We start from the raw sequence: 72,089 nt of genomic DNA, 5'->3' as shown, positions 1-72,089 counted from the left end.
GAAAAGCTTCCTTCCAGATCCGTTCCAGCCTCAAGCCTTTAACACACTCCTTCCATGACTCACTCCATGATGTCATAAATGGTGGATGAGCATCAACACACAAGGAAACAAGGGTTTTCTGTACAAATGGGGGAAGTGCAGAAGGCACAAGGTGAACTATCAATAATGAAAATAGGGCCAGGGTGCAGCTCTAGGACTATCCTCAGAGCAAGGTGTCGTCGTCGATAAGGACAAGAGCTGCCAACAAGAAGTAAATGGGGACCTTCTCAAACCGGCACGAGCAAAGGACCAATATAGCTGATGTGATGATAGACATGATACTGACAACCAGGGATGGCCGACTGAAAAATGAGTCAAGAGACACTGCAGAAAGGCCGACTCAGGCTAACTTCCCTTGAACAAAAGCATGACTCAATGTGACTATGTGGCAGCATATGATGACTCTGTATAAGTTTGTCATGCAGGAGGCACGAATGAACCCTCCATATGATTGGAAGAGATAACCAATCGGGGGAGAACTGACTCAATAACAAGGTTAAGGCGTACCTAAGTCAAACTAAATCCCGCCCAAACGGAGGAGACTTTGTTTTGAGTGCTTTGTTCAAGAGCGACACGACTGACTCTAGCTACCAACAATAAATGGAAATAATGTCCCGTTCCCGCTCTTTTCTGGAATATTTAATTTTTTTTGTCTTTTTCTGTTAAGCTTGAAAAAGAATAAAAGAATGCTATGGTATAGTGGAAAGAACGAGTGTCGGTGAAACAGATGATCTAGTTCCTGGGAATGGAACGTTCCTATGCTCAATGCGAGGAGGTGAAAACTAGTCAGTGACACTCAAAGGTGTGTTCCTTCCACGGGTCGAGGTGTGTCAAGTTGCAGAAGTCAAAGGTATGCAAGGTTGATTTTGCAGTCATCATGGTCAAAAGTTGGCTTAAACACGAGTCCAAGTGAAGCCGGCTCTAGGCCAAAAGGTGCAAGTGGTCAACATGCAATGCAGTAGTACAACTCAACACAAAGGAGCCTCTAGGGTATAAGGCCAGAATGAAGCGAAGAAGAAAAGAGGAATGAGTCTTCAACGCATAAGTCATGGCGGGACTACAAAGGACTCCCGAGCCTACTCAAATCCGAGCAGCATGGGCAACAAATGTCAGTGAGGTGATAATTACAATGCCCATGTAAAGGATGGCTCTACCATTGTGTCATGATTTAAAGAATTGGCGAGTGAAGATGTCTTACGAACCATAACACGATGGGGTCGACCCTATGGTAGATGTATTGGAAAATGGAGGCTAGTATGCATAATGCAATGGAAAAATGGTATCCCTAACCTATATGCGAGTGAGAAAATGATACCTGCCATGATGGGTCAGCAGTCATGGAACCGTCTCGAAACTAAAAAACGTCCAAAATGTCCTGAAAAACAAACCAATCTCGACATTCCAAGCTCCCAAGTTAAAAGTCACATGAGGCCAAACAAAATAAAATTTTGAAAAAATTTTGCATTTTCAAAACTTATAAAAGAGATTTTGGACTCACCATTTTTACCATTTGAGTTTGAGAGCAAAGGATTTGGAGCAAAAGGAGCAAAATTCCCATAGCCAGATTCAACCGTTCAAATTCGTCAAAAACCTCCAGGTAACTCTTATACTTAGCTTGCAATTGATTGTGACTGGTTTTAATATTTTTTATTAATGTTTCACCGTTGAATTTTTTGCGCAAAATTTCTCTGCGGCGTATATGCGGGTTGGTAATATGAAACCCGCGTACACGCGGGCCCAATACGCGTCTGTGTGCACAGGGACCCGCGTATATGCCGCGAACAATTTTTAAACAAAAACTAACGGTTACAAATCATTCTTTTCTCAGAATGCCTATCACATGGCGTGAAAGAGAGCATGTAGCGGTGGATAATGAAGTTATGAACAGTCCAAAAGCTTTAGATGCCCTACGAGGATGCGGTTTGCTTAAATTCTTCAAATTTCCGAATATGAAAGCAAACACACGTCTGCTTGAGATGCTCATTGATTATTGGGACGTCGAGGAGGAAGCCTTTATGATTGATCAGATGCCACTTAGGGTAGAAGTGGAGGATATCTATTTCATCACGGGCCTTTCCCGAAGGGGAGAGGTAGTACATTTTCGGGGCAGGACACGGAGTAGTCTCACGATAGAGGACTATGTACAGATATATTGCTCGGGACATCCCAAGAAGGTTGGGAGCCAGATTTCCATCACACATGTGGCGAGTTTACCACTGAAAATAATCTTGTTCACCATAGCTCAAGTGAATGGATCGTCCTCTCTGCATCAGGCATCACGGCTGACCATGAACGTGGCAGTTGACTGTCTCACTACTGTGTTCGACTGGTGTACTCCTCTTCTGGCCAACATAAAGAGCCAGCTCACTTCTATCAAGAGGGGACAGACCAAAAAATTTGGATATGGGACTATCCTGTGCACTTTCTTTTTTGAGAAGGTTCCCGCACTCCGCCCCAGGGTAGCAGTTTCCATCAGCACCCCACGCGATCCACGCATGGGCCGGTGGGCTGATCTGATGAAACATCTGGGGGGTGGGGAGGTCCCAAGGACTACCTTCGATGATGACTTCTTCACCTGGTGGGATCAGCATATCATCACCGTGGATAACTACCCCTATGCTGGGCTGGATTTCTGAGGAGATCCTGATCTAGCGTTACCACCGAACGCAGCATGGGGCGAGATTGGTAAGAATTTTTTAATTTTATGATTTTTTAGATTTTTCAAATATAATGATGAATTTTGAAAAATATTTTTGATGAGATTCAAATGATTGATATGATGATCATGTTCCAGACATTGGGCCGATACGACCAGATGGGTTCCCGTGGCATGGACGGCGCAGCCAAGGAGCCGAAGAGGCAGCTGCTAATACAGAACGGACTCTAAACAACGTCCAGCGACACTTGGCGAGACTGAGCTACCGAGTACCAATGGCTGTGATAGGACTGTCCTGAGGATATGCAGCGTCATGTGGTTGGCATGCCACGTGACTGGGTTCGCACTTTTCGGCGTGTGGCCAATGTGATAGTTACATACTTAGCCGCTCATCCTGAGCCGGGGCATTAGATATGCTGGACATGATTATGGGCATTTGAGTCCCAATTTTGTATATTTTTGGACACACATATGTACACTCGAGAGATATATATATATTATATATATATATATATATATATATATATATATACAGTTTGACTTTTTGATGCTTGATTTTATTGTGATGAATGATTGATGTGCCAGTCTAATCCCTGATTAGCGATAGAATCAGCTAACCAATTATGAGATCGTGGAATGTGCAAATAATTAATATAAGTAAATGATCTTTGCAACAAGTTCACCCTTAAATACTGGCGATATAAAGATGGATCCCTTACCCGATAACTGTTATTTAATTGAGACACTATCAATTGAGAATCAAGATACACTACCAACGAGTCGATCCCATGAGAGATTGCCTCGGATAATAAATTGATAACGGCAGTATACTCAGCCATATTGTTTGAAGAAGAACCGATGCATACGCCTCTTGATACCATCAATTGACCAGTTGGATAATAGAGTACCCAAGCTATGGAAGCGAGATTCCGAGTGTGCTGACTAGCACCATCGGCGAACCCAAAATAGACCAATTCATCCATCAACACCTGCCACAGTAGACCAAAAAGTGCTGATATCAAAAAAATCTCGATGATATATGTACAAATATACATAAAGTACAAAGAAGCCATTGCCTGGCCAAAACTAAGCAAAGTACTTCTTTAAGTAGAGCCCGTTTCGGGGCTCCGCCAGCTTGTTTCCCTCAAAATCGATTAACTCATATGACCCTTTTTCTAAAACTCGTTTAATAATGAAAGGACCGTACCACATAGGCTTAAACTTGCCTGCCCCCAAGGTGTCTTTATCTTGGTCACAGACCAGGACAAGATCACCTTCAGAAAAGACTCGAGGACAGACAGGTTTATCATACTGTGTTTTAACCCTTTTCTTATGAGCCTCATTCACCGTGGCGACATCTCGACGCTGCCCATCGAGATGTTCCAAGTGAAGTAGGCGCTCTTCGAGACTCGAAGTCTCTGGAAGGAGCTCAATAGCTAATTTAAGAGATGGAATTTCACATTCAACCAGAAAGATAGATTCCATCCCATAAACCAACTGAAAAGGTGTAAAACCAATAGCCATTTTCACGGAGGTTCGGTATGCCCAAAGAGACGAATACAACATAACGTGCCAATTGGATTGATTTTTGTCAATTGTCTATTGGAGGATTGTCTTAAGAGTTTTATTGACTGCCTCGACCTGTCCATTGGCCTGAGGATAATAAGGAGACGAATGCTCCTGCCAGAAACCTAATTTGAGAGCCAATTCAGGAAATGACTGCCATGATCAATGACAATCTCTCTCGGGATACTGAATCTTGAGATAACCTGATTGAAAAGAAACAATGCTGCCATGTCAATATCATTCTTATAAGTAGGCATGGCCTCAGCCCACTTCGTAAAGTAGTCTACAGCCACGATAATGTACCTGTGATTCGCCGCTGAAGGCATATTACAAGTCGTAAAATCAATACCCCACTTAGTAAAGGGACCGATGGTGACAACGGGAAGAAGAGGAGCTGGATGCACGCGCATCTTCCGAGTAAAAATTTGACAAGGGTGACAGCGTTTGACCGCTTCCACACAGTCTTTAAAGAGTGAAGGCCAAAAATAGCCGGCACGTAAGATGCGCTGGGCTGTAGCTAGCCGTGATAGATGACCACCACAAGCTCCACTGTGGCAGTCATTGAGCATTGACTCTGCTTCCTCTAAGGTTAAACACCGTCGAAGGATTAAATCAACCCCTCGACGGTATAATGTGTCACCAATGATAGCATAGTTTTTAGCCAGGTGACGTAATTTTCGACATTCATCCTTGGAGAAAGTAGAGGGAAACTTCGAGGTCTGGAGATAGACAATGATATCTCCATACCAAGGGTTGAGTGAAGAGATGAGGAATAAATGTTCGTCGGGAAAACTTTCCTCATAAACAGTATACTCTCCAAAAGGTAGCTCAGAAATTATCTCCGCGAAAATCATGGATTTCTTAGACTTTGCAGACAAGAACTCGAGATCAAATTCTTGCAAAATGACTATCCATCGATTATATTTGCCCCCAATCACTCGTCTACTGAGGACAAATTGAAATGGATTGACTGCCGCTAAGACAAAAGTTTTTCATAGCAGGATATAATGACAAAGCCGTTGGACAACATGGACAGCTGCCAAGGCCAACTTCTCAACCGGAGAATAGCGAAGTTCAGGACCTGTTAAGCCTCGGCTCAAATAATAAATCACATGCTTGATGAGAGCATCATCCTCCTGAACAAGAACCATACCAATGGTTGATTCTGCTGCAGCGAGATATAAAAGGAAGTCATAATATGGTGGACTCAAAAGCGGGGCAGAGACTAATGCCTTTTTCAAAGCATCAAATGATCGCTACGCAAAGTCGTCCCATACAAATGGAACTCCTTTCCGTATCAAACGCATAAACCCTTTAGTGATCTCGGCATAGTTTGCTATAAACCGTCTTAAGAAATTAGGCTTCCCTTGAAGACTTTGAAGTTGTCGAATCGAGGACGGGGGAGGCAACTGAACTATTGCCTCAACCTTGAAGGGATCAACCCGAATCCCTTCATTGGACACGATGAACCCTAACAATTGACCAGATGTAACCACTAAAACGCACTTGTTGGGATTCAACCAGATTTTATAAAAACGACATCGCTCGAAAACCAATCGAAGATGAATAGGGTGATCAGTTCTCTTTCGAGAACGAGCAGTGAGATCATCCAAGTATGCCTCGATGACATGCTTGATGTCGTGGAAAGCATATGACATGGCCCGCTGAAAAGTGGCTCCATCATTTTTAAGACCAAAAGGCATCTTTCTATATGCAAAGGTACCCCAGGGACATATAAAGGTTGTCTTATGTTGATCTTCAGGACGGATAGAAATTTGATTATAACCCAAAAAACCATCCATGAAGGAAAAAATCTCATTACCCACACACTCGTCGATAATCTGATCAATGAATGGCATGGGGTAATTATCTTTTGGACAAGCCTTGTTTAAGTCCCTAAAATCGATGCATACTCAGATTTTTCCTTGCTTTTTATTCACAGGGACTGGATTAGAAACCCAATTAGTAAGAGGAAGAGGGTATATGAAACCCGCCTTTAGCAGCTTCTCAACTTCAGCTTTGATAGCTGCTGCTTTCCTAGGGTTAACCAGCCGAAGCCTTTGACAAACCGGTTTGGCGTTCTCATACGTCTTGATCCCATGTTGAACTATACAAGGATCAATGCCAGGCATTTCCTCATAAGACCAAGCAAATACATCTCGAAATTCCTTAAATAGGTCAGTGTAAATTTGAATTTCTTCAGGGGAACATTCAATTCCGATGAAGAGATTCTCGATCACATTAGGGTCTCTAGAGATGTTTATAGGTATCATTTTTGAAATCACCCACATATTACCTTCGACACGAATGTGTGCTGGAGCCAAAGGGTTTGACACCGTACAAACATCACTAGTGAAGAGCTCGGAGAATCTAGATTCTACTTATTGCAATGGAGGAAGAAAGTATGAACGATGGTGTAAGTCTTCCCAAGGTTGATCTATACCCATCATTACTTCAAGGATTGCTTCTTCAGAAGGTAAAACTGAATCTAAGCAGTCCAAAGTAGAGGTAGAATCAAGGCTCCAAGTCAGAGCCACATCACCATCTAACTCCTCTTCGGAAAATGGAGCAGAGTGGTTGCCTGCAGAGTCTACGATAGACTGATATCTAAGCTCAGCTGCAGATATAGGGAATGCCATTCCATTCAATTTTCCTTCAACTAATGTGGTCGCAGGTGAAGGCAAGGTCCAAGGGTCTAAAAAATAACGATTTCGAAAGAACTCTTCTCGAGGAGACTCCTTAGATGATGAAATGGAATTGATTTTAGCGAAAGGAGAGGGAAGATCAAAGGTACCCATCAATGAGGAATACATTCCCACTCCTAAATTCTCAATAGGGGGCGAGGGTTATCCACTAAAGGAATAGTAGAGTCGGAGCTTGCTTGAGGATTGATTGGACAATAATCCATTTGATCAACCTTAACGATTTTCCCCTCATGAGGAAAGCAAATGACACGAAACAGAGTCGAAACAACGGCGTCCATTTCGTATACCCAGTTCCTTCCTAATATGAGATTATAGTCTAGGTTAGCATCTATAACTTCGACTTCAATATTGATGACCTTCCCCCCAACACATATAGGAAAGGCCGGGATAATCCCATGCGGCTTATGAGAATGACCATCAAATGCACTCAAGACGGTGGGTGAAGGAACAACCGAAGGTGATCCAATAGCCTTCCAGCATGACATCAACATGACGCACATGGAAGCTCCTTCATCTATAATGGTATGAAAAATGTTGATTTTCCGGTATGTAGACTTTATTTGGAAAGCCATATGATGAGGGAGTCGCTTTTTGACATTTAACATGTCAAAAGTGAGCACTAAAGAGTTAGTTGGATCCACTGCTCCAATCGCAGAAAGTAAAGCACTTCGCTGAGCCGGACATGACTGGAGAACCTCTAAAGCGCACATGGCGCATGGACTCTGAGCCAAATCCTCCACAATCGAGTAATTCTGGGTGGCCCTAGCATTTGGATTAATAGTCACGCGTTTAGCGGAACCTTTCGGTATCCATGGTATAGTCTCGACAAGTGGTGGCTCAATATGAAGGTCGGTACTTCCGGGAATAGTCTTGTCCTTGGAATTTTCAGCTTCACCGTAATCACTTGATCGAGTAGTCACATGGACGTTAGAACCAATCATGAAAACATTCGATGATTTTTCCCCTTCCTGATTGCCCCCTGCGGAGGTACCAGGATTTGAACTCGCGCCAGCAAGAAGTTGCTGCCCTTGGGGAAAAGGTTTTGTTAACACAGCCTGAGAACTAGAAGTCCCTTGCTATCCTAACAAGCACTGAGCATCTTCAATCTTAGCGCAAAGATGAGTTAAATGGTCTCCACTGCACAACTTGCATGGAAACTTGACTTTCCTTCTAGACTCATTTCTACCACACCAGCGTTGTTGCCGGATTTATTTGCATCAGGCTTCCCATCCTAGTTCTTTTTCTTACCTCGTCCTTTCTTTTTCCCATTGGAATTTTGATTTCCTTTGGGGTTATCGGATTGGACGGCATTAATTGAAGAAGTTTGGGAAGCCGGGGGATTAGACGATGTGACTTGGTTGTTAGAAGCAGTTTATAAGGACAACTGCTGCAATTGGTTCAACAAGTTCACGGTAGTTGTGTCTACCGACCCAATGATACCATCCGTGTGGGGACCTGGCTTCGACTTATCTATGTCAACCTTAGACCCAGGAGCATCTGGAAAGTATTTTTGTAGGATCCTAGACTGAGAGTAGATCAGTTCCAATTGTTGGGCCCTAAAAATGGCTTGCTCCTCAGAATAGACTCCAGACATGGAGACATCCTTGGAGATCTCGGGTTGTAAAGATTTCAAAAACCATTCGAGACGGTACTCCGGAGGGATTTCGGCTTTAATGAGCCTCTTTCTCCGTCTCCATTCCTGAATATGGTCAGAAATGTGAGTTGCCTTATCCTGACGAAAAGTGGCCAGAAGTTCAGTTCTGGCATCATAACGAACATGCAACTGGAAATGATTTAAGAAAATATTGGCTAAGTCAGCGAAAGATGTAAAGCTACCCCCTGGCAACTCTATATACCATTTGGCTGCATTACCAGTCAAGGTGCATTGAAAAAGTCTCAACCTGATCGAGTCATCGATAAGGGAGTTAGATGAGCACCACAAACGGAATGTGGTTACATGGTCGCCTGGGTCCTCACCACTCTTCCCTTCGAATTTTGGAATGTCTGAAGGGAGTTTGGTTGGGATCGGAGGCCAGGCCAGATTATACTTGATTGGATCATTTGTTAACTTAGTGAGATCTGGCAAGTTCAACGTTGCCAGAAGCGGAAGCCTAGGAGGACCTTGGGGATTCCACCCAGACTGGGCGGAACTCCCAAAGTTCTAAAAAGATTGACATGGATTTTGGAAGGCACCAGACTACCCAAAGTAACCAGTAGAACCGGCTAAACCAAAAGGCAAGCCTTGTGATCCAACAAAATTCAGAGTTTGACCAACTTTGGCTGCAAAGCCTCCATAGCCAGCAAAGTTTTCTCCTAAAGGATTATAAGGAGTTGATAACCCCTGATACGGATTCCAAGTTGAAGCTAAGGGAGGAATAATTTGAAACGAACTAACCCTATTCCCTTGTTGGCTGATAAGGATTCCCAGTTCCTGCGCCACTAAATCCAGGGTTAGTCCAACCTTGGAAAGGATTACTGCTTTGTCCTACAGAAGAAAAAGGCATGGATCCTATCGTCGGGTTGGAATGTGGTATATGACCACTTCCGAAAGGAAAACCCTGGAATGAAGCCGATCCGCCCATCATGGACGTAGCGTCACTAAACAAAACCGATGGAATACCCTGTGAGTGGGTGCAAAATGGGAAGAATCCAGTACCAAAAGCATTGGTTTGGGCATTTCCACTCATGGACGGAATGGAGGTAGACCCAACTAAAGATGTGCTAGCAAAAGATCCAAACAAGGAAGTAGAGGAGATGGAAATCGTTCCTCCCCCTTGCACCGATGTTGGAGTTTGCATAGTCGTAGCACTTGTAGAAGCCATGCTTCCAGTAGTGGTCATCGATGGTAAGCTCATAGCGTAACCTCGACTTGATGGTCTATGCGTCGTAGTCCCTGTTAACCTCCTGCTGCAGCAGGTTAATCATCTTTCATGATCGACATTTTTACATGCCAAATATGTCATACTTTGCTTGCTGCAATGCTCCATATTTGCTACAGATGGCCAGAGAAGTAACCATGAGAGTGTGCTAGTCTAAATGCCACTGCTGTGTTCCATTTTTGATGGGTTGATCCATTGTTGATGAGTTTTCAGCTAAGGGAGGTCCAAACAGCTTAATCTTGGCTTCCCTAGGTTTCAATTTCCTGTTGTAGAATATAGAGAATGAACATCTGTCCAAACAGCTTAATCTTGGCATATTTGTAGATAGGTAGAGAAACAAGGGTGCTCAACAGCTTAATCTGAGCCCCTGGATGCAATAAGTGTAGTTGTAGATAGGAGGACAGCAAGAAGAAAAGAACAAAAAGCTGGGTATGCTAGTTCAAGTGCACCCAAACCAAAAAGAAGAGAAAAAGCTAGGTCAATAGGCCGGGTAGGTAGCTTTGTGGTTGCAGAATCATGGCTTGTGATCCATTTCATATTGTCAAGTGTTATATCTATCATATCACAAGTTGAAGGTCATTTTTCAGTTGGAGGACTTCAAGAAATGCATGTCTAACTTTCCCCTTCCTCCTCTGTCCCCAAGTCACTCACTAACTTCCCCTAAAGAGGTCAAGATCTGCTTGATACCTCTTAGATTCATCATTCTCCATATCATCTGCCTTGGTGAAGATCTGCTTCACTAAAGGAATGTTCACACTTCTTCTATCAGTTATTTTCCCCCATTGATAGCCTAAGACTTCATTCTTAGCGCTTTTTCTCATCATTATCATATTAACTACTAACTTTATTATGTAACTCCCTATCTATTTCCCCTTCCCCTACTAAAACTATGTATATAACTCCCTTGTATACTTATCCCTTCCCCTTGGTTGAAAAATAACCATATATATCCTCAGGAATTGCTAAGTTTATCTGAAACTCAGCAAGGACCCTCACTGACCCCTCTAACCATCTTCCAAATGCAAAAGGACTCATTCCTTTGCATAGTTTACCTTCATATGTATAAAAATCATCCCTTTGGCCTTGGCTTGCCTTTATAAGACATGAAACCCTCTTTGGCCACTAAACCCCTCTCCAAACCACATCACTTTCCCCCTAAGTGCCTTTGGACTCCTTCCAAGGCATAAGAATGCAAAAACCATGAAAAACCTTCAAAAAAGGATAAAATCCTCCCTTTTTTGGCTATCGGACCCCTTCCGATGCCTTAGAATCCATGCCAAACTATAAAGGAACCCTTTCGATTTCCCAAAAGGCTTGGCAGTTCACAAAAACATGGGTCCGATATAATAAAGTTTCATTTGGACCCCCTCTGATGGATATCGCTATCGGGAGGGGGCAATCATATGTTTAAAACGTCATATATAACCCCTCCGAATTCATTTGCCTTGCCTTTTCATAAAAAAACATGCTCCGATGAGAATAAAGATCTGTTTGATCTCCCTCCGATGCGATATCGCTATCAGGAGGGGGCAGTGGCATATATAAGCGAAAATGGCTAAGTCTCAAGGCATGGGGCATAGCGGCGATGGGCCGGACCCGAAATAAAATAAAGAGGGCCTGTATAACTTATCGGGTCCGATGGGTTTTGGTGTTTTTATGTGGCAACCCCATGACCCCGCCGATAGTGAATTGCCGAGTTAATCTCAGCCGCCCATTCAGGCCCAGAGATCAACGACCCATATTTAATCGCATCACTCCTATATGGCTCCGACCAGCGGAGCCAAAAAGTAATAAAGCGTGGCATAAAGGCATATCGGGTCCAAAAGGGTCCGCACTGTGTGCTCCTATATCCTAGAGCCAAAAAATATTAAAGGGAAGTTTTAAAGGATTTCGGGTCCGCATATTGATTTTGTTAAAACCCGCCGATATGAAATCGCTGACGGACCGGACCCGATCTCCATAAAGGAAAGGGCATATAAGCATTTCAGGTCCGCGGCATTTCGGAGGTTTTATGTGTTTGGACCAATGGTCCGCCCCGATGCGAGTTAGCACCAGCCGTTGGATCTGCCTTCGCGCGATCCAACGGCCAGGATTTAATCTCCGCTACAGTGCTGCTCTCGCCTATGTTTTTCACGAATTTTACATAGAAATTGGTCTTTTTCTGTGTAAAAGAAAAGGCAGCATTTGTTCATATTTTCACATATATGCCCATGCCCGGCTCCCGATAAGGGAATTCATGCATCCCTAAGCTTTCTGAGATCGCTCCAAGGCCCAGTTTTGCTTCAGATAGCCAATTTCGGCCTCGGCATAGTCGGCAACACTTTTTCCTCCTGTTTGCACCATTTTTTAAAGTTTAATGCTATTTTTGATCGACCAAGCGCCGATTACACCGAAAGGCCACGGAGGACCTTAGCAGTAGTTATTTTTGCATTAAAAGGCAGAAGGGGGCGATGGGACAGTTTAAAGAGTATCAGCAGTGAGAAAAGGCCCAGATTCAGTGCCAAAGTGTATCAGGATGCGGCAAAGAGTATCAGTCCAGTTTTTCAAAGCAGATGAAAGCAAAGCAAGCCCAGCAAAGTCAACAAAGCATCATTCAGCCATTAAGGCTCACCAACACTTCTTTTGTTGCTTTAAAGCCACCTAAAGGCATAGATGAAGGCTTTCAAGGCAGAGTTATTGCAGAGACATTGTTCCCAGACATATTTCTGGAGCAGCGCTGCTTCCTTAAATGCATAGTTATCACACAGAGGACAGCGCATGGCTCAAGGCACTCTTTCAGTCCATTTTTGAAGCTGCAAGACCCTTTGCAGCCCTAAAGAGCCATTTTGATGAGGCTGCTGCCTTATGTGCAATTGTTTTAGATATTCTATTGCATTTATTTCCAGCACAACTTAGCATTAGAAGTAGTTATTGCACAGATCTCTTTTGAATCTGTTTTGATATTTTGAGATATTTTCTCCCTTGACACCTGTTCAAGGGATGTTTGTAAATATTTTCTATTTAAACCACCCTCTGCACTGTTTTAAGGGTTGGTTGGTCGATAACTTCCTCTAGACTTACATTGTATTTTCTGAGAGTCTCTATAATCAAAGATCGCTGGAATGTTTGGGAGATGAACTGGCTGTTGTGTTTTAATGACTGAAGAGTGTCTATGGAATCCGAACGCTTCTACATAGCCCAATAAGTGTTTCTTATCTCTGTTTATAGTTTATATTTGTTTATGCCATCATTGTTTCACTATCTAAATAGCAGAAAGAAGGAATAGTTCAGACCTCACTTAGTTGTATTCTGTTCTCAATTTCTCTGATTTATCTATGTTTTCCTCTGAATTAGTCCTGAATATGAATACAGATTTGCTCATATTTACGCTAGTTCCTTCATATATGAATGTTGTTTAGGAATCCTTGACTGCTCCTATATCGATGTTCATTCACCTTCCCTCTGTTAGCATAATGAGAGCTACTTAGTTACCTTTCATTCACTGGCCTTCATTCCATCCTTATTCCAGCTTGATATTGTTTTATGTGTAGCCATCCTGCTCTGTATTTCTCTTGTGACCAAGAAAACACAACAGCAAGCCTAATCCATGACTCCATGCCCAATGGTTTGAATTTCTCACACTATGCATCCCAACTCTGTTTGAAAGAATCCTCCATCCCACCAAAATCAAAACAAAACCCAAGAAAATCATAACTAGCCTAAAATCAACCCAAAACAAAGCTAAATTATAAAGACAGAGCCCTCTCTGATTGCAGGTAGGCTAGGACCTGCAGTCCAAAGATTGGTTTGTGGTTACATCGGCTCTATCCTTTAAGGAGCTTTAAGGACAACCTGAGTGATAACATAATGGCGACTCCGTTGGGGACCATCCTCAGATAATTTCGCAAATCAAGGTGGAAAGCTCCACTGGGAAAGAACCAAAACTTCAAAAGTTTCTTTCTAACCCATATATTCTTAGAAAATCCCCGAAAAAAACAAGCCAGAAGTTGGCTCCCAGGAAGAATTCACATTATACAAGGTCAAATCCAGACCCAAATCCTACAGCTGCCTTTGAAAATCCAAATTTGATCCAAAGAAACCTCAGGAAGCTAGAGCGAAGAGAGGATTTTGCTGATAATAGTCCTGAAGCAGTTTACCCACACTGTGGCCCAACCCCTGTCAAAGTTTTATTTCGTTCAACCCCTAGTTCCCCTTGTTCTTCATCCACCTCTCAAAGCACTCCTTCCACACCTCCATTCACTGCACATACTACCACTACTACTCCTATTATCCCAGTTGTTTTAGCTGTTCCGTTTATCCCTGTTGTTCCTCTTATCCCTGTGAATATGGCTAACAGATATGCACCTTTGCAATTACCTGCTAATCCTGGAGCTATGCCTCAGGATTACCAAACTAAAATCACATATTTTGATGGCACAAGTGCCTGCACAGCCCTTCAGCATACAAAGAAAATGCAGGATTACTTTGAAAGCTATGAGATTGACGATGATGGTGTGAGAATGAAGATTTTTGTCCAAAGCTTGTCAGGTGATGTCAGGACTTGGTTTAGATCACTCCCAGCCAATTCCATAGCAGACCTAGAAGCCTTATACTAGTCATTTATCAACAGATGGGAGAAAAAGAAAGATCCCTTACACATACTAGCTGAATACGATACAATTAAAAGAGGCCCTCAAGAGACTGTTTTGGACTACTGTGCAAGATTCAATAGCGTTTATAATGCTATCCCACAAAACTTAAGGCCCCCACCTGACCTTGCCTTATATAAATTCCCTGATGGATTCGACCCAAATATGGCCTACCAATTAAAAGAAAGAGCCCCTAACAGCCTTGCAGACATGCAAAACGTGGCTGTCACTGTGGAGGCAAATTTAATTGCCAAAAGAAACAGAGCTAGAACCGAGAGAAGAACCACCTTCAAGGAAGAGCCCTCAGCCTTAGATCAAAAGCTAGATGCTATTATCAATGGCATGCACACGCTGGGAGATAGAGTAGAGAGTGTTGAGAGGAAATCATCATGGGAAGGGCAATAGCCCAACACCATAAGGAACCCAAATTTCAGGAAAACTCAAAATCCAAACGCTGGTAGGTCTAGCCCAGACCATGATATAAGGCCTCCTTTCCAAGAAAATTATATAGAAGCATCCACATCTAGTGATGCCATAGAGGACACTCACATGAACTTGGTGGATTTGAAGGGTGAGCAACAAATTTTCCTAACTCAAAAGACCAAGATGACCATGAGATAAGTCAATTTCAGACTAACTCTGGTGACTCTTTTGACTTTAAACAAGGTTATGATTCAGCTATTTATGAAGTCCACAAACAGTATAAGCTGAGGACAAGAACCATAGATGTGCCCGAAAAAGTTAAACCAAAGGAGGGAAAACAGCCCAACCAGATTAGAGGCAAGGCTATTATAACAGAAACAACTGATATAACTGTCCCAAACCTGCACCAAGTGACTGTAGAGGACATAACAGACATACATCTTTCTGTTGATCAACCTCTGCCACCTTCTCCCTCGAAAGAGAACTTGAACAACACTCCTAAAAGCCTTCCCAAAATAGAAATACCACAAGGTATCACTCACCATAACACTGATAATCAAGAGGAAAACGCAGAAAATACACTTGAAAAGGGTAAATCTACTATTGCCAACACAAAGACTCCATTGGAGAAACCATTCAACTTAGAAGCAGAAATAAGCAAACTTAAGATTTCCATCCCCTTATCTGAACTTGCAAAGCATGATGTGTATAGGCAACAAATCCAAAGATCACTGCAAATGACAGAGAATAGGGATGATGTGAATGTTTTAGATGATACACCTGAGTTGCTTTTTGGTCCAGAAGTTGATGGCAAATCAGCACATGGAGCTGTTCTACCCTTTTATGTTAGTCTGCACATACATGATAAAGTTTTACATAATGCAATGTTTGACTCAGGTGCCTCACACAACCTTATGCCCAAAGCTGTAATGGAGAAGCTAAACCTTGATGTAACAAGACCCTACAAAGATCTATTCTCCTTTGACTCAAGTCAGGTCAAGTGTTTAGGCTTAATCAAAGACTTATGTGTCTCCTTAGTCCAATTTCCCAACAAGACAATCCTAATGGATGTGGTGGTTGCTGACATACCACCAAAGTATGGCATGCTGTTGTCAAGATCTTGGGGGGAAAAACTCCAAGGATCTCTCTGCTTAGACCTCTCCTATGCCACTATTTCAGTCTTTGGGCAACCAAAGAGACTGTATAGAGAAACACTGATGAAGTATGTGGTAAGTAGTGAGGAAAAGCCCCAGAATTTCCCTATCTATTCAATCCATTCTGATATGGACTCTTTTATTTTGTTTAATGATGAAACAAGTTCTCCAACTAATGAGAGACCTTTGCCTTTAGTACAACAAGCACACATCAATGAAGAATCGGTTGCACATACCCATGAGACTGTCACAATAGCCAATGCAACCAGCACACAAGGAAAACCTCCCAAAACACAAGACTCAGGTCTGCCCAATCCTAAAATGACTGAAACTCTTAATACTAACCACAAGCAAGAAATCACATGGTATTTAGAGTTTGATGGCTCCGTTAACAAGTTAGGAGCAGGGGTAGGAATATGGATTCACAATACACATAACAACCATGCAGAGGGTCATGCTTATAGATTGAATTTCAAATGCACCAACAACATGGCTGAGTATGAGGCACTCCTCTCAGGCCTTAAGCTGCTCAAAGCTTTAGGAGCTACCAAAGTTTCCATTCTAGGTGACTCAGACCTAGTAATCCAACAAATGAAAGGCAACTTTGTTACCAATGATAGAAGGCTAAGAGCTTATAGGATTGCTTCCACTGCAATACTTGATACATTCATTGAATCCAAGCTTGCCAAGATTTCAAGAAATCATAACATTCGTGCTCACTGCCTAGCCACTTTCGCTAGTACATGTAAGCTGCCCATTGAGCTAAATCACCATTTCACTGCTGAAATAAAACATAGGCCTTCTGTCCCAAATAACATTAAAGATTGGCAAGTGTTTGAGGATGATGCTCAAATCAACAATTTTCTTACCTTACAGCATGAGTTTTCAGGCCTAAACATTGATATGGATGCCACGGATGATCCCCTGCAAGCAATAAATTAAATCCAGCAAACTGTAACAGCTGAAACAGCTAGAAAATTACTACAGCCAACCATCTTTGATGAAGAAAACATAGAAGAGCTGAAACAGATGCATTTGGAGGAAATAACCAAAACAGAGGCCGAAATCATTGATCTAAAGGACAATTTTCTCCCGGTTGGCCTCACTCCACTAGAAGACATGTTTGATGCAAATGATGTGCCCAAAAAGCCAAAAATGCAGCCTATAAACACTGCCATAGAAGAATACAACATTGGAACAGCAGAGAAGCCCAAAATGATCAAACTGTCTAAAAATTTGCCTTCTGATCAAAAACCAAAGTATGTGGATTTGTTCAAAGAATTCCAAGATGTATTTTCTTGGAGTTATGAGGACTTGAAGTCCTATGACACCTCAATTATTCAACATACCATTCCCTTAAAGCCAAATCAAAAGCCCTTCAAATAGAAACTGAGGAGAATCAATCCAGTGCTTCTCCCTTTAATTGAGAAAGAAGTGAAAAGAATGTTTGAAGCAGGTATCATAGCACCCATTAGATTTTCTGAATGGGTATCCAATCTTGTTCCCACAAGAAAGAAAACAAGTGAGATTAGGCTTTGTGTAGATTTGAGAAACCTAAACCAAGTCTCCCTTAAAGACCACTACCCATTGCCCAAAATGGACCACATCCTACAAAGAGTAGTGGGGTCATCTAGAATCTCTTTGCTAGATGGCTTTTTAGGTTTTAATCAAATACTGGTTCACCCAGATGATCAAGACAAGACAGCCTTTACAACACCTTGGGGAACATTTAAATATGTGAAAATGCCTTTCGGCCTAAAGAACGCAGGTGCCACCTTTCAAAGGGCCATGGACATTGCATTTGCCAAGGAAATCCATGATTTCTTGGTTGTCTATCTTGATGATCTTACCCCTTTCTCCAAATATGATCAAGAGCACCTAAGTGTTATAGACATTTTTGTGCCTTACAGATCTAAGCATGAAATGTCCATAAACCAAGGGATCCTAAGTCCCTAAAAGTGTTGTTCCGGCCCCTAAAGGAACAAGGTCAACCAATTACAGCTTCTCCCAGAAGTTCTCCACCAGAAACTGCTCAGAATCAGTCAAATCAGGATCATTTCAGCTGCTCCACTAGCTAGCTGCGTTGCATAGCACCCAAGTACACTAGCTAGGTGCGTTGCAACGCACCTAAATGCACTACCAGGGTGCGCTGAGTGGGAAATGACAAATGGCAGTGTCATTCCGCGAGGTGGACAAACAATGGAAGCTTCCAAAATCTTCCCCAATGACACTTGCCTCACTGAGTTCGACCAAGGATGAGTAAGAGGCTCTCAGTCTCCAAGTGGGAGCAAGAACTGACAGAGAGAAGCCACTAGTCAAATCATAAGCTGACTCATCCTCTTTGCATACATCTATATATGGATCCCTCATCCCAGAGATCCAGAGGCTGGAATTTTGTACATTGCAGAGAATTGTTGTTGGTTTTGAGATAGAGATCAGAGTATTGGGTGATTTATGCTTTGTTGGAGGTGAAGAGGGGATTCCTTTGCTGGGGGGTTGATGCTGGATCAGGAATCATCGGTTGTAACTCCTCCTGTACCTTCTTGTTATATCAATAAAACTATTTGAGTTTCTCCTACATGCTTGTGTATCAATGATGTTTTGTTATATTTGCATGTTTAGCTTAAATCTGATCCTAAGCTATTTATGAATATAAATCCATGTCTTTGTGTAGTTTTCCTCTTCTGTGATCTTGCAGGAACTTGGTGAAGCTGGGCAAGAAAGGGAGCAGGTAGCTGGAAGCTGTCAAAGAGGAGAGAGATTGGATCAAAGGACTAGCGCAAGACACAGGTTGGTTCATCCTATTCCTCTTCGTTTATAGTTCATAAAGAAGAATACGAAAGTAGTTTTCTCTGTTTGTTTCTAAGGTACTATCACGCCTTAGTGGGATAGGGGCATTCTGAGTAGACACTTTTCCCGTTAACAAAATGGTGACTCCACTGGGGAACGTGTCTAGTTAATTTGTTTGTGTTTCTCTTGTTGTTTGTTTCATAAACACAGAAGTAGCAATCGAACTGCATTTGCCATTATCAAATGCAAAGTAGACATATGCTACTTCAATCCATTCACTGGATTTGTTTATGATTTGAACAGCTGATTCACAAATGATCTGATTACCCTTTGTGATAGCTCTTAGACCTCATTCAAATCCACCCTCTGATTGTGCATTACTGATTGCTTTTACTCGGCCAAAAACCATAGATTAAACTGCAAACCGTGACCCAGAACCCGGATAGAATTCTCGTTTCTGCCCCAGCACAGGCTCTGTGAAGAGATTCTGCATTTCAACACAGTTCCCGAGAGGGCTACCTACGCTGCAATCCAGTTTCTCTGTGTAACAGGTGCGCTGATCACCCTAGCCCTGTGCAGCTGAGGTTCTTTGCTTCATTTTTTCAGTTTTGTCTCTGATTTTGCAGCCTATGATCAGTGTGTATCTGTTTAAAAACCCCTTTTCTTTGCCTTAATTCCGCCTCCTTTGTACAAAAAGACTGTAGATGTTCTTTGTGTGTTTGTTACATCATTTACAGTTTTCCATTGAAAGAGTAGAATAATCATACTGTCGTCCTTTGATTTAGATCTGTCGTAAGTGTCGATTTTGATCTTAGGAGAAAGTTTATTTGCTGTTGACAGTCGATTATGCTTTTACTTTTGCCTTTGGTTTGAATTTGTGACTTTCTAGTGTCGAAACGAGTGTTTATTTCAAAATCATAAAGTGTCGTAATCTTCTCTACCTTTTGATTTCGAAAAGAAGCTTGTTTGTGTTTGTCACTTGAAAGCAAATTTAGATTTGTACATCAACTTTCTTTTTAGGCATCAATATTAAGAAAGTGAAAACAAATACATGCACATGTGCATTTGCATATTGATAGTCTGCTTGGCTTGATTTAGGAAAAGTGCATTTACAGTGTGCTCTTTGCTCTTTGAGAAAAGTTTGTGTCTTTCTTTTCCCCTTGTAGCTAGGATTTTCATTGTTGAAAAGAGATAAAATTTTGCTTATCATCTTTAGATTGCATTTTTAGGAATTACATCTACATCTCATGGTGATCCCAAAAGGCAAACTTCTAAGAAAGATCAACTTAAAATAAATTGAATGAATCTAACAACGCTTTGGAACTTAACACACAACATTTAGAGGTCTAGGCTAGAGACGTATTCCGACGTCGTAAAGCCTGGTAACTGTTGTCCTCACTGATGGTTGGGTGATTCCTCCACTTTGAGACGATAAGTGCCAGTACGGACTTGTGCTCCCACGTACCGTCGAGTATATATTGGGAGACCCCTATAGGCTTAAAACCTTTTATCCATAGGAAGCCGTGTCGGCCGCCCTACTGATCGCAATGCACCGAACACAGCATTCGGGAAGATTGACTGTCGTACCGTAAAAAGTATTCTGCAGTTTTGCGATTGGTTTGGTACTCCCTCTACCTAGATCTCCAAAGCAGTCCCTTTCATTCCTTTTCAGACTCCTTAACGGAAAAGGTCCATCTGAGCACTTGTCACTTCAGGCTCATTAAAAATTGAAGGAGACTAGAGTCATCTTTTGTTTTTTCTCGACTCTTTAAAACTGAAAAAAAAAGTTGTGTCAAAGCATCTAAAAATTTATTTTAAACGGAATATTCATACCTTTTTCCTACGTTGATATTAGGTTGAGAAAATGGAGTCTACCAACCAAGGAATTCCCCTTGGTGGAAATCCTAGTCCCTTCTCCTCTTGGGGAGATGTTGGTGCACCCCATATGGCCACATTGTCGCTTCCAGGACTGACAATTGGCTTGCCAGTATGGCTCTTCTCAACCAATGTCGTTCAGAACACCACCATTCCTAAACAATCGAATCAACATTAGACGAGTCCAGAGTTGCCCACCAACCTTCTACTTCCTCTAATTCTTCCTCTCCCCCTTCCTCTTCGCTTGATGGGGCTGGCAAAGCCAAAAATCAAGTTCCTAAGGAGAAGAAGGAGAAGAAGAAGAAAGAGAAGAAGAAGAATGAGCCAAAGGCGAATGGGGGAAAATGAGTGTCATCTAACGAAAATCCACACACTGCACCAACCAGGCCTAAATCGCCATGTGTCATTTGCAAAGGAGACCACTTTCACAGAGATTGTCCTTGCATCCCTCGGATACTAAGGGAATGGTCTCCTCGTTTGCACAATCCGGTGTCATCAACCTCTAATGATCATGTTGAAAGCACACCGTCAACTAGAGAGAGTGAAGCCCCAGGAAAAAAAGGGAATGCTAGATTTCCTTGTAAACTGTGCGAAGGCAATCATGCCGTCCACCGTTGTCCCTTCTTAGACGAAGCGAAAAGAGTTTTGGATGATCGTCCGGTTTCACCGTTACGACTTCCTCCTGGATATAAAAAACTCTTGCTGAGTCCGTTGTTAGTTGAGAATCCAGCTGGCCCGCTCAAGTGGTCGGCTGAAGTGCCTATCATTGAAGATAAACCATTTGAATCTATACCAGACGAAAGTCAAAAGGTCGAGGCAGCAGTTGACCCGGTCGTGCCTTCAGAGGTTTTATCTTCGGATGATACAGTCACTGAAGAGAACAAGGATGACACTGCCCAAATTCTCTTCATCAACACAGACTCCGACGAACATGGGGGCAATCTACCCATTCCCTTACCACAGGAGGGAAGTTCGTCAGAGCCATACCCGGCCGTCTACTTGGTCCCACCTCCAAGCAACCTAGTTGTCTCCTTCGATTGGAATCAACTAGGCAGACCCTGTTTACCAGCAAGCATACCATTCTGAATTATCGTTCAAATATATAGAATGGTCATGGCTGGTACCATCATAGATGAAGGGGCTTCTGTGAGTATCCTTTCCTCTACTGCTTGGAAAGCGCTTGGTTCGCCATCGCTTTTGCCTGAGATGAGAAATCTGACAGGCTTTGATAAAGGAACCAGTCGACCTTTAGGGATCCTCCTCAATGTGCCCATAACATTGAGAAGGAAGACAGTTCAAATGAACGTAATGGTTGTTCAAGGACCCTTGGATTATAACCTACTCCTTGGATGAGACTATATTTATTACATGGGAGCCATCGTCTCCTCACTCTTTAGAGTAATGTGTTTTCCGCACGAAGGAAGAGTGGTCAAGCTCATGGACCAGCTTTCATTTCCCGGATCACGCATAGCAAATAGTCATATACCATCCCTAAATGGTCTCTTCACGCAAGAAATGTCTCAATCTCCAGTCCGTCCTCCTGATGAGCGCGAGTAATTCAGAGGGATATGACTGAAACCCAGGGGGCATGCGTCCTGGTCTGCTTCGGCAGGAAAACTTCGGGTATAGGGTAGGTTTCCGCGGGAGAATATGACTAGTCTATACCCCGTCCGTGATTGGAAGAGGGGTTATTCTAGAATAAGATTCTCTTGTCAAAGTTATGTGAGTTGGCAGAACTGAGTCACTCGCCTTTGTTTATCTCGGTAGACATTGCTGAAGAAGTGTTTTGTTTGCACCGCGAATAGAACAATCTTTGGGTAACCTGTAATAGGTAGGCCTCTCCCGGTAAAACAAATGTTTTATTGGACTAAAGAAGGGGTAATCTTGAAACCATACTTTATACCTGGGGGCATGCAAACCTTTTGGAGTGCAAGCGAGGGGCGTCTATTTATTTTTAAAATTTTTAGGACCTCTAACCCTTTAAACTTGTAGGATTAGTCGTCACCTAACTTGCATAAAGAAAGGATATGGGGCAAAAATCTAAAAGTTGTCATTTTATATGAGACTTTCTTATCATATGACTGGATTAATCGAGCAGTTTTAGCACATAGTTCAAGCTTGTTAAAAAATAAACGTAAGACATGAGCAAATGTTTCCACCCGCGTTTAAGCTCGTTAAAAAATGAACTATTCCCCGGTAAATAACCACCGTGAATGAAGCATTTCAGCCATTAAAGCCTTGGTCGTGTTTGCACCGTCACCTCCACTTTTCATTGGCCAATCATTCACATCCATTTGATTATTTACCCATTTTGAGGAACAGCTGCGAAGAGTGATTTCACTAGCCATCCTTGTGACACTGCTGTGATTGGAAAATTCCAACCCTTACCTGGAATCAGCTGCTACCCATTTTATCACTCGTTCCTCAAAAGACGAGTCTTCTTTAAGCTCTTTTCAACTGACTCGTAAAATATGAAAAGATTGCCGAGTTTTTGCCTTCCAGCTCGTTAAAGCGATCGGAAGTGCTATCCCTCCTCTAGATTTTAATCTTTTTGGACCTGAGGGATTATTACACAAAAATATCGAGCGCTTGTTTTGTTCGGCTTGTTAAAACTATCGAAAATTCATCCCTTCTGTATTGTTTTATACTTTTTCGGACTTAAGGGATTAGATGACGAAAAAGGAATTTCGGAGTTACCTTTACATACCTTTTCAGACTCTCTAAAAATGAAAAGGACCGAGTTATCTTTGTCGTTAAACTCGTTAAAAAGATTAATAGCGACAAACTTGTCTTTAGACGAGAACAAGTTTCACTATCGCTAGGCTCGTTAAAACATAGCGATGGGTTTGCCCGAAGGGAAAATTATAGAACAATCATATGTTATCCTCCTCAAGCTTGACAAAAATAAAGAGGTACTGGTCAGCAATGACTGGGGAAAAATTGGGAAGAAACTCAAAGAATCTTTATTGGTAGCAAGTCGCTCTTGAACATGACACTTCCACTCCATGCCTGAGTCGGGTTGGGTTGTTTCATTCACCGGTCACATCACCATGGTCACGCCATACCATCCACATTTGGGGTAAATGCTACCAATCCATCACATAAGTGTTGCCGACATGTTCAAGAGAAGTCATCCAGAGAAGTCATCCGTGTCCCATCCATTACCATACATTACACTTCATTCTTTCATGACCGTCATCCTGAACCATATATCATCAGATCGTTTTCACCTCCATCAAAATCATTTGCTCCGTTTCGTGTCATTGATGTGGGATTCATCAAGGCCCTCCTTTGACGGATCGCTTCTTGTCGAAATCAGCTCATTATCCGAGAAGTTGATCTAGGAACACCCCATTCAGTACTTTGAAGCTTGCATGCCTCAATGGCAAGTTTCTCACTTTCGGCGACAGGTATACATCAATGACCTTCGACCGAAAGATTTCGCGTGGTGTTCGACGCCAAGTCCTTTATTCACACCACGTGAATTGTACTGCAGTACCTTGAGGGTCATCATCATTATCTGTGATTCCTCTCGCGCTTGTTAACAGTTTACATCATTGACTGGTAATCAAGCGATGTCTTTCCATGTTCGACTTCAAAACATTTCTCACATGGATCGACTTGTACTTCGAGTGAAGATCGGACGAGATTGAAGACCCCGAATCTAGTTTCATCCATCCAGGCTGCGATATATATTCAGGAAAATAAAAACATTGAAATGTACAGCATTGCAGCACAGATAATCATCCTACCAAAAGGATGATGGCTCTATAAGAATCATCAGTCTACCATCAGACGATTGTCTGTCCTATGTACATGAAAATGAATTTATAAAGCTGAGCATGGGAATGCCCGCCTCAGCTAGATCATGAAAACAGTATGAAGATAATGTATTGTATTGTATCTTATTACAGGTCTCCTCCCAGCATTGAAAGAACTTCGGATCCTCCGAATAAAGCATTTCACCCGATAAACGGCCTCATACTTTAGGGGGCAACTGTTATAGACATTTTTTTGCCTTACAGCTCTAAGCATGAAATTTCCATAAACCAAGGGATCCTAAGTCCCTAAAAGTGTTGTTCCAGCCCCTAAAGGAACAAGGTCAACCAATTACAGCTTCTCCCAGAAGTTCTCCACCAGAAACTGCTCAGAATCAGTCAAATCAGGATCATTTCAGCTGCTCCACTAGCTAGCTGCGTTGCATAGCACCCAAGTACACTAGATAGGTGTGTTGCAACGCACCTAAATGCACTACCAGGGTGCACTGAGCGGGAAATGACAAATGGCAGTGTCATTCCGCCAGGTGGACAGACAATGGAAGCTTCCATAATCTTCCCCAATGACACTTGCCTCACTGAGTTCGACCAAGGATGAGTAAGAGGCTCTCAGTCTCCAAGTGGAAGCAAGAACTGATAGAGAGAAGCCACTAGTCAAATCATAAGCTGACTCATCCTCTTTGCATACATCTATATATGGATCCCTCATCCCAGAGATCCAAAGGCTGGAATTTTGTACATTGCAGAGAATTGCTGTTGGTTTTGAGATAGAGATCAGAGTATTGGGTGATTTATGCTTTGTTGGAGGTGAAGAGGGGATTCCTTTGCTGGGGGGTTGATGCTAGATCAGGAATCATCAGTTGTAACTCCTCCTGGACCTTCTTGTTATATCAATAAAACTATTTGAGTTTCTCCTACATGCTTGTGTATCAATGATGTTTTGTTATATTTGCATGTTTAGCTTAAATCTGATCCTAAGCTATTTATGAATATAAATCCATGTCTTTGTGTAGTTTTCCTCTTCTGTGATCTTGCGGGAACTTGGTGAAGCTGGGCAAGAAAGGGAGCAGGTAGCTGGAAGCTGTCAAAGAGGAGAGAGATTGGATCAAATGACTAGCGCAAGACACAGGTTGGTTCATCCTATTCCTCTTCGTTTATAGTTCATAAAGAAGAATACGAAAGTAGTTTTCTCTGTTTGTTTCTAAGGTACTATCACGCCTTAGTGGGATAGGGGCGTTCTGAGTAGACACTTTTCCCGTTAACACTAAGACATTTGAGGCAAGTGTTCCTAACATGTAGGAAATATGGCATTTCCTTGAACCCCAAGAAGTCTTTATTTGGCCTTGAAGAAGGCAAATTACTTGGACATATCATTTCAAAAGACGGGATCAAAATTGATCCGGAAAGGATCCAAGCCATTCTCCAAATCCCATATCCAAGAAACATAAAAGAGCTGCAAGCATTCCTAGGAAAGATCAATTTCCTAAGGAGATTTATCCCAAATCTAGCCGAGTTGATAAGACTGTTGAGCAACATGTTAAATAAGGATGCCAAGGTAAAATGGTCTCTTGAAACCAAGCAAGCATTTGAAAGTATCAAAGTTGCCCTAACTCAAGCCCTAGTCCTCACAAGTCCTCAATTTGATAGGGACTTTATCATATTTTCATTTGCATCTGATAATACCATAGCTATTGTCCTATTGCAAAAGGATGACCAAGGAAATGAAAAGCCAATCGCTTTTTTCAGCCGAGCCTTAAGAGATGCACCCGTGAAGTACCAAATCATGGAGAAGCAGGCCTATGCCCTTGTTAAAGCAATCAAAGACTTCAGAATTTATATTTTATATTCACATGTGATTGCTTATGTTTCAAATGTTGTTGTAAAAGACATATTAACCCAAGAGGGGTTAGAAGGTAAAAGAGGCAAGTGGATTGCTAACATTCTTGAGTATGACATAGAAATAAAGCCAACCAAGCTAATAAAGGGACAAGGTTTAGCCAAACTGATGTCCGAAACAAACTTTCAAGCCTTAGACATCAACCAACTGGATAATGAACAGGAGCTGGCGACTCCACAGATCAGTGACACCTTTCTACAATCCCCTTGGTATGTTGATATATGCTTTGTATTGTTAAACCTGTTTGCTCCCCCAGGATTGTCCAGGACCAAGAAGAGATTTTTAAGAATGAAGGCTTTGAAATTTTGTGTCTTAGATGGTGCTTTATTTTGGAAGAATCATGAAGGCATATTGCTTAATTGTTTGACCATGAATGAAACTAATAATGTCATGAAAGAATTCCATGCAGGGGACTGTGGAGGACATCTATATTGGAAGTCCACTGCTGATAAAATTTTAAAGGTTGGTTTCTATTGGTCCTCTTTGTTTGCAGATGTAAAGAAGTTTGCTATTTCATGTCACAAATTCCAAATCTTTGAGGGCAAAAGAAAGCTGTTGCCCTTGCCTCTTAAGCCCATCTCAACCGAAAAGCCTTTTCAACAATGGGGTCTTGACTTCATTGGAGAAATCCATCCCTCTTCCTCAGGCTAGCATAAGTGGATTCTAGCTGCCACCGACTACTTCGCCAAGTGGATTGAATCAATTCCATGCAGGCAGGCCAATGACACCACCATTATCCAATTCCTTGAGTGCAATATCCTGTTTAGATTTGGCTGCCCTGAGAAGATCATCACTGAAAATGCCGCTGCTTTCAAATCCAAAAAGATGATCAATTTTTGCCATAAATTCCATATCACTTTAGGCCATTCCACAGCCTATTACCCTCAAGGTAATGGCTTAGCCGAGTCATCTAGTAAGAGCCTGATCAGTATCATTAAGAAGACCTTGGAAGAAAGCAAGAAGAACTGGCATAGAAACCTCACAAATGCCCTATGGGCAGACAGATTATCAACCAAGAAATCCATTGGGATGAGCCCTTATGAGCTAGTATATGGCATGGAGGCCATATTTCCTTCATCACTGGGCATTCCTATAATCAAGCTGCTGCAAGAGATTCAAGCTGAGCCAAATGATATACAAAGGAGGATAAACCAAACAATCCATTTGCAGCATAAAAGAGAGCAGGTCTATGACAGAGCTCAAATTATGCAAGAAAAACTCAAAAGGATGTTTGATAAGAGAACTAAGGCTGAGAATTTATGTGTTGGCAACAAAGTTCTAAGGTGGGACTCACAAAGAGAAGACAAGGGAAAACATGCAAAATTCGATTTCCTTTGGAGAGGGCCATTTGTTATTTCTGTTGTTCAGGGAAATAACACATATTTCCTCAAATCTGTAGAGGGCAGCACCGCTGAAGAAGGCCCTGTAAATGGCCGTATGCTGAAGCATTATCATGATCCCTTTGGTTGAACATAACGCAACTTTGTATATATCTCTTTGTACATTGATATTTGTATATATTAGCACTTTTGTCTTTATTTTTATAAATAGTCCAATTGTTAGAGGAGCAGCAACGAAGTTTGTGAAGACATAGCCAATGCAAGTCCTCTATTTTTAAATATCTGTCTCTGCAGTAATCTCAGCAAAACAGCAAGAGTAGCGCTGTCATATCACAGTGATTTATGTTAAAGAGAAGCTGTTTGCAGCTTGTAGTCTTCAAGTCAACAGTATCAAAAAGAAAGGAGGATTTTCAGTTACTTCAGCACCCTTTCAAAGACAAGAAAAGAAGAGCTCCAATTTTATTCCCTTTTTGTGTTTATTTCACAAGGCAGTGCTCAAGCAAAAGCGTATGCAATATCAAGCACGCGGAAGAAAGCAGGCGATGCTTTATTTTTCATAGTGTTTCAGATAAGGAGGAGTGTTTCATTCAGAAGTTAAAGTTCTAGTCATTCAGCAGTTAGCACAGAAGAAACTTTCAAATAACAGGAACTACAGAAGATCAAGGCATTCTGACCTGCTGTTCTTGGCTTGTCACAAGGAAAGGCCATCCCCAAGTGGAGCCACTGTTAGCCTCCTGCTGCAGCAGGTTAATCATCTTTCATGATCGACATTTTTACATGCCAAATATGACATACTTTGCTTGCTGCAATGCTCCATATTTGCTACAGATGGCCAGAGAAGTATCCATGAGAGTGTGCTAGTCTAAATGCCACTGCTGTGTTCCATTTTTGATGGGTTGATCCATTTTTGATGAGTTTTCAGCTAAGGGAGGTCCAAACAGCTTAATCTTGGCTTCCCTAGGTTTCAATTTCCTGTTGTAGAATATAGAGAATGAACATCTGTCCAAACAGCTTAATCCTGGCAGATTTGTAGATAGGTAGAGAAACAAGGGTGCTCAATAGCTTAATCTGAGCCCCTGGATGCAATAAGTGTAGTTGTAGATAGGAGGACAGCAAGAAGAAAAGAACAAAAAGCTGGGTATGCTAGTTCAAGTGCACCCAAACCAAAAAGAAGAGAAAAAGCTAGGTGAATAGGCTAGGTAGGTAGCTTTGTGGTTGCAAAATCATGGCTTGTGATCCATTTCATATTGTCAAGTGTTATATCTATCATATCACAAGTTGAAGGTGATTTTTTAGTTGGAGGACTTCAAGAAATGCATGTCTAACTTTCCCCTTCCTCCTCTGTCCCAAAGTCACTCACTAACTTCCCCTAAAGAGGTCAAGATCTGCTCGATACCTCTTAGATTCATCATTCTCCATATCATCTGCCTTGGTGAAGATCTACTTCACTAAAGGAATGTTCACACTTCTTCTATCAGTCATTTTCCCCCATTGATAGCCTAAGACTTCATTCTTAGCGCTTTTTCTCATCATTATCATATTAACTACTAACTTTATTATGTAACTCCCTATCTATTTCCCCTTTCCCTACTAAAACTATGTATATAACTCCCCTGTATACTTATCCCTTCCCCTTGGTTGAAAAATAACCAGATATATCCTCGGGAATTGCTAAGTTTATCTGAAATTCAGCAAGAACCCTCACTGACCCCTCTAACCATCTTCCAAATGCAAAAGGACTCATTCCTTTGTATAGTTTACCTTCATATGTATAAAAATCATCCCTTTGGCCTTGGCTTGCCTTTATAAGGCATGAAACCCTCTTTGGCCACTAAACCCCTCTCAAAACCACATCACTTTCCCCCTAAGTGCCTTTGGACTCCTTCCAAGGCATAAGAATGCAAAAACCATGAAAAACCTTCAAAAAAGGATAAAATCCTCCCTTTTTTGGCTATCGGACCCCTTCCGATGCCTTAGAATCCATGCCAAACTATAAAGGAACCCTTCCGATTTCCCAAAAGGCTTGGCAGTTCACAAAAACATGGGTCTGATATAATAAAGTTTCATTTGGACCCCCTCTGATGCGATATCACTATCGGGAGGGGGCAATCATATGTTTAAAACATCATATATAACCCCTCCAAATTCATTTGCCTTGCCTTTTCATAAAAAAACGTGCTCCGATGAGAATAAAGATCTGTTTGATCTCCCTCCGATGCGATATCGCTATCGGGAGGGGGCAGTGGCATATATAAGCGAAAATGGCTAAGTCTCAAGGCATGGGGCATAGCGCCGATGGGCCGAACCTGAAAACATATAAAGTGGACCGGTAATAGTATATCGGGTCCGCGCAGTTTGGCGATCACATATATGTCAACCCTCTGTCCCGCCGATGGGCTGGACCCGAAATAAAATAAAGAGGGCCTGTATAACTTATCGGGTCCGATGGGTTTCGGTGTTTTTATGTGGCAACCCCATGACCCCACTGATAGCGAATTTCCGAGTTAATCTCAGCCGCCCATTCAGGCCTAGAGATCAACGACCCATATTTAATCGCATCACTCCTATATGGCTCCGACCAGCGGAGCCGAAAAGTAATAAAGCGCGGCATAAAGGCATATCGGGTCTGAAAGGGTCCGCACTATGTGCTCCTATATCCCGGAGCCGAAAAATATTAAAGGGCAGTTTTAAAGGATTTCTAGTCCACATATTGATTTTGTTAAAACCCGCCGATATGAAATCGTGACGGACCGGACCCGATCTCCATAAAGGAAGGGCATATAAGCATTTCAGGTCCACGGCATTTCGGAGGTTTTATGTGTTGGGACCAATGGTCCACCCCGATGTGAGTTAGCGCCAGCCGTTGGATCTGCCTTCGCACGATCCAACGGCTAGGATTTAATCTCCGCTACAGTGCCGCTCCCGCCTATGTTTTTCACGAATTTTACATAGAAATTGGTCTTTTTCTATGTAAAAGAAAAGGCGGCATTTGTTCATATTTTCACATATATGCCCGCGCCCGGCTCCCGATAAGGGAATTCATGCATCCCTAAGCTTTCTGAGATCGCTCCAAGGCCCAGTTTTGCTTCAGATAGCCAGTTTCGGCCTCGGCACAGTCGGCAACACTTTTTCCTCCTGTTTGCACCATTTTTTAAAGTTTAATGCTATTTTTGATCGGCCAAGCACCGATTGCACCCAAAGGCCACAGAGGACCTTAGCAGCAGTTATTTTTGCATTAAAAGGCAGAAGGGGGCGATGGGACAGTTTAAAGAGTATCAACGGTGAGAAAAGGCCCAGATTCAATGCCAAAGTGTATCAGGATGCGGCAAAGAGTATCAGTCCAGTTTTTCAAAGCAGATGAAAGCAAAGCAAGCCCAGCAAAGTCAACAAAGCATCATTCAGCCATTAAGGCTCACCAACACTTCTTTTGTTGCTTTAAAGCCACCTAAAGGCATAGATGAAGGCTTTCAAGGCAGAGTTATTGCAGAGACATTGTTCCCAGTCATATTTTTGGAGCAGCGCTGCTTCCTTAAATGCATAGTTATCACACAGAGGACAGTGCATGGCTCAAGGCACTCTTTCAGTCCATTTTTGAAGCTGCAGGACCCTGTGCAGCCCTAAAGAGCCATTTTGATGAGGCTGCTGCCTTATGTGCAGCTGTTTTAGATATTTTATTGCATTTATTTCCAGCACAACTTAGCATTAGAAGCAGTTATTGCACAGATCTCTTTTGAATCTGTTTTGATAGATATTTTGAGATATTTTCTCCCTTGACACCTGTTCAAGGGATGTTTGTAAATATTTTCTATTTAAACCACCCTCTGCACTGTTTTAAGGGTTGGTTGGTCGATAACTTCCTCTAGACTTGCATTGTATTTTCTAAGAGTCTCTATAATCAAAGATCGTTGGAATGTTTGGGAGATGAATTGGCTGTTGTGTTTTAATGACTGAAGAGTGACTATGGAATCCTAACGCTTCTACATAACCCAATAAGTGTTTCTTATCTCTGTTTACAGTTTATATGTGTTTATGCCATCATTGTTTCACTATCTAAATAGCAGAAAGAAGGAATAGTTCAGACCTCACTTAGTTGTATTCTGTTCTCAATTTCTGTGATTTGTCTATGTTTTCCTCTGAATTATTCTTGAATATGAATACAGATTTGCTCATATTTACGCTAGTTCCTTCATATATGAATGTTGTTTAGGAATCCTTGACTGCTCCTATATCGAGGTTCATTCACCTTCCCTTTGTTAGCATAATGAGAGCTACTTAGTTACCTTTCATTCACTGACCTTCATTCCATCCTTATTCCAGCTTGATATTTTTTATGTGTAGCCATCATACTCTGTATTTCTCTTGTGACCAAGAAAACGCAACAGCAAGCCTAATCCACGACTCCATGCCCAATGGTTTGAATTTCTCACACTATGCATCCCAACTCTGTTTGAAAGAATCCTCCATCCCACCAAAATCAAAACAAAACCCAAGAAAATCATAACTAGCCTAAAATCAACCCAAAACAAAGCTAAATTATAAAGAGAGAGCCCTCTCTGATTGCAAGTAGGCTAGGACCTGCAGTCCAAAGATTGGTTTGTGGTTACCTCGGCTGTATCCTTTAAGGAGCTTTAAGGACAACCTGAGGGATAATAGTCCCAACGTATTGTAATATGTCTGGATGACTAGAGTGATAGTGGAGAATTTGGAGCCGTTAATGACTCTGAGAGTTCTTCTACCTCTATGTTATTCTCCACTTGAAAGAGAACTCGAGAAAGGACTGGAGTGTCCCTCTCTTGTTCGCAAGTGCGAGGCCTTGCTTGAACACTAATGCCCCCGAGAGGAGGATCAATCCCCGACGCATCAACTACCGTGGGACGAAACCTACCAGTAGTATTACCTATGCGCCTTCTAGGAGAAGGCTCTAAACTTGGTGTTGAAAGACCACGAAGTCTTCGAGATCGTCTGGGAGATCGATCAGCCACTTTGAATTTTTTGTTATGATCTAACTAAAGACTCAAAAAATTGAAAGCTAGGCCAACTAAGAGCACAGAGCACACATTATAAAAGTCCCTAAAGATAACAGCCAGTCAAACAACTTCCAAGTATTTCCGCTCTGGGTGATTAGGACCCGACACCAAAATACAAGAAATTGAATTAAGGGGCCTTCCGAAGAGAGTCTGGGATGATGAGGGCCCAGTCCTATCAGTGAATGTATCAGAGGAAGTTATGCTGACCTCCTAACAACAGCTTGCGCCAGTGCAAGCCCCCAAGCTTCGCAAGGGTGCCCTCCAGTAGTACTGTCGAGAGTGATGCAACGTCGACCTCAGGTGCCACAGGATTCCCCTCTGCAGCCACCTTTGTAGATCCCTAGGAGTAGCAACTATGGATACCAACTCATCACAGAAGCCAGGCAGAATAGTCGTGAGGTAAGTTTGGACAAGTAGGAGAGGGGGTATCTCTCTTCCCTATCTTCACAGACCCTCGTGCTTAACTCCCATATCCGGAGCTTTCCTGGTCTTCCTAACGCTATTGGATTTTCACTCGCTATTCAGACTCCTACGTTTGACGTTTAAATGGCCTTGGAGAGTTAACTCTCCACTCGCCAAATCCAAGGCCCTAAAATCCTAAACTTGTTGGTGTAACTGACTTAAACAAAAAGTTCTAGTGAATTTTAGTTAGCGCTTGATTTTAAAATAGGCTGTTCTTTAAGTCACAAGGTAACGGAAGTGAAACTAGTGGTGTTTTTTGACGCAAAAGAAATTAATAAAAACTTAACTACATGCACATGCATTGTTTTCATTTTTCGATGAAGAGCAATTTCTATAGGGTTCAGAGGAACTTCTAATAAAACAAATTTTTCTTTTATTTTCATTAATTCAAGCTTCACACTCAAAAAAGCTAACAAAGCTATGTATGCCTAAAAGGGTACGCAAATCTATCCTAATGCAACAAATATATGCCGATGCAAGATTCGAAACTACTCTAAAACAAAAAATGAAAGTTGCTTGCTTATCAATCTTTATCTTGCCACTTAAAATGTCTAGATGGAATATGGGATGCTACCATTCATTTCGTCTAAACGCTAAAAACAAGTTCTAAGACAAACTTTCATTCACTAAAAGGAAACCAAATGAAAACCAAGTTCAAGAAAGCAAAACTAAGTTTTTCAAAAAGATTTTCTTCAAATGCAACAACAAAAAAGTCTTTTCAAAAATGCTCTCAACAACACTGAAACTTGTGATTGAAGAATAGGCAACAAACACTTTCACAAATTGACACCGCACAATGGATGAAAACTCAACAAAAAGAGATGTGTTTAAGTATGCTCTTAACAATCAAAAGCAGCAATGAAAGCTTTGGCAACAATAACCAAAAAGATCAAAAAGACAAATTTCAAGAAAGTGTCAATCAACAACTTTCATGAAACAAAGAAGCGGGTGGTCACAAAAGCGGTTTTGTCAAGCAAACAAAAAGTCACCAAAAGCAAGATTTGATAGGAAGATTGAGATCAATCTCCCTACCCTGATGAACCAGAGCAGCCAAGATTCCAAACAAGAAATCTTGTGTGCTTGAACAAGAAAATATGACGCTTGCAATAACAAAAAACAAGACCAATACTCCTTATAATCAGAGAGAATTCAAAACAAGATGCTCGATGTAAAAAGAACAACTGATACTGGAAAATGACTATTTCAGACTGACTCAAACTACCAGACAGACCTTCAGAGACAAAAAGATTTACAAATCTTGAAAATTGCAAGATATACGCGACTGTACTTATGTACATATTGCATGTATACGCTACTGTAACTAAGGAAACCTGCATATATGTGGGTTCACTTAAAGAAACATGTGTACATATGCCTCTGTAACTAAGAAAAATAGCGTATATAAAAGGTTTCAAGAAAAATAAAAAACAAACTGAAGAAACTGGAAAACCTTCAAATTCAAGAACAGACCAGACAGTAACAACAAGCAGACAAGGCAGCTGAGCCCTGATTGGCTTGAAAACACCCAAACTAGGAACAACAAGAGTGTTGTCCCCAGTGGAGTCGCTAATTCTGTTGGAGGGAAATGTTCCCCTAGGGATTTTTGGGTTGAAACCCTAGTAGAATGAAAGTTATCTATTCAAAGAAACACACATTCACACAGCCATTATGCTATTATAAGCAAATTCTATTGTAAAGGGTACGTAACTTAGGTCCTACGTTTGAGAAGGCCCTTAGGGTCCAAACCCTTCTTGGAGTTCCCTTCTTCTTTTTTGTCCTGCAAAACAACCAATTCCAAAGAACACAGCAGTATATGGACAAAACCTTATAAAGAAACCATATTCCTGTTATAAATAAAGGTAGTTAGTTATGAAATCCAAACAACCATTTACATATGAATTCTAAACATGAATATCATAAACATAAAGAAGATTTATATTGGGAACCAAGACATGTGTTTCTTTTATTATAGACAAATAAAGTACATAAAAAGGAATAATTTCACCTGAGTCACCTTGTGCTCAGCATCGATCAGTATCATGGGTCTTTGACTGAGTGGTTTCCCTTGTGTTCGACATCAGCTTACATTATCACACATTGGGATTCGTGCAGTACCTTGGTTTCCATTTGACCCTATTGGTGGATACCTCGCCTCTGTGTCAACTTTCATTATTGGTTGGTTCAGAGGGTTTTTGTCGTGCGCTAGCCACATCTTGTGTACGCCGGAAACGTACTTCAGTTCGGTTACTACATCTCTTTCGTCTAATTCCTTCCATGTTATTGGCCTACGGGTTACACTTGAGCTAGATTGATGAAGGATGCCTTAATGCCTTCCTTCTAGCGGATCTTTCCCTATCGGCTCCGACTCATTGCTCTGGGGCAAAGATCTAGAGTCCATTTGGCAGTACCTAGGGGTTTGCAGTCATTAGTGGCAGATCCTTCACTATCGATAGTGGGAAACCATCATTGTCTCCTGATCGATAGATTCTTACAGGTGTTCGACTCCAGCTCATCTATTCACACTTGTTAGATTGTACTGGGTACCTTAACGCTCATTATCATTATCAGTGAGTAGTCTCGTGTTTGTTAATGGTCTACATCAATGAGCGGTAATCAAACGATTTCTCACATGGTCGACTTCAGATCATTTATTCCCATGGTGTAGAAATGCACCACGACGGTTGGTGAAGACCTCAGGTTGTATCAGCATTCATCGGTTCACTTGACAGTTGCTTCTGTTGCTGCTAGTTGATAGCACTCCACTTTATATGTTGCAGTCAGTCATGGCGACATTCTATATGCTGGCACCTGAGTTTGCAGTGTAGTATCATCCTATTCCATCATGTTCAGTTGGTACCTTTTGGGATCATTCTTTGATATCAGTGATCCGTTGCATCTTTCAACATCATTGACAGTCTTATATGTGATATTTAGACATGTACTTGTTCATCATGATCAGATGATCCATTATGTATTTTCCAGTCATTTATACTTGTATACTTAGTGGATCCGCTTGTACTTGATATGCGGACATGCTTTACTTTTTCTGAGCATGGGTATGCCCGCCTTAAATAGTGTTTCTTTTTGATCTCCTTTGGTGGCTTGGCAGGCTGAATTCTGGTGAAGTCCTCCTCGGTTTTTGACAGATTTCCTTTCCATGTACTTGCATAATACATTTCGGCCATCATGTACCCCTTCTGACCTCATATATTAGGGGGCATCTGTTATAGCTACAAATCTCACTCTTATGGTTTGTGATGCTGCACTCATTGCCTAAGGCAACCCCTCCTTCCAGACCTAGTCCTAAAATTTAAAAAACAGTGTTTTATCCCTTATACGCGACATTGCCCTGAGTTAAACGCGTGTATACGCGAGTCTGTGTATACCCAACCCACGTATATGTATTAAAACATATAAAACTCCTTATTTTCGGGCAGAGATCACGGGTTTTACCTGCTGATCACCTGTTAGTGCCCGTGGCCCAACTGTTCCCAACCAACTCCCAACTAAAAAACTACTTTGGGAGAGGTATAAAAAGACCTCAAAGGGAAGGCCTAAAGGAGGAGAGAAGAGAGAGAAAGGTTATTATGCTGAGATTTTTCCCCTGACCAGATCTGAAGTCCCTTGTGCCTTCTGCACTTCCCCCATTTATACAGGAAACCTTTGTTTCCTTGTGTGTTGATGCTCATCCACCATTTATGACATCATGGAGTGAGTCATGGAAGGAGTTTGTTAAAGGCTTGAGGCTGGAACGGATCTAGAAGGAAGCTTTGCTTAGAGCCTGCTGAAGGTGACTCAGGTGAAATTATTCCTTTTTATGTACTTTATTTGTCTATAATAAAATAAACACATGTCTTGGTTCCCAATATAAATCTTCTTTATGTTTATGATATTCATGTTTAGAATTCATATGTAAATGGTTGTTTGGATTTCATAACTAAATACCTTTATTTATAACATGAAGATGGTTTCTTTATAAGGTTTTGTCCATATACTGCTGTGTTCTTTGGAATTGGTTGTTTTGCAGGACAAAAAAGAAGAAGGGAACTCCAAGAAAGGTTTGGACCCTAAGGGCCTTCTCAAACGTAGGACCTAAGGTACATACCCTTTAAAATATAATTTGCTTATAATAGCATAATGGTTGTGTGAATGTGTGTTTCTTTGAATAGATAACTTTCAGTCTGCTAGGGTTTCAACCCAAAAAGCCCTAGGGGAACATTTCCCTCGAACACTTCCCTTCATCAAATCTTGGGTTATCCAAAGACAAACTAACACCCAATGCATATCTTCTATTATGTGCAAGTGTCGATTGAACTTCTAGACACTCTACTTGGTGCTCTCCCAAGGAATGTTCAATTGATTTCTTTTTCCTTTTTGAGATCCTTAATAGTTTTTTTGATGATTGATTGATTGCTCCATTCTTTTTTTTTTAAGTTTCTTCAAGTTTTTAATATATACAGTTTATTGCTAATTGCTAATAAACTATATTTCTAATTGCTACTAAATTGCTTATTACTTTAGAGAAATTTTGTGTGCACAATTGATACAAGAGTCGATCCATCTATCACTTACAAATGAATTGTTGAACATGGAGAACATCTCTATCAACTTAAGTTATTCATTACAACCTTAAAATCACGCACAATTTGATGAGAGATGTCAGATACATAGGCCATTACATAGTGATTATATGTGACTAATACTCAGAGACAGACCTCCATAAGCACAGTCATCCCATTGAAGCTTAAAGATCTGTCTTGAATATAACTCCAACCATTTCTAGAAATTTGGAAGTTCTTTTGGGATCAAATATGTTGGGAGTCTAAATTTATTTGTGCAGCTATTACTCTATATGACAAGACTTTGTGCAAGTTGTGGCATTGCAAATGTGCTCTACTGGCTGCAAAAGATGTAACACAATTCATTATCCATAAGAAATTGGAAACTACCATGTGTTCCCTCTCCACCCCTTCGTTTCTAGCAGTATCTAGGTTGACTCCTTCTACATGTATTCATACACTCCACACTATACATTCTCTTTGATACTTTCAGCAACATGAAATCGCAAGGATAAAGTGATAACAATACACAGTAAAACAAAGATATACTCAATTGAAAGAGAGTATAAACCTACATGATTAGATTCATCTTCACTATATTTATTCTTGCTATTAATGGTTGCTTCCTTAACTCGACATAAACAATATTTATAACCTGTCATTGCACAGTCAACAAGAATTTTTACACTCTAAACTAAGATGCTTGTATGCATGTAGATTTACCACAGGTCTTTCAACATGATTTATGCCAATATCTGTATTAGAACAATGGTACACCTTTTGATGAGTTCAATATCTATTTAGGAATTTGTATTTTAATATTCAGTACACTTTTGAAATGCAAACAAGTGATAAGTCTGGTCTAAATAGGATAATTTTGTTATAGATAATCGAATATTATTGTTTCCAATTGTTCCAAATAGATTTCCAATAACTATCGAGGTAAGCTCCCCTATAATATATTTATGTATATTAGAAACCAACATTTGTGTAGTAATTTTAGCAAAACCATAGGTATGGACCTATGCAAAAGGGTACTAGGACATAGGTATAGGAAACACCATGGGATAAATTTATTGCATGAGGCAAGGGCCTTTCATTTCATGCAACAAAAACCATGCAAGTTATGCAACATGCACCATGACACTAGCTTGAATAATAAATCACATAAGTCATGCAACAAGCATCATGACACCAGCTTGAGTAATACACTGTGTAAGTCATTATTGACCATGTAGGTGCTTACATGAGGTCATTTTGGTAAGAACATGCAGTTGCTTACATGAGTTCATTTTGATATGTCAAGTCAATATTTGACATCTAGTGGCCCAAACTAAAGGGAACATTCAATTTTTATTCCCTGTGAGCAATATTGTCCCATAGATTTGTATGTTGTTGCCCATAATGTGTAAACCATTCAGCTTGAGGAAGTACATTTAGCATATGGGTAGACAACCATGCATAATGTACAACATTACCCATAACTACAAAATCCATCTCCTTCCATGCAAACTAGGAATTACATACAATACCACAAATCTTGAGCCCTAGTATTTGGTGAACTATCCAAGTGATTCCAGGCATGATAGTCAATCAAGTACTTAACTCTGGATGACTCAGAATGGGCATTGAGATAAGGTTCATAATTTTCCAAAGTAAAAATCAAATCAATGATAAGATAATTCCAATGACAGTTAACAACACTTATGGGAAGCTTCATATTAGATTATCACTTTGTCTAGTACACATTTATACTTTGTCCTTTTATGTTGACAATAAGATCTCAAGGCAGTGAGTATCAATCCACTTAAATTTTGTATAGTAATTTTGGAAACTCATGTTGTTATATGCCTAAAAGTACATTGTTCATTGGGGTTGATATCTGTTAAATTTTGGTATGTTCTATGCTTAGAGCAATTTACTTCAATTTTTCATATTAGCCCAATGACAATATTCAGATTAGCAATCACATCAGCATGATAGTAAAGTGTAGATAGAACATAAACATAAATAGTAGAAGACAAGCCAAGATAAGAGGACACAATATGTGGCACCAACCAAGGACAAACCCCAATGTGGGGAAACCCTTTATCAATTCTTCTTATATTCTTCAATAGTTCAGTGGAGAGAAAGAGATAGAGTACAATGATTTGAAGTCAATATTTGACTTGCCAAATAGGAGATCAAAGATCTTCTCTGTGACAATGAAACAATGAGGTTGCAATTCTGATATCAAGTACTGAAGATACGCAGTTCCTTCGCTGCTTCACTAATCATGACAAGTCTTCTAATTTGGCACCTTTCATATGCTGCAAGGATTGGTGCATTGCATGGCAGACCTAGTCACTGGTTAGGGCACAAGCTCTGAGTGCTAGAACACCCTAAACACACCCCACAATTCATCTATTTACTATGGCTAGCCTTCATATAGTCCTCCAATGATACGCTACGTTATAGGGTTGCTTACCTTCTGAACGCAACTACTAAAAGGCCTCTAGCTACTGGTTATGGCCTGCGGCCTAGCCCAACAGTGGACTGTAGCTTTGATCCCTTCAAACAGTGATCTAAATAGCCCTTAAAAAGCAGTCCCTAGCTCCTCCTTTTTGCGGATACTTCTGCCCTTCAAATTGAGCTCAAGAACAACACTAACATGCCAAAACAACCTTGCATTTTACCATGTTGTCACCTACAACAATGTGACCCTTCACGCTGATGAGATACTCCTTTTTGCTATGGCTAGGTCCATTTTTCTGGCTGCATCTAAGGGTTCCTTACATGTTGTGATAAGGGCTTCTCTAACTATGGCTTTAGGCCTTCATATGCTGTTGGTTAGGGCCTCTCCAACTGTGGCTAAGAGAGCTTCATATAAGGTCTTTTTATGACAAAAAATAGGAGCTTCACAAGACTATGTATTGATCTCTCTTAACAATAGATTAGGGCTGCTGATTAGGCCTCTTGTTGCTGTGGAATAAGGCCTGCATTTAGGACATTAGGGAACCTCCAAGATAGCGGATATACATACTTTGTGACTGCGTTTAGGGCATGGTCAGATATCCTTTTAGAACAATGACTAGACTTCCTCCTTGAGTTGTGAATATAACTCCCTCTTGACAGTGTATAGATCTCATCTTACCTGCAAAAAGATCTCCCCATAAGACTGTGGCTAGGGCTCTTTAGTTCTGTGTCTAGGGCTCTCTTAGAAGACCCTTTCTTCATTGTGTCTAGGGCTTCTCCCTCTTGATCTCTCTAGCCACCAAACCCAAACAAGTGGAGAGAGATCTTAGGAGAAGTGTGTGTACAAAATGACTTGAAGACCTCTTCTATTTATAATAAAACGTTGAGGACAAGTTGGGGTAATTTGGTTGTTGGCCGACCTTGACAAATTGTCAAATAACATAAATAAATTCATATCTCCATGAATACATGTCGGAATCAGATGATATTTAGATCAATTCTACACCTCTCGATGAGAGGAATCCAATAAAAATATTAGCTGCCATAAATAAGAAGACCAACATGGAGTTTGGCCCTAGTTGCAAATTTTAACAATATCTGAACTAAAAAATGACCTAACGCAAACCTTTCGATACCTTTTCCAACACATCTACAATAAATGGTCCTATAAGTATAATCAAAACTGATCATAGGAAGCCATATGGTCTTGAATTACCATACCATTATTTGTGACAGCCTGCAACCTTTGGAAATTTCATCGTATCCTTGTCAACCCTATCCATACATGACAACATAACATTTCCATCATCTGAAATGTATCAATCCTAAATCATAAGAAATGATTCATCACACTGTATTTATTTTTCATATCACGTTTGGGCCATTGTTACCTTAACTGGTAAAGATACTTGTAGCCATAGTTACCAAATTCAACTGAGCTTACTTGGCTAGTCTGACTCATATGGGATCTAAATCTGAGCAGATCAGATGGAGTTGAAGCTTAACTTGGAAAAAATTCGAGGTATAACTCAGACTCGAGCAGAACTATCTCATGATCTGACTTGAGCTTGGGAAAGAATCGAGTAAAACTTGATAGTTTAAAAATAAAAGTTTTGTCCAAGTTATTTTCTTTTGACTAGATTTCCTGAATTAACTCTTAAGTCTTGCCTAATTTTAAGTCAAACCTTGTTTCTTTGTCCATGTTGAGTTGGACCTAAAGCTTTATAGAAACATTTTCCTTAATGCTATTTCATAGAGACATATAATTGAGCTTAGGATTAGTGGATTCTTCCATCACTGTGTCTATCATTTAGAACCAAGATACAATACATTCATCTGAAATCTGAGTGTCTTTAGAGCTAGAACTTTGTAGCAGTACTTGCAAGAGTATCGAACTTGAGGGCTTCCTATGAAGACACATGAAGATATAGGAGTGTGTATATGGAAGTGTAGTAGACATGTTTGATACTTCCACACATTTTGAGGGCATGCCAATAGAAATGTCATTGTTGTCGGATACACTAGCATTGGTTAGTTTAAGAAAAGGTCTATGTCAAATATGTTGTTTTCATGAAGTAGTATTTCCAACCGAGAGGATAAAGACTTGGCATTCCTAGGACATAGTGGTGTTATTTCTTGCATGTGTTTTTGATTTATTAGTATTCCACCACTAATAACTTCATTACGCAGCTACTCTCTTAGTAATATATTACAACAGTGACTTGTTAAAGGAAAAAAAATTCGGTTTGTTTAAATGTCATAAACTGAAAGGAAATTTAGCTTTGAATTAGAAAAATGGAATATATTATGAAAAATATGTTTTCTGACCAAATATAGGCCCATTTTAAAATCATTAAAAAAAACAGTCGTGAAAATAAGCAATGATTTTGGACACAATGAATTACATAATTCTCCAGCTCAAAAACAAGTTAGCATATTTAGTTTTGTCTGCATTAGAGAAAAATGAATGAGTAACATTAAGTTTGCTTTGAATATTTATAGAATCATTTCAGAGATTCTAAATGGAAATTGTATGTGCTAATCTTGCTCAATTAATTACATGGAAAACAAGGGGCATACATAATTTTTTGGCTTCTGGGAATTGGATTCCTTTTCCCCTGGAATAGTACGCTAACAATTGAAGATTACTATGTTGAAGCCATATTCCTAGTTAGTATCTCAATTTACAAAGTCTTGTCTTATTTTTTTTAGTTTCTTGTTGTAATCTTGTACCAGCAATACTTTGCTCCACCCATTATATTTCTACTGATCAGTTTTATTGTTGAAGTGTCACTGTTTCTTAAAGATAACTAAAGGAAACAATATAACTACAAAAGTGGAGTATGAGACATTCTTAATAGAAATTTTTATCTCTGATGTGTTTGATTATGTTGGATAAAATTAAAATTGCAATGTACCATAAACATGGGAATTCAAAATATTGGGATAGAAATGTGTGCATCTATTTGCATTTATTACTTTACTTGAAGATAACATTTCATGAACAAATGTTGTACACTGAGAACATAGTAGGTACACAATTTATTCTATGGTGACGTTTTATTTGCTTTTTTATATAGGTCATCTGGCCACATAGTGGCCACTATTACCCAACTAAAGAAAACTTGTTCGAGTTTCTTGCTTTTATGGGGGAAATGACATTAACAATATTGCTGATGTTGAGGTATATATCATATAAATCTTTTATAATCTACTTTAGTTTATATTCTAGTGTTCATTGACTTTCATGTCTTATACTTTGCATTGTATTTCTTTTTTTAGGAAGAACTCAGTATTGATGGTAAGAAGCAAGAATTGAAGAAAGAGGAGAACAATAACACTAGAGCGACAAAATGAAAATTAAATAGAAAGAGAAGAGAACTGGTCTACTGGTACCCATAGAGCCAATATCCTAGATAAGATACACACATAAAGACTAATGGTCAAGTCTTTAGAGTTGGTGAATTCACCTACAGTGCCTTGGCAACACAATGATAATGTTTTGAAGTGATGAAACACTATTCCATGTGCAAATTGTGCTCCAACCAATATTAAGTTGGAAACTCGTATTGTAATACTTGACATTTTATATAATATAATATATGTGGTTGGAATTATTTATAGTTGCACTTGATATTACTTAGTATTGTAATTAACACATGTAACTTTGTGTTTTCATATTATACGAACATGTACATTTTATGCCATTTTTTTATAATTTAGTTGCAAAATCATACTAATTAATTTATGTTGATTAATAATGAAAACATAAAATCAATTTAAAACTACTAAATTAGTAGTTTATGTTTATTAATGATGAACACATAAAATGAATATACGACTAAATTAGTTGCTTATAACGATTTTTAATGAAAATAAATGAAATGAATATAAACTACTAAAGTAGTAATTTATATAATGAATATGATACTACCAAAAAATATAAATGACTATAATGCAAATGATAAATTTGTGATTACAAATGTGGACTAAATTTTGCATATGTACGACTATTAGTAGCTAATTTACAGTATCTTATAACATGACTAAGATTTAGTCATATATCTTTGGTCATTAATTGGTTTCAAACGATAACTAAAACTTGCATATATATGACTATTAGTAGCTAATTTACAGTATCTTATAACACGACTAACATTTTGGTCATATTTCTTTGGTCATTAATTGGTTTTCTCGGTGATATTTTAGTAATATATTTTTTTGTATATTTGGTCATTAATTATGACAATTAATGACCAATTCAATGATTAAATAAATGACCAAATCAATGTTTAAATTAATGACTAAATATACTACTAGACAATAAAATTAAGACAACCAATTAATGACTAAGCTAAAAAGGCTAAAAATTGGTCGCATTATAAGATACTGTAAATTAGCTACTATTGGTCACCGACCGAAAAATAGTCGTTTATATGAAAATTGTTGAAAATAGCAACAAGAAATGATAAAAATAGAGTCCAAAAATTTCGATTTTAATTTGTCCTAGAATTAAAATTGTGAATTAAAATCGAATTTAGTGTCACCACTACTTGGAAATAATTAATTAATTCATTATGGATTAATTAGTTGGAGAAATTCAAATTAGAAATCTTTCTGAAGTCATGCAACAATTATCCCTTAAATTAAGGAGATTATCCCTTAATTAAGGAGATAAGATTGAGTTATATTTGAGTTGAAATTCGTTAACTCAGTTTACTGAGTTAAGTCCAATTAAATTAGTTCCAAACTATTTGAGGAACTAATAGAGAGTTAACAGTCAATTGATGCATGCATGCACTCAACCAGTGTACTCCAGATAATTGAAGATTCCCTCATCAGTAACTCATGCATGTATATTCTAAGAAAGACCTAGTTGAGCTAAATGTCAAGGACAGTGTACTATCAGTTGCTTGTGTCTTCCTATAAAGGAAACTCATGCATGAAGTCAAGGTAAGGTTCCTTGAGGCTTGCGCAGTTTTGGAGGATCAGTGTTACACTTGGTAGAAAGTTTTCCACTTGGTAACAAGAGGATCACCTAGGAGAAACAACACAAGGAAATAGGAGCTTGGAGGGCAGAGAGGAAGGCTTGTGAGAAGCTAGGATTTCCTGTGAGCATTTGTGAGGATTGCACTAAGAGCTGGCTAGCTGTGAGAGATAAGGCTTTATATAATCTCTATGTATTTCCACCTTGCATGATAATACAGATAGTAGGGTTTTTAGCTGAGGCTTTCCTCAAAGTATTTTCATGTGTATTTTGCATTTTTTCCAAGGAAAAAAGCGAACTTTTTTATAAGAGCTAAAAAAGTTACAAAGCATATGAGTTAACATTCTGAAAAGGACTGCCTGGCAAGGACCGTCTCCTCTAAAGAGGATCGTCAGCACCCCTACACAGTGCTGGTCAAAAAACACCAGAACTCGGCCTGTATAGCCGTAACCAGTAAAGACATAAACTGATGTCCGAGTAACAACCGGGCCTCCTTTCAAGAGGAAAACAACCCAGCGAAACCCATACAAAGAGATAAAACCACAGTCCGCTCCATCAAAACAGAGCATCAACATATATAGGAAAATATCAAAGTCAAAAGAGATATACATATGCCACCTGTTATCATATGGAACATAGATAAACTAGTGCATATAGATAAAAGCAAGTATCACTATACATATGGAGGGAGATCCGACACACGGATCTGATCCTGAATCTGTTCGGTTACTCTCCACGCGCCCACAGCTTGTTGCAGACCAGCTTTAGAAAGCCCATCTGCTTCTTCGTTGAATTCCCTGTATATGTGATCAATGGAAAAAACATTAAACTGCTGTTTTAGTGAATGTATTTCTTCTAATAGAGGCATCAACATATAGTGCTGGCATCTGAATTTCCAAATAACCCAGTTTACAACATTCATAGAGTCTCCAAAAATCTGAACTGTAAGGATGTTTTTGTGAATGATCCAACAGAGCAGAAGCTTTAATGCAGAGAGTTCAGCAAAATTATTTGAGCCCATTCCAATTCCTACTGAAGCCTTAAGAGAGTGTGAATTACTAAGGTGAATGCATAATCCAGCACCCGTGTAATTGTTTTGGGCAGCATCGTCAAAAAAGGCCCACGGAATCCCGTCTCTAATACGAAACTCTTTTCGCTGATTATGATTTGCAGGTTCCTCCTGTAAAGGGATGCTGTCTAGAATAGCATTACTTTGAATGGCAACAGCAGCCACGGGGGTCGACTTTTCTCTGAAGATGCTACGATTTCTTGCAAGCCAGATACCCCAACATATGATGGGAGGCAAATTCCTCAGGTTCCTCTCTTGAAAGTGGTTCCACCAATATTCCCAGGTTGCGGTCAAACTAACCCCTTCCCATCTTAATTTTATATTTAAGATCCTTTCCGCTTCAGTCCATACCTGTTTTGTAAATGGACATGATAAAAAAAGATGGGAAATGGTTTCAGAATCCGCAAAACACAGAGGGCATCTTCCGGGTCCCTGCTTAAAACGGGCTTGTAGTACTTCCCATGTAGGAATCTTATGATTTAAGGCACACCAGAAGAAAATTCTAGATTTTTTAGGGCACTTTAATTTGAACAATGGTTTTGACCACCAAACAGGAGGATTCCATCCTTTATTCTTCATCAAGAAATTGTAACCTGCCTTTGGAGAATAGTGCCCTGTCTCAGCATGTCCCCACACCAGCGAATCCGGCCTATCCTTTAATCTGACATTTGATCTTCTCAACTCCTGAATAAAACGCTGCCAATCATTTCTCTAGGTGGGATTTATTCCTAGCTCAGCTTCAGACTTCCAAGCCTGCCCCCAAATAGATGACTGCTCCATACTAGCAATCTGCCTTAGGCTTCTAATTCCTATATCATCCAAATGAGTAAGCAGTCCTGGGGGGAGAGCAAAACCTTCGCTGCATCCAACCCACGGGTCCCTGCCAATCCTCAGGCTTTCTCCATTTCCAACCCACCATGCCAGTCCTTGTTCAATTACCTTAAAAGCCTCAGAAGTGGCTTTCCAGATGACCGAACAGTTTCTCCCTTTCTTATTTGGGGTTCTTATCCAATCTTTGAGCAGGGTGGGGTCAATGTACTTTCGTTTTACCACCTTAGTCCAGAGGTTCTCCGAAGATATGATTCGCCATCCTGATTTTGCTGCTAAAGCTTGGCTAAAGTCGCAGGGACTTTTCAAACCCCATCCTCCCCAGTCTTTTGGTCTTGCAATCTTATCCCACGCCACCCATGGGAGGATAGACTCCTCCTTAGACCCTGACCACAGAAATCTACTGCAAATCTGTTTTATTTTGTGAAGTATCCCTTTGGGTATCCAGGTCAAAGCTGCCCAAAAAACTAGAATAGCCTGAAGTACAGAATTTATCAAGGTAAGTCTTCCTGCCCTGGACAGCCACTTGAAACTCCAATGGGATATTTTTTGTTCAATCTTTGCTATTAGCCAGTTCCAGTCCTGCTTCCTGTAAGAGGATGGTTTAAGCCAAAAACCAAGATATTTGAAAGGCTGCTCCATATTACATGTCCCAAAGGGTAGATGAGCAGCAATTGAAGTCTCCTCTTGTCTACTAAAGCCTACAAATATTAATTGAGATTTTCTATCATTTATTTGAAGCCCTGTAGCTTTCAGGAACTGATCAAGAATGAGCTTAATTTCTATTATCTCAGATAAGTTCCCATTTGAAAACAACAGAATGTCATCAACAAAAAGCAGATGAGTAATGAACAGGTTAACAGCAACTTCCAAACCTTTGACCAAACCTGAACTTTTTGCCTTTGAGATGAGCCTGCTTAAGCCTTCTGCAACAAGGAGGAAGAGTAGAGGGGAGAGTGGGCACCCTTGGCGAAGACCTCTTTGACTCTTAAAAAATTGAGAAGCAGCTCCGTTTATCAGAACAGCAAAATTTACATTTGTGATACACCCCATAATCCATTTTATGAAGCCCACCTGGAAGCCAAGATGTGTCAAGAGCATCTTTAGATATGTCCAACTGACCCTATCATATGCTTTGGATAGGTCAATTTTGAGCACTGCCCCTTTCCTGTTTGCTTGCCTGAGACTGTGAATAGTTTCCTGAGCTACCCCGATGGCTTCATGAATTTGCCTCCCATCCAGGAATCCAAATTGTTCCTTTGAAATATAACAGGATAAGATGGGTTTCAGGCGAACCGCAATAATCTTTGCTATAATCTTGTAAATGGTATTGCACAGGGAGATAGGCCTGAAGTCTTCGAAAGAGCCAGGATCTTCTGTTTTTGGGATCACAGCAATGAATGTTGCATTAAAAGGTCCATAGATTTCTCCTTTCACTCTAGACTCCTCCACGACTTCAGTAAGTTCTGACCCGATGGCCTCAAAAAAGTGTGTGAAGAGTTCTATGGTCCAACCATCAGGACCTGGACTTTTGTCTTTCGCCATAGACTTTATCACGCTCTCCACCTCCTCCTTTGTCACTTCTCTAAAGAGGTCTTCAGCTTCCTCCTCCTCCACAAAACGTGGAAAAGCCTGGGCAGTTCTGATTATTTCAGGCAAATTAATCCCCCCAGGATCAGAGAAAAGAGACTGAAAGTGATTTTTTCCCATTGCAGACAGGTCTTCAAATGAGGAAGGCTCCCTGCCTTCCGAGTCCCTCAGCTTCCAAATAGTATTTGCATTCCTCCTGCCTTTTGCATAATTGTGAAAAAATTTTGTGTTTTCGTCCCCTGCTTTCGACCAGATAGCTCTGCTTTTTAATCTCCACTCTTCTTCTCTGTCCAATAAAATCTTCGCTCTTTCCTTTTCTAATGCCAAGATTTTATCTTTTGATTCCAGAGATGCATAAGCATCAGACTCTGGGTCTTCAAGAACCCTCAAGGCCTCATCGATACTTACTAGCTCTTCAATTTGTTTTTTCCTTCTAGCTGAAGCCCATTCAATGGCTGCTTTCTTGAGTCTTTTAAGATTTTCCATGAAGTGACCAGCTTTGTTCCCCACCTGCTCCGACCCCTGGTGTCTCCAGGTTTCATTGAAGAGTTTTATGAAAGAGTCCTCCTGTAGCCATTGAGCATTGAATTTGAAAGGTGCGGCTGGCTTTGGAGGGGGTTTAGAGAATTCTAGAAGAATGGGTAAATGGTCCGAGTTTCCTCCTTCACCAACCCACTTCCTAAACAACGGAACCATGGACGCCAACCTTTCGCTGATAAGAAATCTATCCAACCTTTTGGCGATTCTATGCTCCCCCGTCCTTCTGTTCCTCCATGTTGGTTTGGCTTTAATAATGTTTACATCAATCAGCTGATGAGCCAGAAGAGCACTTGAAAAGAAATCTGTCAGTGGATCCTCCCTTGCGAGAGGCCCCCAAGCTTCGGAGGACCCCAGAGAGAAATTTAGGTCTCCCCCTAAGATGAGATTCTTATGTTTTAACAGACTTTTTGATAGAAGATCATTCCAGAAAGGAGCCCTTCCCTGACATGGGCCGTAAACATTGACAATTGACAATGGGAAATCGAAGTCAGGTGACACAACCTCCATTCCCAGTGCATTCGATAATCCCCATGTGTTTAACACTTTCAGTTTTCCTTTTTTAAAACCTGTGGCTAGTCCTCCCGAGTGACCTGAAGCATCCACAGCTATGAATTCCCAGCCCGGAAAAAGAGAGCAAAGAGACGATTCAATATCCGTGCTTTTGCCCAATGTCTCTTGAAGAAAAACTATGTCTGGGTTACTACGCGTGATGAGGTCTTTAAGAGCTAGTTTTTTGGGCTTACTAGCTAAACCCCTACAATTCCAGGAAAGACAGATCATTTAATAACCGTCTCAGGGGGTTTTGCTGCTCTAAGCGCCCCAGGAATTGTCATCTGTTTCCCATCAGCAACATCAAAAATGGCTTTAGCTTGAGTTTTAGATAGCATCGATTTTCGCCCTCTACTCTTCTTAGAATGGCTCTTAGGAGTCTCAATCCCTAATCCTCCCACAGGTTCCACGGTCGCAGTCGAAACAACCGACTTCTTACTTAAAGATCTCAGGTTATAATGCCAAGCAACAGAAGAAGGCCCAGCCCCATTACCCAGAGGGGGGAAATCCTCACAGTTCAGATTTATGGAGGTCGAATTGATAGATAGATTATCAATTTTATGCATTACATCATTACATTTATTCAACAGAGAAATATCCCCGACAAAAGAATCAGACAAGAAGGCAGAATTTTTCGGAGGAGAAGACTACATACCCGGTTGATCATCGTCGACGACGGCATCCGGCTCAAGAGGGGGAGAGTCCATCATCGGCTGATCCTCTGAGGGGCGCAACGGGTCGCCATCCTCCTTGGGTTTACCTTCCTCCGCCTGATACAGATGCTCATCCGCATTTGCTCCCATATGGATATGCTCCTCCACCTGGATTTCATCCTGCCTCTTGAATCCTTCCCACCCCTCATCATCCTTTTGCGTCCTCCTCCTTCGCCTTCCCAGCGGACAGTCCCTCGCCAGGTGCCCATACTCATGACAGCGGTGACATCGGAACGGGAGGAGTTCATAATCAAGTTTCTGTTCGAATTTATACTCCTTATATCGCAGGGGAATAGATTTTGCTAAGCCTTCCTTGGGATTGAGCCTTACCAAGATTCTTGCCACTCCTTTCTCATAAGTATGTAGATATGATCTGTCCGCATCCAGATATGTACCCAACAGGTTCCCTATCGACTTGAAGACGGAATCCGCCCATAGAAACGGGGGTAAACTTGGTGCCCTAACCCAAACAGGGAACTCGTCCACCTTCTCTGTTTCAGCATTGAAAAGTGGCGTCCATCTTTTGAAGAATACCGGCCTGTTCCCATAAGCCCAATTCCGCCCTTCGACCCACTCTAATGCCTCCTTGCTGTCAAAGCTGGCCATGAACCATCCTTTGACCAGGGCATTTGATTTGAAAGAGGCCGCTGGAGTGCCCGCCCACTGCCTTAGGGCTTTGCCTGAGACATGCCTCCCTTTGATCCTGCCCACAAGCGTGACCTCAGCCACATCAAGCACATCCTCCACCTGCACATCCATGCCCAGAACTAGCTCCGCAAAGCACTTTGTCTTCAAAGGCTTTGCTTTCTTTCTCTTTTCCCCTTTCCTTCTCAATTCCGGCTCGACAGTCTTAGCCCCAGGAGCATGGGTTTGTTCCCCAACTCCCCTCCGCGCCCCATCTTCTGCTCCTTCTGCATGTTCAAACCCCTTGCTTGTCGAGGGCTCGATAAGTCCTTCTATCGGGCTGTTAACCTTCCCTGCCACCAAGAGGTCATTCGCTACTCCTTCACTTACTCCAAAACCCTGCTTAGCACTCCTGTCCGATTCCAAACCCTCCGACCCAGCAATGTCCTGAGAGGATTCCTTAGCAAAAAGGCCTCTGCTAACCGGCGACAGATGAGAATTCCCTCCGGCTTCATTCCTTGAGTTTTTTAAGCCCCCTACGGGTCTCCAAACCCCTACGTTTTGCACCGAATTAATGATATCTTCTAAACCCCGAGATGGGCAGAATATTTTTGAAGGCGAAAAAGACTTACCAGTCGACGTAGAAAAACCCCTACCTCCCCAAGCGTTCGGCTCTGTGTTGATGATGTCCTTCACTGGTTCTTTTCCTGGAAAGCCCAGGTTCCCCGACAGATCCCAGCTCTCGTCCAACAAACCCTTCGCATAGCTTGAGACTCTTGAGACAGTCCCCGCGGCCGTAGCAGTTCCATGACCTTCAGACTTGGCGAAAAGCTCTCCAAGGGTCTGTGCATTGATCTCCTTTCCCAAAACCGTAAGCAGATCTTCTGGAGATGGGTCGAGCTCCACCGACTCATTCGAAATTACCATGGTAAAAGATGAAAACCGGAAATAGCACCTTGCAACCGTTACCCGAGACAGGCGCTGGGAGAACTGCCTACAGGAAAAAAGCACAAACTAAAGCAGCTACGCCGGGATGACAAACCTCCAAGGAAAACTCACGGGGTTGAAAATGCCTGAAACTGCCCTCGCACCAACAAAACCGAAAGCAAAAACCGCCTGCCTGATAGTAAGTTTCCTTTACCCAGCCGTCAACAGCACCTTTGACCCGCGCAGCTAAGCAAACCTCTGTGCTGCCGCCAGCTCTGCAGGCCCCGTACCTGTGTGTCACCTGCATAGTACTGCATCACCTAGGCCTAGGGCCTAGGGTTCCAGGATCGAAACCCTCCTTCTCCATCTCCTCCTTGATAACCTCTCTATATCTCTAACTTGTCGTTCCATTCTTTTATATGTGTATTTTGCATTGATTCTTCTTCTCCTGGTTATATTGTTCAGCTCAATATTTAAGCTTCCACAAATTGATAGAAGAAGTAGGTTATAGTATTTTTCTTTGGTTATATTACATTATCGGGTTAATCTACAGTAAAATTTTCAACATGGTCTTAGAGTGAGATTTCTAGAGAATTTGAAGAATTTCTACATGGTATCAGAGCTCGATTTGTATAAATTATTCTACATGGTATCATAACCAAGTTTATCAGAGCTATGAATAATATACGAAGAAGAGAATTCGAAGTTTAAAGTTTGGGGTTGCAGGTGCAAATTGAATTCTTATCATACTTCAAGATTGGCCAATGGCGTTCTATGGCTTGAGACTCGAGTATTCTTTAGAAGGAAACTCGAATTACATAGCATGGAAAGATCACATGGAGGCTATATTAGAAGACAATGGCTTGAAGGATTTCATTGATCAAGAAATCCCAAAGCCCCAGCTTCAACTAATACACAACAGTTGGCTGAGTAGAAGAAGTGTGTAGCGAAGGCGAGACAGATCATCCTTGAGGGAGTTAGAGACCATATTGTCTCAAGTATCCATGGGAAGGATACTCCATTTTCAATGTGGAATACATTAAAGGACCTCTACCAGAATGGTAGCGACCAAAGGAAATTGGCGCTCAAGGATAAGCTTCGAAGAATCAAGATGGAGAAGGGCGATAATATTTCCACATATCTGAACAAGCTTACCACCTATAGAGATGAGCTTAGAAATGTGGGAAGAACTACTACTGATGATGATTTGGTGAGCCTCTCTCTCCTTGGCCTTCCAAAGAGTTGGAATATCTACCAAGACTCTGTGAATGGAAGGGAGAAACTGACGGATTGGGAACGATTGTGATCGGATCTAATGCAGGAGGATATCAGGAGGAGCACATGAGATGGTTCTTCACCCAAGGATGATGATGAAGAAAATATGGCCTTAGTGAGTAAGGCAAGGAAAGGGAAAGAGAAGGCGTCCCATTCCAAATCGAATTCTTCTCATGGAGGGAAGAAGGGCGACAAGTGTAAAGTGAGAGGCTTTAATTGTCTCGAGATGGGACATTATGTGACTAATTGCCCATCAAATAAGTCCAAGAAGGGATCCCCAGAAGGATAGGGAGGTGAGACATTAGCCTCTCAATTTGAAATGGAATTTACGCTCATCACATGCATGGTGTCATCAGTGATGGGTTGTGTCTGGTATCTTGACAGTGGCGCCTCATTCCACATGACCGGTGATAAAATTTTATTCAGTTCCTTCGAGGAGAAAGACCTCAAGATGCGCATAAAGATGGGTGACGATGGAAGGTATAGTGTTTCAGGAGTGGGCACGATTTCTTTTCAGAGGGAGCATGGAGCTCTTATCACCTTGACATATGTGAAGTATGTGCCTGGACTGAATAAGAACTTGGTATCGGTCGCAGTATTGGAAGACCGTGGCTATGATGTGTTTTTTAGTAAGGGACAGGTTTTCCTTAGACACATCACCATGAGACAGATGAAACGGATCAATTCACGAGTTAAGAACTTGTATGCTCTTGAGGTTCAAGATGCATGCAAAGCCTTGAGGAGCCACAATTGGAGAAGTAGAGAGGAGACCGAGTAAAGAGATCCACTCATGCAGATACCTCCATTAGGGGGGAATTTCGATCCAAGTGGGAAGAGGGATCACATGCAGCCATACCTCTAGGTGTGAGGTGGGGCGATGTGAAGTGATAGTCCCATGAAGGCTGAAATTGGGCAGGGTCCATTGAGAGGTTTTATCTCATGGATCGTACCTTGCTACAGGAGCCCAAAGTACATAGTAGCGGGAGGAATCAGTGGGATTGATGCAGTCAGAGATCAAAGTGACAGAGGCTAGAGCAGTCAGATACTGAAGAGCGCAGAGAAGGATTGACAATAGTGCAAAAGGGCAGAGTCAGTAGAAGTGCAAATTTTTCAGTTGATAGAGGCAATAACAGTCAGAGACTTTGATGACAGATGCATCATACTGATTTAGGTTGGATGTTTTTTTTTTGTTTCTGGAGTTTCTGGAGCAACAACACTAGAGATAGGTGTTGCATGCATAACATTCCAAAGGTTCATGATCGAGATCGAGTTGAATTCCTTTCTTGTTGAGAGGGAGTGTTAAAATTAGAAACAAGAAATGATAAAAATAGAATCCAGAAATTCCAATTTTAATTTATCCTTGAATTAAAATTGTGAATTAAAATCGAATTTAGTCTCACCAACTGCTTGGAAATAATTAATTAATTCATTATGGATTAATTAGTTAGAGAAATTCAAGTTAGAAGTATTTTTGAAGTCATGCAACAATAATCCCTTAAATTAAGGAGATAAGATTGAGTTATATTGAGTTGTAATTAGTTAGCTCGACTTACTGAGTTAAGTCCAGTTAAATTAGTTCCAAACTATTTGAGGAACTAATAGAGAGTTAACAGTCAGTTGATGCATGCATGCACTCAACCAATGTACTCCAGATAACTGAAGATTCCCTCATCAGTAACTCATGCATGTCTATTCTGAGAAAGACCCAGTTGAGCTAAATGTGAAGGATAGTGTACTATCAGTTTCATGTGTTTTCCTATAAAGGAAACTCATGCATGCCATCAACGTAAGGACCCTTGAGGATTGTGTAGTTTTGGAGGATCAATGTTACACTTGGTAGGAATTTTTCCACTTGGTAACAAGAGGATCGCCTAGGAGAAATAGTGTAAGGAAATATGAGCTTGGAGGGTAGAGAGGAAGGCTTGTGAGAAGCCAGGATTGCCTATGAGCATCTGTGAGGATTGTACAGAGAGCTGGCTAGCTGTGAGAGCTAAGGCTTTGTATAATATTTATGTATTTCCACCTTGTATGATAATACAGATAGTGGGGTGTTTAGTTGAGGCTTTCCCCAAAGTATTTTCATGTGTATTATGCATTAATTCTTCTTCTTCTGGTTATATTGTTCAGCTCGATTCAACTTGATCTTTAAGATTCTATAAAATGATAGTATAAGTAGGTTATAGTATTTTTCTTTGGTTATATTGCATTATCAGGTTAATCTACATTTAGATTTTCAACATGGTCTTAGAGTGAGATTTGTAGAGAATTTGAGGAATTTCTACACAAATTTTAGTCATTTTTTTAGTAACTAATTAGCCATTTTGTACTAGTGAAAGGTCTCCCATGTATTCGTGATCATGATCATGCTATTCATTTGATATTAGGAAGTGTCCCTCCAAACGTTAGGCCTTATAGATATCCATATGCCCAAAGGAGTGAAAATGAACATATGGTTTGCAGAAATGGTAGAGGTCGGTATAATTATCCAACCAACTTTCATAAAAAAAGCAAGGGATGAAAGGAAGAATGGTGAAGTAGGGTGGGAACTCATTCAAAAGTTGCTGAAGATCCCAGTTCCAACAAGCCAAAACTTGATAAGGAAGGAAAAATCATATTGGAACCTGAAGCATTCACAGAACCGAGAAGTCGGCAGCTACAAAATTGATCAGTTTCAGAGTATCTCATCAAGTGGAAGAACTTACCTGCTAAAGATTCCACATGGAAGGATAAGAATTTTATATAGAAGCATCAAGAACTACTCAAGCATTGAGGAAAACACTTTTTGAAGGAGAGGGGCATGTTAGGTCCCTATACTAATAGTGTAACCCCTTATTGTTATTAGTAAAACCCCCTTATTATATTGTTGTGCCCATGTAATCCCCATATTGTTATTATTGTTCTCCATAGAAGCCCAGTATTGTTATTATTGTGCCCTTACATTATTATTGTTATGTCGGCTATGATTATATTATGACCCCTTAGACTCCCATATATAGAAAGGAGGTCTTGTCATTTGTATCATCCAAGAATTTTTCATTTGTGTAATGCAAAGGAGGTTGCCCCCTCGAAGAAGCTTATTTATAAGGAGTTGATCTATCTTTTCTATATTTTTGTGAGTTGGTTTCATAACAAAATGTGCTTCTGTTGGGATCGTACAATATTTTGTTGGGTATGGATTGGTTGCACATTCATAGGACTAAGGTATATTGTTGCGATAAGGTTGTTGAGTGCCTAGATGATGATGGGGAAAGAAGAACCTTTCAGGGAAATAAGAAGTCTACATCAGTAAGAATGGTTATAGCTATGCAGGAAATCATAGTACTAGGAAAGGGTGTGTATTGTTCACAATTCATATTTTCAGTGACAAAGGGAAGGATGTTGAGGATGCTGAAATCTTGTAGAGGTATCCGATTTTGCGGTAGTTTTAGGATGTATTTTTGGCACATATTTCGAAGTTATTGCCTCATAGGGAAGCAAACTTTTCTATTGAGTTGATGCTAGGACTAGCACCAATATCAAAGGAACGATACAGGATGAGCACTCCAAAGTTGTTGGAATTGAAGTTACAACTTAAAGAAATGCTTGATAAGGGATACATTAGGCTAAGTGTATCACCTTAGGGTGCACCACTATTGTTTGTGAAGAATAAAGATGGTACTCTCAGGTTGTGTATTGATTACGGACAGTTGAACAAGGTGACTATAAAAAATAGGTATCCTTTGGTATGGATTGATGACTTGTTTGATCAGTTGAAGGGAGCAATAGTGTCCTCAAATATTGACTTGAGATATTCATGATATAATTAAGTAAGAATCAAAGAAGAGAACATCTAGAAGAACGCATTTCATACTAGGTATGGACATTATGCATTTGTGGTAGTTTTGTTTTCTCTTACTAATGCTCCATCTACTTTCATGTGTTTGATGAATAGTGTGTTGTGACGTCATTTGGACAAGTTTGTGATAATGTTCATTGATGATATATTGATATATTATAAGAACGAGGAAGAGCATGAAAATCACTTGGTAGCAGTATTGAGATTGTTGAGAGAGAATTAGTTGTATGCTAAGCTCAGCAAGTGCAGTTTCTTTCAAAATGAAGTTCATTATTTGGGACATGTTGTTTCCAAGGAAGGTATAGAGGTGGATCTAGGAAAGATTAGAGCTATCATGGAGTGGCCATCTCCTAGGAATGTGGATGAGGTCAGATCATTCATGGGACTAGCAGGTCACTACAAGAGGTTCATTGAGAACTTCTCATAGATTTCCTATCCTATTACATTTTTGCAGTGAAAAGGATAGAAGTTAGAATGGATTGAGGACTATTCAACTAGTTTTGAGTAGTTGAAGAATTTTCTTAGAAATGCTCTGATCATGAAGATTGTAGATCCAGACAAAGAGTTTGTGGTATGTACAGATGCTTGCAAGAGAGGACTTGGTGGATTCTTGAAGCAGGAAGAATAGGTGGTATGCTATGAGTCAAGGAATTTAAATGAGCAAGAGATGAACTACATGACTCATGATCTTGAGTTGGAAGTGATCATTCATGCCTTGAAGATGTGGAGAAATTATCTTCATGGTAGGAGGTTTGTCTTGATGAGTGATCACATTGGGTTGAGTGTAGAAATTATGGTGTAGAATTGTAACTTCTCATGAAATTTTAATCTAAATTACAAGATACAACCCTACTCTATTGCTCTATTAAATTCAATTCATAATTTAGAACATCAACAAAAGACATGAAATAAGAAATGACACACATGAACATTAATTTTCCAAGGGAAATAAATTTTCTAAATATCCCTTATGCCTACTTTCATTAATATGATGAATAGAGATGTATTACAATTGCTTGCTCAAACTAAGCTCAACCTACAAATGAATAACCTAACTCTCTACTCACTAAGAAGCTCTGCCCCAGACTTAGTCAATTTCTACCTCAGCTTGAGCGCCTATTTCATTGCACAATTCCTAAGGAAACAAGACCCCTATTATTTAGGAATTTCCTCCAAAATGCTTGTGCAATTCCCAAGGTTGATCATTCGACTTTATGCAACACTTGTACACTCAAAACTACTCTACAACTGATGTTACACTACCTTGGAATCTCCACCACAAATGGGGAACTCAAATACTTTTCATGCACTAGCTATTTTGGGTTGATTGATCAGTTAACTGGATGATCACTAAGTTAGACTATTGTCCCATTGCACAACTGACTTTCTACTAGTTACTCCAACAGTTAAAACTAGTTTAACTAAAAACAACTTGAAATAACTAACCTTGATTGCTACAAATTAGAAATCACGCATGCTTAATTTAACTCCAAGCCTTCTAACTCAAATTTACTAAGCTAACTGAGTGACAAGATCCATGTCACATAAGTTAACTACACCCAAGTTGTCTGTTGATTTTGAAATTGTTGGGTTGTGTTATATTCTTTCCACGTAGTTAACAAGGGATTTGAGGGGCACTCGTAACCCCACTTTATGGGGCCCAGGGCAACGCCCCAGAAAATTTTGGTTTTGGACCCTATGTTAGGTTGGGCATTGACCTACCTATGATTTTGTGCATGACTTTTGCACATGTTTTTTGGACGCGATGGTTTTTGGTCCATGGTATTGGATGCGACGGTTTTCAGTCCATGGTATTGGGTGCTTCAACATGTATAAATATGTATTATAACATTGAAAGGAACATAATAAAAACTCAAGCTTGTAGTCCCAGTTTTGGGATCCAGGGGGAAATCTCTGTGTATATGTGTTTTATGTGTTCTGCTCTCGCATTATTTATTTTCTGTGCTTTAGAATTTGTATGCAGGTAATTTCTGTACGGGGTTAAAACCTACATTTTGTATTAGAGCAGATTTGGCTTCAAGGGGACACCTTTGTTGCTGAGGGGTTTTGCTTGAGCCTGTGGTAGACCCTGTTTAGTGGGAGATCTGCAAGATCGATTCTTTTGGTGAAAGAAGATGGTGAGGAGTGGAAAGATAGAGATCAAGAAATTTAATGGTCAGAGTTTTGAGTTGTGGAAACTCAAGATGGAGGATCTATTGGTGGATAAAGATCAGTGGATCGTGGTAGATCTGGGTACTAAACCAACAAGAGTGTCTAATGAAGAATGGAAGAATTTGGATCAGAAGGCAAAGAACACAATATGATTGTGTGTCTCAGATTCAATATTGTTGAATGTATCAGGGGAAGCTATAACAAAGGCTTTGTGGGACAAGTTAGGGAATTTGTACCAATCTAAGTCTCTGGTGAATAAAATGTTCATGTGGAAAAATTTGTATAACCTGAGGATGAAAGATGGAGACTCGGTGACAGAGCATCTGAACACATTTAATACTGTGGTAAGTCAGTTAGCATATGTTGATATTAAAATTTCAGATGAAGATAAGTGCATCAGTTTGTTGTGTTCTCTACCAGATTCATGGGATAGTTTGGTTATTGCAATAGGTAGCAATGCAACTGCCTTGCAGTTTGATGAAATAGTCTTAGCCTTGCTGATGGAGGAGATGAGATGGAAAAATATAGAGAGACAAAATGGTGATGCCTTGTTTGTATGAGGATGGTCCCAGAACAGAAACAAAAATAAGTCATCGAGTGGGAGATCTAAATCTAGAGGGAGATCTAAATATCCAAGAAAACCTGTAAAGGTGGTGTGTTGGAAATGCGGAAAGGAAGGCCACTTCAAAAGGGACTGTAAATCTAAAGCTCCTGACAAAGGAAAGGGATCTGATGAGGCTCCTTCTGCAAAGGCGAAAACCACCTCAGATGAAGGTGGGGATGTGTACTTGGCTTCTTCAAGTACACATGTAGATCATGAGACATGGTTGATTGACTTGGGTGCATCCTTTCACTTCACTCCCCATAGAGAGTGGTTTTGTGAGTATGAGAAATATGATGGTGGTGATGTCTTCTTGGGGGATGACAGGAAGGCTAGAATCATTGATTGTGGAAAGGTAAAGTTGAAGCTGCAAGGTGGAAAGGTTAGAACACTTCCGAGTGTTCTGCATATTCCCGCATTAGCCAGAAATCTAATTTCTGTTAGCAGGTTGGATGATGCAGGTGTAAAAACAGTGTTTGAGAAGGACACCTGCAAGATGGTTCAGGGAGCACTGGTATTGATGCGGGGAGTTCGGATTGGAACTCTGTACAAGCTGCAAGGTAGTACTGTTGTTGATGGGTGCAACAGTTCTGTGGTTCCTAAAAGTGGAGTAGAAAATCTAGTGGTTTCTGGAGAAAAGACCATGCTGTGGCATCAAAGGCTTGGACATATTAGAGAGAAGGGCATTCGAATACTTCATGGTAAAGGTATGGTAGAAGGTATGAGTTATAGTTCTCTGGATTTTGATTTCTGTGAAAATTGTGTATACGGGAAGCAGAATCGGGTGAGCTTCCCCTCTGGTGGTAAGAGGGCAAAACATATATTAGAGCTTCTGCACAGTGATGTGTTTGGACCTGTGAAGGTTCCATCACTGGGTAAGTCTATGTACTATGTATCATTTATAGATGACTTCTCAAGGAATACATGGATATATTTCCTTAAGAAGAAATCTAAAGTCTTTGATAGGTTTAAAGAATTTAAGGCTCTAGTGGAAAACCAGACAGAGAAGAAGATAAAGGTGCTGAGGACAGATAATGGTGGAGAGTTTTGCAGTAAGGAATTTGAATAATTCTGCAAGAAGTGTGGTATAGCATGGCAGAAGACTACTCCAATACACCTCAGCAAAATTGAGTCGCAGAAAGAATGAACAAGATGTTGATGGAAAGGGCAAGAAGCATGCTCAGTGGTGCTGGGTTAGGATAGGAATTCTGGGCAGAGGCGGTGGATACTACATGTTACCTGGTCAACAGGTCACCTTCATCAGCGCTGGAGGATATGACTCCACAAGAGGTATGGACTGGTAAGAAACCCTCTCTTTCACATCTAAGGGTATTTAGATATGATGCATATGTACATGTTCCAAAGGAGAAAAGAACAAAGTTGGATAGTAAATCTGAAAAGTGCATCTTTATTGGGTATAAGGATGGTTTAAAGGGTTATAGGCTTTGGAACCCAGTAACAAGGAAGGTTATGTACAGCCGAGATGTGGTGTTTAGAGAGGTGAAAGATGTTATTAAACATGAAGTCCAACCAAAGGAACCTGAGAAGATAGAGTTTGATCTAAAGGAGGAAGAATCAGACTCTACAACAGAGGAGGAATCAGAAGATGAAGAGCCACAAACTTTGGCTATGAGAAGATCAGTTCGAGAAAGAAGGTAGCCAGAAAGGTATAGTCCATTTTCTTTCTATTCAAATTTTTCTTTGTCTGTTACTGATGATGATCCCAGAACTGTGAAGAAGCAGTGGATTCAGAGAATGGAAAACTCTGGAAAGAGGCCATGGTTGATGAAATGGCATCTTTGCACAAAAATGAGGCTTGGGATCTGGTGGAGTTGTCGGCTGGAATGAAATCCATTGGCAGTAAATGGGTGTTCAAAAAGAAGACAAATGTAGAAGGAAAAGTGGAGAAATACAAAGCTCGGTTTGTAGCAAAAGGTTATTCCCAGGTGCCGAGAATTGATTTTGGTGATATTTTTTCTCCTGTTGCCAAGGTAACTTCTATTAGATTAATTTTATCTGTTGCTGCTGCTTTTGATTTTGAGGTAGAACAGATGGATGTGAAGGCAACATTTCTTCACAGTGATCTAGAAGAGGAGATCTACATGAAGAAACTTGAAGGCTTTGTGGTGAAGGGTAAGAAAGAGCTGGTATGTAAGTTAAAGAAGTCTCTATATGGGTTAAAACAGTAACCAAGGATGTGGTATCAGAAATTTGATACATTTATACGGGGACTTGGCTTCACCAGAAGCAAACGAGATCACTGTGTGTATTTTAAATTAATTGGTGACCATGTTAGTTATCTGGTCTTTTATGTGGATGATATGTTGTTGGTTGGAAATGACAAAGAAGTTATCCAGGATTTGAAGACCCAATTGTCCTCCAAATTCGACATGAAAGATCTTGGTGCTACAAACTATATTTTCGGCATGGAAATTAAAAGAGATTGGGCAAAGAGGAAGCTCTGGTAAACCAGAGGAAGTATGTTGAGACAATATTGCTTAGGTTTAATAGGTAGGATAGTAAACCGGTGAAGGTTCCTATTCTTGTAGGTGTGAGGTTATCTGCTGAACAGTGTCCCAAGACATAAGAAGAGGAAGAGGACATGTCCCGTGTTCCATATGCAAGTGTAGTCGTTAGTCTGATGTATACAATGGTCTATACTAGACCAGACACTGCACATGTAGTGGGAGTATTGAGTAGGTTTATGTCAAAACCAGGGAAGGAGCACTAGACAACAGTGAAGCGGGTTTTCAGGTATTTACGTGGCACTAGTGATTATGGTTTGTGCTACCAAGGAAGACCAGGATTGGATAGAGTGTTGGATATTCATGGCTTTGTTGATGCAGACTGGGTTGGAGATCTGGATCAGAGAAGATCTACAAGTGGGTATGTGTTTAACCTATTTGGAGGTGTAGTCAGTTGGATGAGTAAGAAACAATCTGTAGTGGCACTGTCAACTACAGAAGCAGAATACATGGCATCCACTCATGCAAGTAAGGAAGCAGTTTGGTTGAAAAGATTGTGTTCAAGTATGGGGTTAGTACAGGAAGCTATAAGGATAGACTGTGATAGCCAAAGTGCAATTTTCTTGGCAAAGAACCCTGCATATCATTCAAAGAGAAAGCATATTGATGTTCAGTATCACTTTGGGAGGGATATGATAGAAGACAAAAAGGTGTTGCTGGTAAAGGTGGACACTTTGAAGAATACTACAGATGCATTAACAAAATATGTGAGCTCTGAGAAGTTTTCTTGGTGTAGAGAGACAATGGGAATTTCAGGGCTGGAAAAATGACTAAGCTCTCTTGTGGCCCCCTGTGGAAAGAAAACAACGAGTGGGAGAATGTTGGGTTGTGTTATATTCTTTCCACATAGTTAACAGGGGGTTTGAGGGGCACCCGTAACCCCACTTCATGGGGTCTGGTGCAGTGCCCCAGAAAATTTTGGTTTTGGACCCTATGTTAGGTTGGGCAGGCCCACCTATGGTTTTGTGCATGAGTTTTGCACATGTTTTTTGGACGCGATGGCTTTCGGTCCATTGTATTGGACGCGATGGTTTTCGGTCCATGGTATTAGATGCTTTGGCATGTATAAATATCTATTATAACATTGAAAGGAACATAATGAAAAATCAAGCTGGTAGTCTCGGTTTTGGGATCTAGGGGAAAATCTTTGAGTATATGTGGTTTATTTTTTCTACTCTTGCATTATTTATTTTCTGTGTTTTAGAATTTGTATGCAGGTAATTTCTGTACGAGGTTAAAACCTATAGAAATTTGAATTTTATCAATTTGACCAAGGCAAAATCAAATTGAGACTTTCTTGCTGCCTTTTTCAACACTCCCTCTTAGCAAGAAAGGGATTATGAACCACCCCTATCCTGCACTTGTGGAATTTGAAATTCCCTCTTGACAAATCCTTTGCCAATATGTCAAAATCTTGTTCCTTTGTTAGAATGTATTGTAGCAACATTATCTGCCTCTACACATAGTCCCATAAATGGTGATACCATATATCTATATTCTTGGATCGATCACGAAATACATGATTCTCAGAGAGCTTGATGAAACTATGACTATCACAATAGATCACAGTTGGATCCATCATCTCACCAAATAGTCCAACAAGTAACTTTCTAATCTAGATTGCCTCACATGTTGCTTAACTTGCAGTCATGTATTCTACTTCTGCTGAGTTGAGCACCACAGATCTTTGCTTCCTATTATACTAGGAAACAACTACAGACCCAACACTAAAAATTCCATCTAATGTACTCTTTCGATTGGATGTAATCCCTACCCAATCTACATATATGAAGCCACACAGATTCACTCCCTCTTTCTATCTGTACCATAGTCCAAACAGGGCAGTGCCTCTGAGGTGTCGTAAAACATGCTTTGTTGCCTTCCAATATAATTTGGTTGGCCTAACCATAACTTAGCTCAGTTGGTTGACTGCATAGGACATATCTAGCTGTGTGTTCACAAAATACATCATTGAACCCACTAGCTTTCGATAAATGGTAACATCCACTTCTTCACTTGATGCAAAATTCTCCTTCTTCCAGTTGATCACTAGAGGTGTCTCCTTGGGTTTAAAATCTCCATGTGGAATCTCTTCAATATATCATTTTCATACTTCCCTTGAGACACAAACACTTTCCCATCTCCTTGCCATACTTCCAGCCCAAGGAAGTAGTGCATGAGACCCATGTCCTTCATCTCAAATTCCCTTACAAGATTTGATCAGTTACTTATCACCAGTTAAAACTAAATCATCAACATTAAGACAATAATAAGCAATTTACCTTCTACAAAAATATGATAGAGGTTCATATCCACTTCACTTTTGTTGAAGCCAAAGCCGATGATATCATTGTCAATCTTGGTTTACCAAGCACAAGGTGCTTGTTTGAGACCATACAACACTCGCTTGAGTCTGAACACTTGAGACTCTCGATAAAATGCCTCAAATAATTATGGTTTCTTGTTGTACACCTCCTCCTCAATAACACCATTGAGAAATTATATTTTTACATCCATCTGGTGGATCTTCCACCCCATCTAATCAACCAGTGCAATAATTGATTTAATGGATGAATACCTTGATACGGGAAGAAAGGTTTCCTCATAGTCAATTCCCTGAACTTGAGAGAATCCTTTGGCCAAAAATTTGTTCTTATACTTCTCTAGGATTCCATCTGCTACATGCTTAACCTTAAAGATCCATCTTGAACACACAACTGATTTATCTAATGGCCTTCGGACCACTTCCAAAACATTATTATTTACAATGGATTCATATTACTCCACCGTTTCATCTACCCAAACAAGTTTCTCAACTGCTTCCTTGAAAGAGGATGGATCAGTGTCTACAAGCTCGGTCATTAGAGCCATGTATTCATTGTACCTCTCAGGTTACCTCCTTTGCCCACACAAATTTGAAGGATCTCCCACATTCTCCCTTCCATCTTGTACAATTCTATCAACTTCCCTAGTTCTTTTTCTACCTTCTCTGGATGATTCTGCTTGAGTGGATGCCTCCACTCTATGCTCCTCAATTTGTGGCTTCTCCACAACTTATTGAGGCTCCTCCTTTGGAGTTAAAAACTACAGTTTAGGTGGGATCTGAAGCTCCCTCTCAAGAGAGCACCATATCACTTTCTCTGCATCAAACTTTACATCCCTTTGCACAACTGTCATTCTAAGGGAAGGAAAGTACACATGGTAGTTATGAGGATTTTATGTGTAACCCAAAAATACTCCCAAATTTTTTGTCGGCTTAAGATTCTTCCTAGAAACTTTGGAGACATGGCAGTAAACAGAGGCTCCAAAAATATTGAAGTGAAACACATTTGGCTTCCTCCTTGAGAAAGCCTCCTCGAGTGTAATCATACCAAGAATATAATGAGGACTCTGGTTTTGCAAGTTGATTGCTGTGTTACATGCCTCTACCCACAAATGCAGTGGTAGGCATTGGTCATGTAGCATAAATCTTGCTACTCCCATAATGATTTGGTTATTCCTCTCAGCTACCCCATTTTGGTGTGGGTTTTGGGGTGTTGTCAGCTCTCTTTGAATGCCTTCTTTCACATAGAAATTCTTGTAATCATTCAACATATACTCACCTCCATTTTCACTCATAAGAGCCTTCACCTTCTCATCGGTCTCTTTCTCAACTAGTGCCTTGAATTCCAAAAACTTTGAGAATGTCTCATCCTTCTTCTACATGAATAAGATCCAACACTTCCTTGAGAAATCATCAATAAAAATATCAAAATATTTGTGTCTAGTAGTAGAGGTTGTCGAGAAGGGTCCACAAACATCAAAGTGGACTATTTCCAAGACTACATGTTCTTTGTTGTCTCGATCATGGAATGTGGATTTTACATACTTAACCAAGGTACAACCTTTGCAGACATCCTACTACTTAAGTGTTCTTTTAGGAAGGAAAGTGGTTATTTAATGGATAATTTTCAGGGTGCCATCATGCAAATGACCCAATATACTATGCCAAATTTCACTGACATCGCAGCTCTTCACTTTCTATGCCTTACTGCTTAATGCGGCACAATCTTCCACATCCAACTTGTACAAGTTCTTCACCCAAATATTGATCGACTTCACCCATCTAGTGTCTATGTGTCTCATAAATTCTTTCCCTTTGCTGAAGGTCACAACATAACCACATCTTCCAAAACTGCTACAAAGATGATATTCTTCTTTAGGCCTAGAACAAACATGACATCTTTGAGGCGAAGAGGGAATCCTGACTCACTCTAAAAGATGACTGTACCAATCCTGGTTGTGTTGTACCTTTCATCATTCCCTAGCTCAATATGCATCTTGAGATATTTCTCCTCCAAGTCAATGAAAAAATCTCTACACCCTGTCATGTGGAACGAGGCACCAGAGTCCAAACACCACACACTCCCCATCATGGAGTTGGCCATGCATATGATAAGGGTGAAGTCTAGCTCAAACTGTGAATCCAATACCTCACCTGCTTTTCCTCCTAAGTTCTTCTTTCCAGACCATTTGTGTGGACACTTTGTAGCATAGTGTCTGAATTCATGACAATTGAAGCATTTTATTTTGGACAAGTCTTTCTTCTTGCCTCCTTAGCTGGATTTTGGTTTGGTTTGAGATTTCTTCCCTTTGCCCTTCTTTCCCTTTCCAACCAATGCAAAATTTTCTTCATCCTCAACCTTGGATGAAGTTCCATCTCTGGTATTCCGCTTGATCCCTTCCTGTACCAAATCATACCATAAGTGTTCCCAATTCAGTAATTTCTCCCTCCCATTCACTGAGTCCCAGTAGTTATGCCAGCTTTTTGGAAGGCCTATAAGATCTAGGCTCACCAAGTCATCTTCTAAAACATTCACACCAACCCCTCCAAGATCATCATGAACTTGGGTAAATTTGTTGAGATACTATAGAATAGTGCCATTCTTCTGCATCTTGTTATTTCAAAGTTTGTCTTTGAGGGACAATTTCCTGTGGCCACTGCTATTATGGAATAGATCTGTTAGTTCCTGCCACATTGTGAAATGGGTTTCTTTCCCATGGAGATTTGAGATAATGTGATCTCACACTGCCTCCAAGATTACTCGCCTTACCTTGGCTACATATTTCTTCCATTAAGCAAGGTTTTGGGCATCATTTATTCCTAGTTTTGCAATGTTTGTCTTAACATATTCCAACAATCTCTTGTCATCAAGCACTGCTTCCATGCGATCCTTCCATGAAATGAAATTCGAGTTTCCTTCCAAGGCATACTCTAATATAAGCCCGTTGAAGGTCATTTTCCTAACTCTGAAGAGATCTTGCTACACTGAAGTCACAAATTTGAACCTCCTGAAAAAAAACTTTGAAAATCCTATTCTAATGTGAATCCTGCACTAATACCATTTAGAAATTATGTTGTATAATTGTAACTGCTCATGAAATTTTAATCAAAATCACAAGACACATTCCTACTCTACTGCTCTGTGGAATTCAATTCACAATTTAGAACATCAATCATAGACATGCAATAAGAAAGAACACACATGCACAATATTTTTCTGGGGGAAAGCAATCTGCTAAAAAACCCTTATGCCTTCTTGCTTTAATATGATGAATAGAGATGTATTACAATTTCTTGCTCAATCTGATCTCAACCTGCAAGTGAATAACCTATCTCTCTGCTCACTGCAAAGATATGACCTAGACTTAGTTAATTGTTGCCTCAACTTGAGCCCCTATTTCCTTGCACAATTATCAAGGAAATTAGGCCCCTTTTATTTAGGAATTTCCTCCAAAATGCTTGCAATTTCCAAGTTTGATCATCCAACTGCATGCAGCACTTGTACACTCAAGACTAGTCTACCACTGATGTTACACTACCTTGGAATCTCCACCATAGTTGGGGAACTCAAATTCTTTGCATGCACTAGTTATTTTAGGCTGATTGATCAGTTAACTAGATGAACATTGAGTTAGATTGTTGTCCCACTACACAATTGACCTTCCACTAGTTCCTCCAACAATTAGAACTAGTTTAACTAAAAATAACTTGAAATAGCTAACCTTGATTGCTACAAATTAATAACCACACATGCTTAACTGAACTCCAAGCCATCTAACTTGAATCTACTGAGCTAACTAAGTGACAAGATCCATTTCACACAAGTTAACTGCATCCAAGTTGTCTGCTGATGTGGAAATTCAAATTTTCTCAATTTGACCAAGGAAAAATCAAATCGAGACTTTCTTGTTGCGTTTTTCAACATTTAGGTACTTGTTTGACCAACCTAATCTGAATACCTAGAAATCTAGATGGTTGGCTACTCTCAGTGAGTTTGATTTTGAGATCAGGTACATCAAGAGAAAGGAGAATTGGGTTGTGGATGCTCTTAGTAGAAGAGTGCAGATGAATCATATCACAACAATGAGCTCTTATGGGACAGATTTGTAAGAATGGATTTTACAGGAAAGATAACATGATGACAAGTACCAATAATTAAAGCACAGGTTACATCAATAGAGTGAAGGTGATCGATATGAGGAGTATCATCTCATAATAGATGGATTGATCAGATTCGGGAACAAGATTTATGCGTCAGATAATAGTGAGCTCAAGAAGCTTATCTTGAGGGAGTTTCATGTCAAGTCATATTCAAGTCACATGGGATATCAAAAGACATTGACAATAGTTAATAAATTTTATGGTTGGCTGAACTTGAAGAAAGAGTTGGTTGAGATTGTCGCTAGATGTATGGATTGTCAATAGGTAAAAGTAGAGTGTAAGCATTTAGGTGGTCTATTGCAACTGATTTTGATTCAAGAGTGGAAATGGAAGGTCATTTTCATGAACTTCATTATAGGATTTCCAAGGACATTGAAGCAGAATGATTCCATAATGGTTGTGATCGACAGATTAAATAAGGTATCTCACTTCATTGTGGTTAAATCTATGAATTCAGCTAGTGAGGTGGCTCATATTTTCATCAAGGAGATAGTGAGGTTGCATGGTGTTCCCAAGAAGATCATATCAGACAGGTATGCAAAGTTCACTTCAAGGTTTTGGAAGGATATTTTTGTAGGTTTGGGACAGAGTTAGCTTTCAATACAACTTATCATCTGGAGAGAAATGGACAGATAGTGAGGATCAACATAATCCTTGAGGACATGTTGATGATGTATGTTATGCATTAGCAGAGGAAGTGAGAAGAGTATTGATCCGAACTTAAATAGGAATGCAAAAAATTATAGATATAACCATAAATACAGAGATGCGGCAGAAATAACACTTCATTTCATTAATAGAAAAACATTGAATTATGCTTACAAACAGAATGGAAATAAACTAGCTCGAGTGATGGTAGCTTATCTCTGAGAAGAGATGTGGCAGCTACATGCCTCTAAATTGTGTTACAATGAGGCTCAAGGGCCTATGTATTATTGGATAACAAGATAAAACCATAAACAACCAAAACCCTAACCCCAAGAGATGTAATGCCAAGAGTTTATGGGTGCCGTTGGGGATAGTTGGGCAGCCAACTTTCTGGGGTTGTAACTTGGTCATATTATCTCTATTTGGAATTTACGATACCTTGTTGGAAAGGTATCTATGAGTACTACAGGATTTGAATCAGGCCTTTGCCTATGTCTATGGGCCTACAGCAGACCACAAAAAATCACCATTTAGGGGGAAAAACTGCTCCAGAAGTTCAAGACCCAAAAAACTTCTAAAAATAGTAAATGCTAAAATAACCAAGGAAACAACTGAAATCGACTAGAGCTCTAGGTGGAATAGGTAGGTGGCCATCAATATCCACCTAAATCATTCCTCCCCTCTTAGGAAGCAATGGTCCCCATTGCGTGCAAAGCCTCCATGAGGTGAGGAAATTTCTATTGAACCTGGTCCCTAGTGAACCACTTGCCCTAGTGAAGGAGTTGGCCTACTTTGACAACCTGATATAGCTATATCTATTATCGGCGAGTGTTATTAACCTCCATTACCATGATATGATCAGTCGTGGCTTGTTCCATGTAGTTCGGGTTGAGCTCTGTTGGTGTGATTTATTCTACAATATTGGATGTTTCCAACAATGGTGGGAAGTATGGCCGAAGGCGGTCTACATTGAACAGTGGGTGCATACCAACAAAAGGTGGGATACTAAGCTCGAACACATTGTCATCGATAGCCATGGTGATGGTATATAGCCCATATTGGAGTGGGCAAAGCTTGTGGTGGGGTCTAGTAAGGTTCTCCTTTAGAAAATGTAACCAAACATTGTCGCCCACCTAGAAGTTGTGTGCACTCGATGTTGATCATGGCACTGCTTATACGTAGCATTAGCTTTGTCCAATACATCACGGACCTACTGGTGGATGTGTTGAATGCACTCAATGAAGTTGTTACCCCAGTCAACTTTGGACTGGATGTGACCCAAATTTGCTAGAGTGGCTGCAAATGGTGTGGCCACATCAATGGGACATAATGGATGAAATCCCAGCCCTACCTGAAAGGGGTTGTGGCTCGTTGAGCTATGGAGATCTCTGTTGTAGCTGTGCTAGACATTGGGGAGAATTTCATCCCATGTGTGTCAATTCTTTGAGTTGTACATGCACAAAATGTGTATGATCATCCTGTTGAGAACCTTTGTTTGGCCATTAGTTTGGGGATGGAAAGTCATGCACTTAGTAAGTTCTGTATCCAACATCAACTAGAGACTTGACCAAAATGCACTTGGGACTCTGTTGTCCCAATCTAAGACAATGGACTGTGGGATCCCAAAGTGTACCCACACTCGCTAAAAGAAGAGCTTAGTAGTGGCCTATGTTATGATACTCTTCTTACAGGCCGCGATGATAGCCATCTTAGAGAATCTGTAGACAACCACGAAAATGTAATCGTTGTCATGCTTAGTAGAAGGAAGGCCTGCCATGTAATCCATGGAGATAGATTCCCAAGGTCGACTAGGAGTAGGTAGAGGATTATATACACCTTTCTTCTTGATGATTGGTTTGGAAATGGCATAGGCAATTCAGGATCTAATGTACTTACCAACATCTTTACGAAGGTTCGGCCAATAAAATACTTATGCAGTACCTCCATTGTTTTCTCTACTCTGAAATGTCCATCGACCCGACTGTAGTGCGCCTCCCTGATCATCTTGGCACACTCGCTTGAAGGAACATAGATGTGTCCCTTCCAAGAGTGTCTGGTATGTCCTTCTAAATTCTAGATCGCTCTAGTAAAGTTGTGGCCACTCTAAAGTCTCGTGCCCATAGGATTCGAGCACAATGATCAATGCCATGACTGGTGGTCGACTGAGATAGTCTACAACATTGTTGGTGCTGCCATTCTTGTACTTAATTCTTAGATGGAACTATTGCAGGTAGGTGGACCATTTCTTATGGTGATAATTCTACAACTTCCCTTATGTCTATATGAACTACAGGGGTCGATGATCTGTGAGGATGACCATTTCCTTCCCCAGAATGTAATGCTTCCATTGATGGTAGGCCTGCATAATGGAATATATTTCTTTTCCATAAGTGGGATATTTTTAGACTGTGTCTGAAAGTGTCTCACTATGATAAGCCACTAGATTTCCTTGTTGAGTAATAACTACACCAACAGCATAGTCAGAGGTGTCT

Source organism: Pinus tabuliformis, chromosome 8, assembly GCF_031772625.1.
Source record: "Pinus tabuliformis cultivar Carrire ecotype Pingquan chromosome 8, CPIR1, whole genome shotgun sequence".
NCBI classification, from domain to species: Eukaryota; Viridiplantae; Streptophyta; class Pinopsida; order Pinales; family Pinaceae; genus Pinus; species Pinus tabuliformis.
The sequence above is the reverse complement of the archived record's forward strand: the minus strand, read 5'-3'. Positions refer to the sequence as shown.